This window comes from Phaethon aethereus (assembly GCF_964289735.1).
Source record: "Phaethon aethereus genome assembly, chromosome: W".
Taxonomy (NCBI): domain Eukaryota; kingdom Metazoa; phylum Chordata; class Aves; order Phaethontiformes; family Phaethontidae; genus Phaethon; species Phaethon aethereus.
In genome coordinates, this window is record NC_138581.1 from 19,720,141 (window position 1) to 19,792,035 (window position 71,895).

Genomic DNA, 71,895 nt, shown 5'->3' on the forward strand with positions numbered 1-71,895 from the left:
GCAAGCCTCCAGTCATCTGGGACATCCCCTGTTAACCAGGACTGCTGATAAATGATGGAGAGTGGCTTGGCAAGCTCCTCCGCCAGCTCTCTTGGTACCCTTGGGTGGATCCCATCCAGCCCCATAGACTTGTGGGTATCCAGGTGGATTAGCAGGTCCTTAACTGCTACCTCCTGGACTATGGGGAGTTTATTCTGCTCTCCATCCCTATCTTCCAGCTCAGGGAGCTGAATACCCTGAGGATAACTGGTCTGGCTATTAAAGACTGAGGCAAAGGCGGCATTAAGTACCTCAGCCTTTTCCTCATCCTTGGTGACAATGTTCCCCCCCTACATCCAGTAAGGGATGGAGATACTCCTTGGCAGTCTTTTTGTTGTTAATATAGTTGTAAAAAACATTTTTTGTTATCCTTTACAACCATGGCCAGATTGATTTAAAGCTGGGCTTTTGCCTTTCTAATTTTGTCTCTACTTGACCTAACGAGATCCTTGTACTCTTCATGAGTTGCCTGCCCCTTCTTCCAGAGGTGATAAACTCTCCTTTTTTCCCTGAGTCCCAGCAAAAGCTCCCTGTTCAGCCAGGCCGGTCGTCTTCCCCACCAGCTTGTCTTACGGCACATGGGGACCGCCTGCTCCTGCGCCTTTAAGACTTCCTTCTTGAAGAATATCCAGCCTTCCTGGACCCTTTTGCCCTTCAGGACTGTCTCCTAAGGGACTCTCTCAAGCAGTGTCCTGAACAGGCTGCCCTCTGGAAGTCCATGGCAGTGGTTTTGCTGACCCCTCTCCTTACTTCACCAAGAATCAAGAATTCTATCATGTCATGGTTGCTAAGCCCAAGACGGCCTCCGACCAGCACATCTCCCACCAGTCCTTCTCTGTTTATAAACAGCAGGTCAAGCGAGGCACCTCCCCTGGTAGGCTCACTTACCAGCTGTGTCTGGAAGTTGTCCTCCACACACTCCAGGAACCTCCTAGACTGTTTTTTATCTGCTGTGTTATACTTCCAGCAGATGTCTGGTAAATTGAAGTCCCCTACAAGACAAGAAGGAGTTTGGATATTTATTGCCTCTGTGAACGGGTGATTAATCATACAGATGTTGAAGGTATGCAAGGGATTAAGCTGCAGGTATTGTTTAGTCTCTGTGAGCAGTTAACGAGGTGCAACCTTGAGGGAAGGAACAAGATAATCACAAAAGGAACACAACTACTGAACCTTGAGTAAACTATCCTAATTAACACTAAATTAACCTATAATTGGCATAATAGAAACCTGCCCCTGGATGGGGAAAGCCCCCTACTCACAAAAGCCCCTTCCTCACTGAGCATGCCTAGGAAAAAAGAAGGATGCTGTGACTTTAAGTGGAGACGAGGTTTGCGAGAACCAATGGGAACAAGGGTGACTGAGTCAACTTTTAAAAACTACTGAAAACTGTTGCTTGGAATGTATAAATATTTTTCGTTTGTTAACTGAGGTGTGTTAGCTTTGTGGATCTAGCACCTGGGTCTGTGCAGATTTGGAATAAAAGTAAATATCTTGGCTCTGTGTGTTTTTCAGCTCTCTGCACACTGGGTGGAAGAACCCATATTTGGGACAACAGCTTTGGCAACCCAGATGGGACTGCAATAAGGCCTTGCCCGGATCATCTTGCCGATGCCGATAGCAGAGAATGGGACCATATAGGACTCCAGTGTGCACTGACCTGTTGATTGGGGACTGCTCCGGATCCCCTCTGAGGCTGGGACAAAGAGCGACTCTAAGGTGCAACGTCCAAAAAGAGATATTTGCATAAGGGTGAAAGGGATGTGAATCCATGAATTGGTGAGTATTAAAATTTAATTATTTTCCCAGAAAAGGTATAAAAAGGTAAAAAAGAAAGTTGCATGTGCATAAGTCACCCGTAGATGCTGGCAAGGGGTGCTTTAATTGACCAGTGGGGTCAGAGCCGAGGGCACAAAGGGGTACGTTCTTTACACGTCGAAGCTTGGTACCAGGGGGGTGCCTTGCTGAGTGATGATACCGAAAAAGTCAGCAAGAAAACCCTCTAACACTTAGTTTGAAGTTTTAGAAGGCAGGCATCCTTTATTGCAGTACTGGAGACACAGGGGATAACTCCACCCAATGTGTCTGTCTTGAATTTCATAAGCACTTATTTTATTGTAACAAGCTATACATATTTATTACATTTTTTGAGAAATCTCCGCCTCCCTGCCTATCTACTACAATTACATAATGCTGGCGTTGCAAAACTACACTACGCATGCGCGGGGGTCTCGGGTGGTCGTTTGGGGAGTTAGCCCCCTACTCCTTTTTCCCTTTTATGGTCACGAGTCTCCTGAGGATAGTTTCTTCTCCTTGGATGTTTGCCCCTTCTGTTGTTCAGCCAAGCGATTCTTTCTTATCATCCTTGTTTGAGCACTCCTGCTAGGATGTTTCTATTCTCAAGGTTAAGATATCTTCTCTGTACTCATTAATCTCTCAGTCCTTAACTCTTTAACTCTTCTTTGTTTTAATTTTCATGAGGCCTCTTGGTTCTACACGCACGCATTTCTTGTGATTAACTATTTACACATAGCTGAAATGTTAGCCTGAAGCAAGTATAGCCTAAGGACTATGAGAGTAGGCTGTTAAACATAATCAGACAGTTATCAGGCTAAAGAAATCTGTACAAAAGTTAAACTAATCATGCAATCAATAACCTTCCAGAAAGTACATAAATGTATCAGTGAGAACGAGTTCTCTACATGCTGAAGCTCGGTACCAGGGGGGTACCTTGTCGACTGTGAGAACCAGGTATAGGTAACAATTGGCAAAATGGGCTCGAACCAATCCATGATTCCACCCTGTAGCCCTTTGGGGTGTATTTTGAAGAAATGGAATAAGTTTGGGGGAGATCCAATGATTAAAGATAAAATGAATAAATATTGTAACCAGTGGTGGCTAAATGACAAATTGGATGATGGTGAATGATGGCTGGAAAATGGGTTATTACAATTTAATATTATACTGCAGTTAATGTTGTTTTGTCATCGACTTGGGAAAATGGGATGAAGTTTTGTATGTTGGTGCTTTCATGACTCTGTACAAAATTCCTGATATTCAGAAAAATGTAAACTAACAACTGACCTAATGATGTATACAACTTCTGATTATAAAAAAAAGAAAGAGTGGTTGTAGTATAGGCTATGATAATAAAAAATCGCAGAGGGGGAAGAATGGGAGGATGTACAATTGTTAGTCCCAACAGCCCCACCTTCCACCCTTTATATAGGTAAGTGGTGGGACCAGAAGGATTGCCGGGTTTTGTACATGTCCCGTTCACTACCTTTGACCTCTTAAATTGGAAACAATCTGTTGGTTTATAGAGAGAAAATCCTGAAAGAATGCACCAACTTTTAGAGACTATAATGCTGACTCACAGTTCTACTTGGGGAGATGTACAAGCATTATTAAATACTTTCTTTACAGCAAAGGAGAAAGAATGATAATAAAAAAAGGGAAGAAGGTGAGAAAAGAAATAGACAGGAGGACCCTGGGGATTATTTGCCTACTAGAAAAGATCCAGAGTGGGATCCTAATAGGGGGGAAGAAAGGCACAGCTGAAGCAATACCAATGATTAATATTATATGAGGTCTGGCACAGAGTACCAAAATCGAAAAATGTGTCCCCTCCCAGCTTCCCATGCACCCCCCCACCTTCTTGCTGGCAGGCCAGCATGAGAAGCTGGACAGTCCTTGACTGCTTAGCAACAACTAAAAACATCAGTACTTATCAACATCCTTTTCATCTCAAATCTAAAACCCAGCACTGTGCTGGCTACTGAGAAGAAAATTAACTCTATCCTGGCCAAAACCAGGACAGAGGTGGGACAGGGCTCCAATGAAAATCCATCGGCCTTTTATGAGAGGTTATGTGAAGTAGCTAGAAAATGGATGGACTTGAATCCAGACGATGAGGCAGATCAGAGGATGTTCAAGATGCTGTTCATTGGGCAGTGACTCAGGATACAAGGAGAAAGTTGAGGGGGCTGGGGGAATGTTGATTTCACAATTGATAGAAATAGCATATAAAGTGTATAACAATTGGGATGAGGGAGAAAAGAAAAAGAAAAAGAGAGCAGAATGAGGTTACAAGCATCTTTGCTGGCAGCAGCCATAAATAGAAACAATGTCAAGGGAAAGGTAGAGGAAGAGGCCCACAAAACCAAATCTCTCTAGGACCAAATCACTGTGCAGCCTGTAGACAGGAAGGGCACTGGAAGAACAAATGCTCAAACCAAAAGGGGCCAGAGGAACAAGATCATGCAGGAAATGCTAATCTTCTTATGTTAGAAGATTCAGATAATGAATGAAGAGGATCAGGGAAAACATGAAAGTCTCCCTAGCCGATGCCCTGGTTACATTTAAGTTGGGGAATGAGACCATGGATTTTTTTAACTGGCAGCGGGGCCACTCATTCAGTAGTCACTAGTTGTAAAGGGCCCCTAAGCAAAACTACTATACTGATTGTTGGGACAATGGGAACGAGAACATTAAGGTCATTTTTACCACCTATGGAATGTACAATTGGAAATACTAAACTAACTCACTCAGGAGTTTCTATATATGCCAGAATGCTCCCTTCCACTGCTTGGAGGGGACTTGTTATGTAAATTGAAGTAACTTTTTCTGAAAACTCTGTACAGCTTCACATCCCACCCAAAATGGCATGGAAGGCACAAAACTGCCTACTGACAGATAAAACTCTGGAAAAGCCTGTAAATAACATCCCGGACACGATATTGGATGCGGTAATTTCTTCACCATGGGCCTCAAAGAGACCAGGTAAAGTGAAAAATGTAACTCAGATTAAAATAAAATTAAAGATTAAGATTAAAAACTAAAGATGGGGGCAAAGCTGGTAAGGGTAAATCAGTACCCTATTAGACTGGAGGCACACAAGGGTCTGAAGCCCTTGGCAAATACTTTTATGCAATACAGACTGCTTAGAGAATGTCGATCTGAATTTAATGCTTCTCTTTTACCTGTAAAGAAGCCTTATACTGAAGAATATAGATTATTACAAGACTGGACATACACTCCCCTGTACGGAACCCTTACACCTTACTAACTTCGGTACCTGAAACAAATGCCTATTTTACTGTTTTGGACCTAAAAGATGCTTTCTGTGTCCCAGTGGATGAACAAAGCCAAACAATCTTTGCCTTCGAATGGGAAAACCCCACAATGGGAAGAAAGGTACAGTTGTGTTGGACTGTGCTCCCCCAAGGATTTAAAAAAAACAAACAGCCCTACTCTGGTAACATATTGACAAAAGACTTAGAACAATGGTGGGGTGAGAATGGTGATGTAACCCTGTTACAATGCATAGCAGAAAAGGGAGAATCGATTGGTGGAAATACCAAAATGTTCAAGAGATACAGAAGGATGGTGGGTAACCCCGAATCAGCAAGTTCTTACTACAGCCAAAATGATGGAAGCTCTCCTCAAGAAACTACATGAAAAAACTCGGCTGGGAGCTGATGCTATGATCAGCAGTGTTAAGAGATACGCTATAGAGCCAAAAATGCAATCAAGTGCGGACCTAATAGTAAGAAGATGTCAGACCTGCTGTGCAAAGAAACCTAAGATTTAAAGAAAGCTACCGATGGGTGAAGCAAAAAGGGGAACAGCCCCCAGGGAGCACTGGCAAATAGATTTCTCTGAGTTACCAAAGTGTGGGCAATATAAATATCTACTTGTTTTAGTAGACACATTCTCTGGGTGGTCCGAAGCTTTCCCTTGCCATAACAATCAAGATAGGGAAGTCTTTAAAATTTTATAAGAAGAAATAATTCCCTAATTTGGAATCCCTGAGGGCTTATTCTCCGATAATGGACCTCATTTTATTTCAGAAATAATCCAAGGGGTGTCAAGATTCCTTGAATTGAAATGGGATCTACATACCCCTTAGAGACCACAGTCTAGTGGGAAGGTAGAAAGAATGAAACAGACCCTTAAAACACAAATTTCCAAATTATGTCAAGAAACCCAGCTTAAATGGGTAGATATCCTATCAATTGCAATCAAGATGTGGATTAGGATCACTCCATGAGTGAGAGAAAGGATAAGACCCTTTGAAATACTATATGGAAAACTATATCCTGTCAATGAGGTGGGTAGCTGGAGTGATCAGATACACATGGAAGGTGAAGGAATTTTGAAAGATTATTTGTTATCTCTCTCGTGGGTATTATCCTCTTTACACAGGTATCTCAACCAGTGGGCTCCGCTTCCTTTGAACTCTTTGGTACATAACTTCACACCTGGAGATTGGGTTTACATCTGGACCTGGAAGGATAAACCACTAAAAGAAAAGTAGAAGAGATCAGCTCCTGAATCCACTACACGAGAGTGAAGGGAGCTCCACCAGAGGAACAGTGGACATCTGTACCAATGGGAACGCTAAAGCTAAGACTTTTTAAAAACTCTATGGTCTAATGAATTGTTTATGGTTATAATATGTTTTATGGTAACACTGATCTTTTCAAACTAAATCACAATGACAAGAAGAATATTAATGAAGATGCTCTTGCTTTCACTGCTAATCAGAAACTCTATACCATATGTGATCAGGGTTGATGGAAACACAGGAACAATGGGAAAGCCAATACAGAACCTTACATTGACAATCACTAGTAATCGTATAATGACAAAAACAAATAGGTACCTCATTTCTGTTACACCAGCCAGGTGATAGAATCTCTATTGAATGTAATGTGACAAACTGTCTAAAGGGACATGCCTCTATAGTCATCAGAATGACAAATCAAACACAGTCAAAGGAAAGGGAAGGGAAAGCTGCTTTTCAGGCCTCTACTGTAACATGAGCTGCTTCTTCAATGACACAACTCTGGCAGTAGTATATTTAAGGGTAGATACAGGGAAAGATAATGGAAACAGACTATCCTTAAAGATCATGCTAACACCTACCCCTAAACCTCATACTACTTATACAACCACACAAACTATATGCCCATTGATCTCTGAAATTGGATCATACACAATCAGATATGTAGGATGACAGCAAGTGATGTTTAAACCATCATAGTCCCTCAAACGAGTAGAACTATTAATGCAAATTAATATCTCTGCAGTTAAACCAACGTATTCACCATTCATAAGTACGTCTTATGCAGGGTGGTTAGCATGGTCAGCATGGTTACATGAGCCTTACCCTTCAAAAGGTGCAAGGAGAGATGTAACTCACTCACTACAAGGATGTTGAGGTGCTGGAGCGTGTCCAGAGAAGGACAACGAAGCTGGTGAGGGGTCTGGAGCACAAGTCTTGCGAGGAGTGGCTGAGGGAACTGAGGTTGTTCAGTCTGGAGAAGAGGAGGCTGAGGGAAGACCTCATTGCTCTCTACAACTACCTGAAAGGGGGTTGTTGTGAGGTGAGTGTTGGTCTCTTCTCCCAAGTAACTAGTGATAGGATGAGAGGAAATGGCCTCAAGTTGCGCCAGGGGAGGTTTAGATTGGATATTAGGAAAAATTTCTTCACCGAGAGAGTGGTCAAGCATTGGAACAGGCTGCCCAGGGAGGTGGTGGAGTCGCCATCTCTGGAAGTATTAAAAAAATGTGTGGACGTGGTGCTTTGGGACATGGTTTAGAGGACATGGTGGTGTTGGGTTAATGGTTGGACTTGATGATCTTGAAGGTCCTTTCCAACCTTACTGATTCTGTGATTCTGTGATTCTGTAACTGGTACCTTAGGGACAGGATTGGGAGTCTTAAACAGCATAAAAGCTGAAGTACTTGCAAACAAACTTAGTACAGCCACACATGATCTAAACAAACTAGAACATCCATTACGGTCCTCCCTATCAGGAACCTCCCTATCAGCTTTAGGAACTCATCAGTGGCTTTTATCTAAAATATTACCTCAGTGGGAAAGAATTACTGAAAAGGACCGCCAATTAATCCTAGATGCACTTGGTGTAGCTCATAGTGATATTTTTCTAGCTCTTAGTGGCATCCAAGCTCAACTGTGGGTGCAATCTACAATAGCAGCAATTGTAAGAGGAGAAGATGGCACCTTACCCACTGAAATTCGTGAAGGAATCTTGGAAAATGCAGACAAATTTGAAAGGAAATTCCAATTGTGGTGGTATCTAGTTAATTTCACTTATGAACCTATTAGTAATAAAGCCACGGCTTTTGTTTTAACCATACAGAATGCATCAGTAAAAACCATCTACATGATCATTGCGTTATGATCAAATCACAACGGTACTATACTCTATCCATTAGAGTATAGAGTATAGGCCCCTGGCTTTAGTTTTAGTACACCTTAGTTTTAGCACACCTGATCAACACGTGGCTTAGGGGCTGGTGCCGTCGTCAGAATTTTGGGTTTTTTGACGGTTTACACGGCACCGGGCCTGCTCGCAGCTGATGGAGTGCAACTGACGCCAAGGGGCAAAAGGATTCTTGCTCATGAGCTGGCAGGCCTCATTGAGAGGGCTTTAAACTAGATTTGGAGGGGGGAGGGGATAAAACCGGGCTCACTAGAGTTGAGCATAGGGGTAGGTTCAACGTGCCAGAGTTGAAATCGATAGCCCAGCTCAGGTGCATCTACACCAATGCACGCAGCATGGGCACCAAACAGGAGGAGCTGGAAGCCATTGTGCAGCGGGACAGCTATGACTTAGTCACCATCACAGAAACATGGTGGGATGCTTCTCATGACTGGAGTGCTGCAATGGATGGCTATAAGCTCTTCCGAAGGGATAGGCAGGGAAGGAGAGGTGGTGGGGTGGCTCTGTATGTTAGGGAGTGTTTTGATTGCATAGAAATCGAAGATTGTGAAGACCAAGTAGAGTGCTTGTGGGTAAGGGTGAGGGGGAAGGCCAATGAGGCAGATATCCTGCTGGGAGTCTGTTACAGACCACCCAACCAGGACGAAGAGACAGATGAGACATTCTATAAGCGACTGGCAGAAGTCTCGCATTCGCTGGCCCTTGTTCTTGTGGGGGACTTCAACTTACCAGACATCTGCTGGAAGTATAACGCTGGATTAATGGTTGGACTTGATGATCTTGAAGGTCCTTTCCAACCTAGTGATTCTGTGATTCTGTGATTTTAATCCGAGTTACATTTTTCGCTTTACCTGGTTTCTTTGAGGCCCATGGTGAAGGAGTTACTGCATCCAGTATCGTGTCCGGGATGTTGTTTCCAGGGGTTTTATCTGTCAGTAGGCAGATTTGTGCCTTCCATGCCATTTCGGGTGCAATGTGAAGCTGTACAGAGTTCTCAGAAAAGTTTACTTGTGCATTCAATTTACATAATAAGTCCCATCCTAGCAATGGAAGGGGGCATTCTGGCATATATAAAGAAACACCGCTTGTGACCGGCCACCGAATGGATTTAATGCCACTCACCACGACTCTGAGCTTGGCCATCCAGACAGTTCCTTACCCAGCAAAGAGTATACCTGTCTAAGCCACAAGCCACCAGTTTCTCCAAGAGAATGCTGTGGGAGACGCTGTCAAAGGCTTTACTAAAGTCCAGGTAGACAACATGCACAGCCTTTCCCTCATCTACTAGGCAGGTCACCTGGTCATAGAAGGAGATCAGGTTGGTCAAGCAGGACCTGCCTTTCATGAACCCATGCTGGCTGGGCCTGATCCCTTGGTTGTCCTGCACATGCCCCGTGAGCACCCTCAAGATGAACTGCTCCATAATCTTCCCCGGTACTGAGGTCAGGCTGACAGGCCTGTAGTTCCCAGGATCCTCCTTCTGGCTTTTCTTGTAGATGAGCATCACATGGGCAAGCCTCCAGTTGTCTGGGACCTCCCCTGTTAACCAGGGCTGCTGATAAATGATGGAGAGTGGCTTGGCAAGCTCCTCCGCCAGCTCCCTCAGTACTCTTGGGTGGATCCCATCCGGCCCCATAGACTTGTGGGTATCCAGGTGGATTAGCAGGTCCTTAACTGTTTCCTGCTGGATTATGGGGAGTTTATTGTGCTCTCCATCCCCGTCTTCCAACTCAGGGGACTGAATACCCTGAGGATACCTGGACTGGCTATTAAAGACTGAGGCAAAGAAGGCATTAAGTACCTCAGCCTTGTCCTCGTCCTTGGAGACAATGTTCCCTGCCATATCCAGTAGAGGATGGAGATTCTCCTTGCCTCTCTTTTTGTTAATATATTCGTAAAAGCAATTTTTGTTATCCTTTATGACCGTGACCAGATTGAGTTGAAGCTGGGCTTTTGCCTTTCTAATTTTGTCTCTGCTTGACCTAACAAGATCCTTGTACTCTTCTTGAGTTGCCTTCCCCTTCTTCCAAAGGTGATAAACTCTCCTCTTTTCCCTGAGTCCCAGCAAAATCTCCCTGTTCAGCCAGGCCAGTCATCTTCCCCGACAGCTCTTCTTATGGCACATGGGGACCGCCTGCTCCTGTGCCTTTAAGACTTCCTTCCTGAAGGCTGTCCAGCCTTCCTGGACCCTTTTGCCCTTCAGGACTGTCTCCCAAGGGACTCTCTCAACCAGTGTCCTGAACAGGCTGAAGTCTGCCCTCCAGAAGTCCATGGTAGCAGTTTTGCTGACACCCCTCCTTACTTCACCAAGAATCGACAATTCTATCATGTCATGGTCACTAAGCCCAAGATGGCCTCCGACCACCACATCTTCCACCAGTCCTTCTCTGTTTGTAAACAGCAGGTCAAGCAAGGCACCTCCCCTGGTAGGCTCACTTAACAGCTGTGTCTGGAAGTTATCCTCCACACACTCCAGGAACCTCCTAGACTGTTTCCTCTCTGCCATGTTATACTTCCAGCAGATGTCTGGTAAGTTGAAGTCCCCTACAAGGACAAGGGCTAGCGATTGTGAGACTTCTGCCAGTCGCTTATAGAATGTCTCATCTGCCTCTTCGTCCTGGTTGGGTGGTCTGTAACAGACTACCAGCAAGTTATCTGCCTCATTGGCCTTCCCCCTCATCCTTACCCACAAGCACTCGACTTGGTCTTCACAATCGTTGATTTCTATACAGTCAAAACACTCCCTAACATACAGAGCCACCCCACCACCTCTCCTTCCATGCTTATGCCTTCTGAAGAGCTTATAGCCATCCACTGCAGCACTCCAGTCATGAGAAGCATCCCACCATGTTTCTGTGATGGCAACTACATCATAGCTGTCCCACTGCACAATGGCTTCCAGCTCCTCCTGTTTGGTGCCCATGCTGTGTGCATTGGTGTAGATGCACTTGAGCTGGGCTATCAATTTCATCCCCAAGTCCAGCTTGCCACCCCTAGGCTCATCTCTAGTGAGCCTGGTTTTATCCCCTTCCCCCTTTGAATCTTGTTTAAAGCCCTCTCGATGAGGCCTGCCAACTCGTAAGCTAGAGTCCTTTTCCCCGTTGGAGAAAGTTGCATTCCATCTGCTGCCAGCAGGCCTGATGCCATGTAAACCACCCCATGGTCAAAAACCCCAAAATTCTGCCAACAGCACCAGCCCCTGAGCCACGTGTTGACCCGGTGTGCTTTCCTATTCCTTTCACTGTTCCTCCCTGCCACTGAAGGGATTGATGAAAACACTACCTGTAATGCCCTAAGGTGAAGGGGAACTCAAACTTGACGGAAGATGTTAATGTTATGATGTTGGAGGAAGATATAGACTGAGGGTGACATTATCAAAATTCCCCCAGCCAATCCCCTGGTTCCAGTTAAGCTGGGGAATGAAACTTGATTTCTTCATTGACAGTGGAGCAACTCATTCTGTCTTGACTAGCTGTAAGGGACCTTTAAGCAAACTGACAATCCCTGTTGTTGGGGCAATGGGAAAGCAGATGACCAAGCCTTTCTTAAAACCAATGGAATGTGTGATTTGCGGTACTAAATTAACCCATGAGTTCCTTTATATGCCGGAGTGCCCATTGCCACTGCTAGGACGAGACTTACTTTGTAAACTTTGCGCACAGCTAACCTTCTCTGAGAACTCAGTTAAATTTTCCACCAGAGACAGCATGGAAAGCACAGATATGCCTGCTGACAAATTTACAGGATCAGAATAAGCAAGAGGACAGTGACAATATACCAAAGTTATGGATGTAGTAATCCCTCTGGTTTGGGCCACAAAGAAACCAGAAAGAGCGGGAAATGTAAGTCCTACGAATATAAAACTAAAGCCTGGAACCTGGCCAGTAAGAAAGAAATAATATCCAATAAAGTGGGAAGCTACGAAGGGGTTAGAACCTCTGATTACCACCTTCCTGCAATTCGGACTTTTATGGGAATGTCAATCTGAATATAATACCCCAATCTTACCGGTAAAAAAGCCTAAATCCCAAGAATATCGTTTAGTTTAAGATCTGTGGGCAATTAATTTGATTACAGCTGATGTCCATCCAGTGGTACCTAACCCTTATACCTTGCTGACTACGATTCCAGAAACTAATGTACACTTTACTGTACTGGATTTAAAGGATGCCTTCTTTTGTATTCCAATGAGCAGAGTCAGATGCTGTTTGTCTTCAAATGGGAAAACCCAACGACGGGAAGAAAAACACAGTTATGCTGGACAGCGCTACCACAAAGATTCAAGAATAGTCCCATGCTACTTGGTAACGTATTAGCAAGAGAACGGGAACAATGGCAAGGTAACCAACAGAACGTTACATTGTTACAATATGTAGATGATATCCTAATTGGGGCGGACTAGAAAGATGATTGTCTGAAAGCTACTATTGATCTATTGAACTTCCTGGGTTTAGCTGATATCGGGCATCTAAGAGAGAAGCACAGATAGTGCAAGAGCGAGTCCAGTATTTGGGATACGAAATTTCTAGAGGTCAACGAGAACTGGAAACAGAACAAAAAGAAGCAATCTGTAGGATTGCAGCTCCAAAATCAAAATGAGAGTTGAGAGAGGGTTCATTGGAATGGCCGGCTGGTGTCAAATGTGGATCCCTAATTATGGTCTGCTAGCTGTATGCTGCTATTAAGGACCCAGGTGACCTCCTAGAATGGACACCAGAATGCAGAAGAGGATTTGATGAGATCAAGAAAGAACTGATGCGGGCCCCAGCTCTAGGCTTGCCAGATCTGACTAAACCTTTCCAACCTTACATGCACAAGAGACAACATGTGGCCTTGGGAGTGCTTACTCAATCCTTTGGGGACTGGAAAAGGCCAGTGGCCTATTTCTCAAAACAGTTAAACCACGACAGTCCTTTTTGGCACCCAACGTGGGGCAAAAGGCTTGAGATAATAACGGTTGCAGGTCACGATATCAGTTTATGTGATTTGCATCATGCTCTCGTCTTTGCCATACATGTTAAGGATTGGTGTTGGTTTCTGCAGGCTGCTGTACTCTGCAATGATTAGTAATGTCTTGCCTGGGAGATTTGTTTTTAGAACACTGACCTTGAGCTTAATGTGGTATCTGAGCTCTGTACTAAAGCCGTTACTGTATTTTGGCTACTATCTTGTGGAGACAATTAGCAATTATACTTCTGCCTCTGAAAGGCTTTTTATGGAGGAAATGCAGAATGGTACCTTTGCTACCCTCTATCATAACATTTCCTCCTTCATCACAATAACTTTTCAGTATTTTTAACACCCTTGGGTAGTTACAATACTTCTATTGCTACATCTGGGGAACACTGTTTCGGTTTTGTCTAAGGTTAGCAAGCAATTTAAGAATATAATCCAGAGATCTGCCCCAAGGCTGGATAGTTATGAATGGCAGGGTGTGTGGAACAGCATGGGCAAACGCCTAGGACGGTGGGCACCTCCGGTGTTTTGGAACTTTACTCGTTGTTTACATTGGGATAAATATTTAGCAAAAGCCACCTGGTTAGTCAACACTAGGGGATCTACTAATAGAGCCGGCCCTGCCCAATCAAAACTTTTACGTACCGTAGAAGGGGATAAAGTCCCTGTGGTGCACGTGAGAAATATGCTGGGGAAGACAGTCTGGGTTACTCCTGCCTCAGGCAAAGGCAAACCCGTTTGCGGGATTGCCTTTGCCCAGGGACCTGGGTGCACTTGGTGGGTAATGCGGAAGGATGGGGAAGTCCGATGTGTACCTCAAGGAGACTTGATTTTGGGTGAAAACAGTCAATGATTTGAATTGTATTATGTTAATTGTTACACAATACAGTATGACATTACTACTATGGCTGCTATCTACTATATCAATGGTATTACAGTAAGAATCACCCAGACTGATGAAGAATGAGCTTCACTGAAACCAAGCAATGTGCAGCAGTGATGCAACCAGAACTGGCTTCAGCAGCTTGCGCCCAACAATTCCCTCGAGACCGACATCTTTGACCTGCAGATCATGGACATGGACCGTGCCAGATGACAATCCAACACCACATACCATCTCCCCTTCCCTGAGAGACTGCTATGATGGATGAAGCCCAGAGTCACGGACTGACTGAACTCCACAGACATTTTAAAGTGATGGCCCATGGACTAAGAAAGTGATATCTGTGTGTATATATTAAAAGAGAGGAAGAGCAATAATGAATACTTGGAATGTATTGAAAAGTGTAGGACCCGGGCATGACGTAAATGGTATGGAATAAGGGGTGGATACTGTCCTGGTTTCAGCCAGGATAGAGCTGGTTTTCTTCACAGAAGCTAGTGTGAGACTGTGTTTTGGATTTGGGATGAGGAACTGTTGATAATATGCTGATGTTTTGGGTTGTTGCTAAGTAGTCAAGGACAGTCCAGCTTCTTGTGCTGGCTTGCCAGCAAGGAAGCTGGGGATGCACGGGAAGCTGGGAGGGGACACAGCCAGGACAGCTGACCCAGACTGGCCAAAGAGATATTCCCTACCATACGACGTCATGCCCAGTACATAAACTGGAGTTGGCCGGGGGGTGGAAATCGCTGCTCGGGGACGGGCTGTCGATCACGGGGTGGTGAGCAATTGCTGTATTGGGCATCACTTGTTCTTGTACATTCCTTTGTTGGTATTATCATTATTGTTCCCTTCTTTCTTTCTGTCCTATTAAACCGTGTTTATCTCAACCCACGAGGTTTTTTTCCTAATTCTCTCCCCCGCCCCACTGTGGGAGGGGGAGTGAGTGAGCGGCTGTGTGGTGCTTAGTTGCCGGCTGGGGCTAAACCACGACAATGGTTTAATTTATATTGTAATAATGGTTGTGATTATTTGTGTTTTGTTCGGATGTATTAAGAACATGGTGGTGAAAAGAGTTACAGGACAATATGTAATAGTAATTCCTAATGATAAAAGTGAAACTTATCTGAAGAAAAGACATAGATAAGTTTCAAAGGGGGGAATTGATAAACTGAAGATAAATGTTAACCATTAAGCTGAGTAGCTGTCTTGTGTGAATTTAGCAAGATTGTGTAAGCTTGCATGCCTTACTAATCGCCAGTCTCCGGAGAAGGAACCAAAAAAGGGGGCTTCAGGGACTGATAAAAGAAATATCTTGCCACAAGGAAGATGATAACAAGAATAAGAAAATGCTACTTGCATGAAGTCAGCGAAATTTCGCAATAACTAGGGTAAAGGCAAAGGTGGCAGGGGGAGATCACGACCACCAACTCAATTGAGGAACTATGCAAATTACCCCCCCACTGTCTAGGAATATGCATGCTAATTTAAATACATGCAACCAATAGCAAGTGATATAGTAATCACTACTCAATGAATGTAAACTTGGGCAGGTTTTTTTCTTGTTTTGCTAATCGTGTAACAGTATAAATATGCTGTAGTTTTTGTACGGAGACAAGCTAGTTTTGTGGGATACCACCTAGCTTCCAGCTTTGTGCAAACCTACAATAAAAGGAATACCTCGACCCTGTGTGAATATTGGCTTTGCATACTGGGTAAAGATCCCACTTTTCGGGACAACAATATGACTAAGAGTGTCGTCCAGATGCTCCTTGAACTCTGACAGGCTTGGGGCCATGACCACTTCCCTGGGGAGCCTGTTCCAGTGACTGACCACCCTCTCAGTGAAGAACCTTTTCCTAAGGTCCAATCTGTACTTCCCCTGACACAGCTTTAAGCCATTCCATCACATCCTGTTGCTGGTCACCAGAGAGAGGAGATCAGCACCTCCCCCTCTGCTGATCCTCTTGAGGAAGTTGTAGACTATGATGAGGTCACCCCTCAGCCTTCTCCAAGCTGAACAAGCCAAGTGACCTCAGCTGCTCCTCATAAGTCTTGCCCTCGAGACCTTTCACCATCTTCTTCGCCCTCCTCTGGACACACTCTAATAGTTTGATGTCCTTCTTATATTGAGGCGTCCAAAACTGCACACAGTACTCGAGGTGGGGCCACACTAGTCCAGTATATAGGGGGACAATCACCTCCCTTGACCGGCTAGCTATGCTGTGCTTGATGCACCCCTGGACATGGTTGGGCCTTTTGGCTGCCAGGGCACACTGTTGACTCATGTTGTTGCCATCAACCCAAACCCCCAGATCTCTTTCCGTGGGGCTGCTCTCCAGCCTCTCATCCCCCAATTTGTATGTATAACCAGGATTACCCCATCCCAGGTACAGAATCCAGCACTTGCTCTTGTTAAACTTCATATGGCTGGTGATTGCCCAGCTGTCTAGTCTATCCAGATCCCTCTGCAAGGCCTCTCTACCCTCAAGGGAGTCCACAGCTCCTCCTAATTTAATATTGTTGGCAAACTTAATGTTTTGTTGGGTGGTGGGGTTGATGTTTGAGACAAATGGAAGATTCTAGGGGGCAGGTCAGTAGGAGTTAACACAATTAAAAAAGATTAATAAAACTGGATGTGGTAGTCAAGAAGATGAAGAAGTATTTGTACTTAAGCAGTAGACCATGAAGACTTAGCTGTTCCTGCACTCTTGAAAAATGTAACTGTCACAAAGCCAGCAGAATCCACAGTTACTAGGGTAAAGGTAAAGGTGGCAGGGGGAGATCATCACTACAGACTTAATTGAGGGACTATGCAAATTACCCTCCCACACTTTCTAGGTGCATGCGTGCCAATTTGAATAAGTGTAACCAATAATAAGCAATGAGTTAATTACTAGCCAATGAATGTAAATTTGGGGGTTCTCCATTGTTTTTGCTAATTGTGTAACAGGATAAATATGTGGTGATTCCTTTGTGTGGTGTGCTAGCTTTGTGGAATGCCACCTAGCACCCATATCTGTGCAAATATGCTTTAAATAAAATACCTCTACTCTGTGTGTATATTGGCGTGTTGCACACCAGGTATACGATCCCACTTTTGGGACAACATGGTTGGGTTTGGATTGGGGGTGTGTTTTGTGTTTAGGGTTTTTGTTTTGTTGGGATTTTTTGTTTGTTTGATTATTTTTTGTTTTTTCAGGTAACACTTGTGTGGAAAAGGATTCTGCCACCATAAAATAAGGATCTATTGCTATATGAAATGTAGGCCCTTAAGAACACAGGAAATATACTTGCCAAATGAAAATTAAGAAAATTAGACTTGTTTTCTAAGATTTAAAAAAACAAGTTAGAATAGAATAAATAAGCTGACATTGCCCCTTAACTACTTTTGTCCAATGTGAAGGAAAAACATTTTATTGCCTGATTTCAGCCAATGGTGCATGTAAGGGTGTGTGGAAGGAGAGTGTATGATCCATTAAGGCATCTGGTCAAGGACATGTTTCAGTGCAAAACGGAAGCCATAAACAAGAACATACTGGAACACAAACCTGACTGACAAATGATAAGGGAGGCAGTGATGAGAACCAAACCTGGTCAGGCACACTAATTATGAGGGCATGTGAGAGTGTGAGAATGTTTATTCCAGCAAGGTTATCTGATTGGGGACCTTGTCAATTTGGAAACTAAGGGAAAAAGAGGGAAACCAGAAACAGAATATACAGACACAGACCTGACAAAACAAACATGGAGACAATGATAAGGAACAAGCCTTGCCAGTCACACTAATTAATGGGATAGCAAGGAGAAACTACAGATTCCACATCCAGGAAGATCAACCTGGACTTTGCAACTGATAAGACTCTAAACCATGGGGAAAACTTGGAGGGGTGCAGGAATCGATAGAGTTTGTATTGGGTTTACTTGGCAATATTTTGGTAGTGGGGGGGGCGGGACTGCAGGAGTGGCTTCTGTGAGAAGAGATCAGGAGATGCTCCCATGTTTGATAGAGCCAGTTCCAGCCAGCTCCAAGACAGACCCGCTGCTGGCCAAAAGCTGAGCCAATCAGCAATGTTGGTAGTGCCTCTGTGATAACATATTTAAGAAAGGGTAAAGTATGCTGCGCAACAGCAGCTGGGAGAGAGAGGAGTGAGAAAATGTGAGAGAAACAACTCTGCAGACACCAAGGTCAGTGAAGACGGAGGGGGAGGAGGTGCTCTAGGCACTGGAGCAGAGATTCCCCTGCAGCCTGTGGTGAAGGCCATGGTGATGCGGGTGGTCCCTCTGCAGCCCATGAAGGACCACAGTGGAGCAGATATCCACCCTGCAGCCTGTGGAGGGCTCCATGCTAGAGCAGGTGGATGTGCCCTGAAGGAAGCTGTGACCCTGTGGAGAGTCTGTGCTAGAGCAGGCTCCTGGCAGGAACTGTGGCTCTGTGGAGAGGAGCCCATGCAGGAGCAGGTTTCCTGGTAGGACCTGTGGCCCCATGGGGGACCCATGCTGGAGCAGTCTGTTCCTGAAGGACTGCAACCCCATGGAAAGGACCTATGCTGGAGATGTTTGTGAAGGACTGTATCCTGTGGGAGGGACCCCATGTTGGAGCTGGGGAAAAATGTGAGGAGGAAGGAGTGGTGGAGATGAAGCTTTATGAACTGACCACAATCTCCATTTCCCATCCCCCCTGCACTGCTCCGTGGCAGGGGAGGAGGTAGAAGAGGAGAAGCTAGATTTAGTTCTGGTTTTATTTCTCACTATCCTATTCTATTTTTAATTGGCTGCAAATTTAATTAATCTTCCCCAAGATGAGTCTGTTTTGCCCATGACCGTTACTGGTGAGTGATCTCACTGTCCTTATCTCAACCCATGAGCTTCTTCATCGTGTTTTCTCCCTGCTGTCCTGCTGAGGAGGGGGAGTGAGAGAGCAGCTAGGTGGGGACCTGGCAGCCAGCCAAGGTCAACCCACCACAGAGCTGTACAAACCCATGAAGGGGACATACAGGGGAAAGGGGAGCAGGGAGGAACAAAGAGGGGGCTAGACAGAAAAGGGTGTAAAAGGGGCTGGTTGCGTGTAAAATGGGGCCAATCAGTACGCTTGTCTAGCTGAGCCCTTTGCCTGATCACCACAGTCTATCCTATCTTCTTCTATCTTATCTATTCTTAAATGTTTTCTTAACTATCTGTCTGCATAATGTCACTCTCTGTCCCGTGTGTTCTTCAAGGACTAAGTGCCAGCTACTGGTGAGATCTAGGTGTGCCTGAGTCAGACTGGGGTGTAGGCGCCCCCTGCCTGTGGTGTCAGCTACTGGAGCAAACGGGGGTCCTAGTTGGAGGGGCCATAGCCCTGTGGATCTAGGGAAGGTCCTGCAGCCTTTGTGCCCAGAATGCCAGCTACTGGGGGCACTGGCATGAGTGGACTTGGGGTCAGCCACTGGAGTCAGATCGGGGGGGGTAGGCACCTCCTGCTTGTGGTGTCAGCTATTGCAGTGAGTGGGGTCTCAGCATCAGCTGCTGGAATGAGTAGGTATCTTTAACCTCCAACTACTGGGGTAGGAACAGTGTGTTCCCCGAAACACAGCTACTGGGAGGGACTGGTGTGAGTGAGGGGCTCCTCAGCACCAGAGGCTGGACATGACCACGCACCACAGCCCTTGTGCCTGGTGCCAGCTCCTAGGGTGGGGGGTGAGTGCCTGTATGGTCCCCAAACCTGGTGTGTGTGGGGAGTGTGCATGTGTATTTGCTAGCAAACTTCAAGCTGGGCTAGCTGTTGAGACCCATGAAGCAGATAAGAGGGCCTGGGATTCGGGCAGGGGTATCAAGCAGACAGAGGGGCCATGTTGGTACTTTGGGGATCCCCAAATGTGTACGTGCTTGTGAATCTAGACAGTGTTGTGTATGTGCCTTCACTAGGGAACTTTACCTCTGCCAAAGAGGAGGAAGGGGACTTGACTGTTTATGTTTGTTTTATGCGAGTCCTGTATGTAGGTGCTGTTGAAGGCAGTGCCTTGTCTGTGGCAGTCTGCGTAACAGGCTGTGTCAGTGTCCTGTGTATGTCCTCTGTGTGTGTTTCTGGGATATGTGCTTCAACTTTGCTACTGATTGAATCTGCAGACAGGAAAGTTGCAGCTGTGTCCCTCAGCCTGGGCAGAGACCCTGGGTCCCTGAGCACACTGGGCTGTGCTCCAGCAGCTGGGCAGGAGGGAGTTCTGGGCCAGAGCTGCTGGAGGAGGTGGCCACTCTTAACATCCCTTAACATGGCATTCTCTACAGCAGTGAACAAGTCTTTCCATCTCAGTGTAACATTTTTTATTATGAGGGAAAATATGGTGCACACAGAATATTTTTTAAATATTTGAGGTTTCATTTTGCTAGAATATCTTATCTAGGCTCCCTTTCCCATGAAAGGTTGGACCAGATGATCTTTCGAGGTCCCTTCCAATATGGGCTATTCTATGATTCTATAATAAAAAGTATAGATGTCTAATACAATATATTGAGTATATTCAAAAGAGGGCTGATACTGACTGTGGACAGTTTCTCTTGTCTTGCATGGTAAATTAAGCATTTAATAAAGTAACTCAGTGCATTTTTATAATAGATTTTTTTTCTCTTTTAATGTATTTGTCTTAAACTGAGCGCTCTTATAGAAATGCTCATTGATTCCTGCCCACTCCCTACCTTTAGAATGCTTGCTTTCCCTTTAAGGCCTTAAGTACTTATACCCAGTGCTTACACAAATTGTTTTGTTTGCATATAAAATGACTGTTTTCCTCCTTCAGTCTGCCTGTTGCTATCACATCATCACACATACTTTGGAGCAGGAACAGTTGATTCATGAGAGCCTAGAAGCAGGTAGCATGCTGAGGCTAATACAATAATTACAAACTAGTTAAGCATGCAATTAATCATTCCATTGACTCAAAAAAAAAAGTTGTGGAATAGAAAGTCTCTTCGCTCAAACATCAAGCCTCTGAAAGCAGACGAAAAGCTTTCCTCATAAAATTCTGCTAAAGCCATTTGTGAACAGGGAGATATCAGCCCAAATGGAAAGACTTAAAACTGGAAATGAAAGCTAGCTATGACAAAGCAGAGGACAGTAGCTGTGTCTGAGGCAAAGACAAACTTCTGGATTATAACTATCCTCCGTAGTTAGTGGGCTGTTGCTGCTTGAGGTAAGAAAACTTTCTAAAACTAAGGAAAAGCACAACTGTTTTAATTATGTAGTGTAGGAATCTTTTTTTTTTTTTTTTTTTTTTGGTGAGGCTTCTTGTATGGTTGAGTGCTTTCTTTTGTGAACTAACTTGTGCCTTGGCAGCCTCCAAAGCTGCTGGAACTATGACATTCAAAATTTTGTTTATGAGCAAAGAGAAAGTACACCTTATATAAATAAATAAAACAAAAAATTTATCGTTCGTGTAACTCAAATCTTGAGAGTTTAATCATTATTAATCCCGATCTAATTGTTACAGGAAAAGAAAGAATAATGATGTAGTTAAAATTGTAACACACACACTTCTTAGTTTCTATCCCTTTTCCTGCTGTTATGCTCACTCTTTCACTGCTCTTCTGGGTCCTAAGGTCAGTGGTTTCATTCTAGTGGTGGTAGAGGAGTGCTTATGGTGAGTTGTTAACATCTGGAGTCCATGGCCAGGAGGAATATGATGTTCATGTTGATGGTTTCTTTGTTTTTTTCTTCCTCACTCTAGTATTCACTTGGGGTCATGTTTATATGTTTGCTAATACACTTTTACACATTTCTCTCTGTTGTTGAATCAAACATGCAAGTAACCTTCATGCGTAGCAGCTGACCACACCCCTGTCTTTACTCCATATTATCATCAGGGAATTGTGCCCCTGTACTCGGCACTGGTGAGGCCACACCTTGAATACTGTGTTCAGTTTTGGGCCCCTCACTACAGGAAGGACATTGAGTTGCTGGAGCATGTCCAAAGAAGGGCAACGAAGCTGGTGAGGGGTCTGGAGAACAAGTCTTATGAGGAGCAGCTGAGGGAACTGGGCTTGTTCAGTCTGGAGAAGAGGAGGCTGAGGGGAGACCTTATCGCTCTCTACAACTACCTGAAAGGGGGTTGTGGCGACATGGGTATTGGTCTCTTCTCCCAAGTAACTAGCGATAGAACGATATAGTCTCGAGTTGCACCAGGGGAGGTTTAGACTAGATATTAGGAAAAATTTATTCACTGAGAGAGTGGTCAGACATTGGAACAGGCTGCCCAGGGAGGTTGGTGGAGTCACCATCACTGGAAGTGTTCAAAAAACATGTGGACATGGCACTTCGGGACATGGTTTAGTGGGCATGGTGGTGTTGGGTTGACGATTGGACTTGATGATCTTGAAGGTCTTTTCCAACCTTAATGATTCTGTGATTTTGTGATCTGTTAACCAAATTACAAATGCTTGAAGTGTAAGTTATTAGCCATACAACTCCTTTTATTGCTTTATTATCACTGATAGTTTTACAGGGTCTAAAGCCTAGGAGAAGAATAATTCAAAATACTTTCTGAAAGCTTTCCTGCTCCCGCTCCCCAAAACAAAGAATACTTCATGAACTTTCATGCATAACACTCCCCCCCCCAAAAAAAAAAGGAAAAAAAATGAATTAAGACAGTCACCTGTTTGGTAGTTATGCTTGCTTTTCCTTTAAGGCCTTAAATGCTTATACCCAGAAATCTCACTTTGTCAGTGCTGATGTAAAATTCTGCCACAGCCCAAATGAAACAAAAATAGTTTGCAAAAGATTAAAAAAAAGCTATTAATCAAGTAGTTTGACAGAGGAAGCTGTATTACTGTTTGAGCATTACAGAGAGAGAGCAGTTTTTGTATGTTTGCAACAGAAACAATGCAATATAAAAGCAGAAAACTTGAGTATACCAAATTTGCAAATAGAAGGTCTTTCAACAAGGAAGAACACTTTTAAAGCTTGAGATAAAATTGCTGTTTTGCTCCTTCCACCTTTTCAAGGCACACACATACATAGGCACAATCCCACTTTGCACTGGGTCGGTTTACACTGAAGTTAAATATTCAGTAGCCACCTTTATGTTGATGAATGAGATGATGTTCATGTTAAAGCTGAGCAGTAAAATGGTTGGAAAAATAGTTTGTTTAGGCTCAGTTTAAACTTGAGGTTCAGAAAGTAAGTCATCCTCATCAGAACTGGCAGCTTCTATTTAAATTCCAAAGATAATTTAGAACCCCAAGACATTTGGAAGTTTAGTCCTTAACCCTCTGTAGAGTATCAAGCAAGAGAAGTAGCTTTCATTGGCCCCTTCCTGACTTCCATATTATATAAAGTGCACAGTGAAAAATTTGATCACTGAGAGTATTAGGAAACATCGGAAATAATATAATAAGCTACTAGACCCATATACAAATATTTTTTTACTTTGCATTTGTCTAGTTATTCCACTATGGATAAATTTATCCACCAGCATATAAACACTTTAACTTGTTTAGAAGTATATTCAATTGCATCAAGATTTAGATGTATTGCCATTTACCCCATAAATACTGAAGGCCGTTAATAAGACTAATTACCTTTCACACTAAGCAGTCACTAACAATATCACCTATCTCCCTACTGAAATGTAACTGCTGCTTTGAATTCTCTCCATGTTATTTACAAAAAGTTCCATAAATTAATCTGTTCCCAGAGACTAAGTGACCTCAAATGTACAAATACCCAAGTGAATAGAGAGGCTTCAAAGGAAGGTAACATTTTTCATAACAGCTTTAGCAAGAATTCATATGTTGCGTTGATTATGCCCCAGGATAGGACAGAACGATGGTAATTCAGATGGGCTCCTCTGAAAAGATGCATCAATTTTTGATCACGTTCTAGCCAGATCATCACAAAAACTTTTGAAAATGACTGAAATTCGCCACCAATTTGAGATTGCATGCGAGCTTTTACAACATTCATTGGGAAAAATAAGGATCCCAGCATGGCACCCAACAGCCCTCCACAGATAAAGTCATTGACCAAGTGAGCACTATAAGAAGTTGCTTCAGGCAGACATTGTTTGATAGGTCCTCGTAGACCGAAGAAGAGGATGTTACTGCTTCCATTCCGGAGCAGAATAGGCACCAAACCCCGATAATATTCTCTAATCCCATAGACTTTTAGTACCTTGAAAGCCTGGTAAGTGTTTGTAAATTTGTCATGATGTTTGTAGTCTTGAAGCAAAGTCTGGACTCGTTCAAAAGGTGTAAGAAGGGCTTCCGTGGTCCCTGCAAGCACTGCTGCCATGCTGCGAGTTAGAATTTCAGGTGCACTTGTGTGACTATGGAGCAAGGAGGAGAAATCTTCGTACAAGCCAAACATTAGAGACAGGGTGGTCGTTTTTTGCATTAATGGAGGAAGGATTCCACGATAGAGATTTCGAATTCCATCTTTCTGCAGCTGATGTACTGCATCCTTTGTTTTCAAGCCATACAACTGTTGTCGAAAGAGGACCTTCTGGATGGGAAAGGTGACCACTATATTGGTGAAGGCTGCACAATAGCCACAAAGATAATGTTTACCAGAGCTACCCTTTATGTGATGGTTGATATCTTGCTTTGAATTTGTTGGGACACAATCTTGTGAATCCATCTTTTTTTTTCCCCCTTAATATATATCTTAGATTTCTTTTCCTATGTCAAAAAAAGAAAAGAATGTGAACAAAATGGCATGTGACACAGCTTGTTTAGTTCACACACACACATCATGTGCACACTGTTCAACATGTTACATCCTGAAGAAACTTCATCAAATTCAGTGGAACAGTGTGACAAATGCTTCATATGATAGATGATGCAAAATGCACAGTTTTCTACACCAGATCCAAGGACCTGAAAAACTAGCCATTTTTTTTCTTCCTTTATGTTTTGTTGACTAAAACCAAACTAAATTAAAACAAATAGACATATGAACCCCTCCAGTGCCACATTACAGCTGAAAATGTCAGGGAGAAATAGGAAGTTTACACATTAAGTTGTCAGTACAGTATGTCAAGGAATTCAAATGCTGAATGTTCTATTCTAACACTAGTAAAATACAATACAAATTACCAAGGTTTTGGAAAACACACACATGCACACGCACACTACACACAGCTTAGCATTACAAATTCTGATCATTCCTGCCCATATTTCCCTGTGGCAGGCAACAATGAATAATTTAAATAAGAATTTTAATTATCAGCATTAGTTTACTATAGAGAAGTAAAAGAATATAGAAAAGCTAAAGAATACACTGAGCTCTGCTAGAGCTAAGATCCTGAAGGACACAGTGAACAGAGTTTCATTAAATAAAATGGAGAATTAGTCCTTAATAGGCGATACATGATCCACTATTGTTGCATAATATTGTGCTCTTTAGTGTTTGCCAAAGAACAGCACCATAGAAGTGATTTACAAAGATGAAGCATTTATCCTGATATGAAGTTATGGCAGTAGTGAGGAATTCACATTGGGGAGCTTGTACCACTTCATCTATACTAATATATATTGTTCCTAGGATCAACTTAGTTCTATCTGCATATAGTAAAATAGCCACACCCACAACTAAGCTACAGTCTTACCTGGCACCCCACTTTTATATTAAGAGTTATACCAACTTCACTACTGCAGTGGGAAAGAGTGTCACTCATGAATAAAACATGTAAAACACTGAGGATTCATAAGACTTTTGACAACTACTCACCAGTTGTGTTGGCAATAGCAACCTGTGGCCAATATAATTTCTGATTTCTTTTTAGGAAAAAAAATGAGAGAACTAACTCATAAGGTACATATTTCTTTCCATGGAGTAGCTGGATTTATGAAGTAAGGAGCAGATTAAAAATATAGCATTACCTTAATCATCTTCATGTAGTTTAAATAAGTTCTCATGCTTATGATTTGAGAACTTGCAATGAACAGGCAATGCAATTTTTCTCAGAAGTGTTTATGACAGACCCTTTGCTTTCAGCGGTAATTTCACAAGGCCTAACTGTGTCACTGTGCTGGTTTTGGCTGGGATGGAGTTAATTTTCTTCATAGTAGCTAGTATGGGGATATGTTTTGGATTTGTGATGAAAATAATGTTGATAATGCAGGGATGTTTTAGTTATTGCTGAACAGTGCTTACACAGCATAAAGGCCTTTTCTGCTTCTCACACTGCCCCGCCAGCAAGTAGGCTGGGGGTGCACAAGGAGTTGGGAGGGGACACAGCTGGGACAGCTGACCCCAACTGACCAAAAGGATATTCCATGCCATATAATGTCATGTTCAGCAATAAAACCTAGGGGAGGAGTTTGCTGGGGCAGCCATTGCTCAGGGACCAGCTAGGCATTGGTTGTCTGGTGGTGAGCAATTGTTTTTTTCATCATGTTTTCCTTAATTTTGCTTTTCTTTGTTTATTTTTCTTTTTTCTAATTAAACTGTCTTATATGAACCCATGAGTTTTCACACTTTTACCCTTCAGATTCTCTCCCCCATCCCACTGGGATGGGTAAGTGAGTGAGTGGCTGTGTGCTGCTTACTGGGGTTAAACCATGACAGTCCATTTTGGGGCTAACGTGGGGCTTGAAGGGTTTGAGATTACAACAGATTTGACTGGAGTGTATTGGAGGGAACTTATAATTATATCTGTTTAACAGTTTGATGGTCATGTTGTCGACTTATCTGTTCTCAACATTCTTTTCTTGCCGTACATCAAATTTGAGACCTTGTTAAAGGCTGATTTTAGCTTTTGCAGTTTTCTGTGCTCAGTGGTGTTTTGCCTGGGAGAATTATGATAAAAGCACTGGCCTTGAGCCTAATCTGGTATTTGGGCCCTGCGTTGATGCCTTCCCTGTACTTCAGGAACCATCTCATGGAGACAATTAACAATTACACTTTTTCCCTTTTCTCCTCTGAGAGGCTTTTGAGTGGAAAGGAAAGAGTGGAGGAAAAACAGAATGGCACCTTCCCCTTCTTCTGTGCAGTAGACATTTTCTCCCTCGTTACAATAACTTTTCAGTATCTTGAACATCCTTGGGTAACCAAAATGCTCCTATTGATACTTCTCAAGAATATTTTTTTGCTTTTTCTAAGGTTAATCAACTATTTAGGAATATCACCCAGGGATATGCCCCAAGGCAGTGTGGCTATGGATGGCAAGGTGTGTGTGAGAATATGGGCAGGTACCTAGAATGGTTGTCACCGATGGTCAGGAACTTCACTCCCAAACAAGTGCAAGATCCTGATGAAGTGATAGAATGTTTGAAAAAAAGATGCCCTGGCCCTGGCTATGCCAAAGAGATACAACTTCTCGCACTGTGCTGGGACCTGGCCTATGCCTACTGAGCACTATTCAGGACCCTCAAAGAGAAGAGAGGGTCCCTGGATCTCAAGACATACAAACAGACACTGTGGCTAAAACAGAGACCCAACCCTCAAATATATCTGTCGCTCGGATAGTCAAGAAGAAACAATGGAAGCAGAGGTCAAATCTTTTAGTAAGGGAAGAAGCTACTCCTAAGAGGGAGCAGGAGAGATAATCAGAAGAGGCAGCCTGTTCTGCAGCAGGGCAGTAACAAGAACAGGAAAGGGAAGAGACTGAAATCATAAATGAGTCAGAAATTGCCTGATCCCTATCCCTATCCCTGAGTGACCTGTGAGATATGTAAAAAGATTTCAGCCATCAGCCAGGCAAGCAAATTATCAGCTGGTTGCTCTGATGCTGGGATACTGCAGCCAATAGTCAGGAAATAGAGGGTAAGGAAGCACAGCAGCTGGGATCCCTTGCTAGGCATGAGGCCATTGACAAAGGAATTGGAAAAGGGGCAAATCAGTGCTTGTCTGGATTCTCGGAGGATCCTTCTGTTGTGGAGTTGCTGAGGGTCAAAGAACAGCAGTTGCCAATTGCTACCATAACAGTGCACTGGCGACAATATCACACCAATCGAGACCCCCTGGTTCCCATCCATAAGCTGATTTGTCGACTGGAGAGGCAAGGAATGATCAACAAGACTCGCTCACCCTTTAACAGCCCCATACGGCCAGTGCGAAAGTCTAATGGAGAATGGAGACTGACAGTAGACTATTGTGGCCTGAATGAAGACACACCACCACTGAGTGCTGCCGTACTGGACATGCTAGAACTTCAATACTGTGGAATAACTGCTGGGGGTGGCTTAGAAATCAAACTTATATTCACACTCTAAGAACAGCATCGAAACAGGGTGGAATGCAGCTAGTGTACAATGAGTCTGTACCATGGCAATTCCCTAGGCAACCCTAGATGTTGGCAACATCAGGGGAACTTGGTGTGCTGACTCTGGGAGAAACTGCATGGAGGGTGGAGTGGAGTGGAGACACCACGGCCACGCTCTGTGATTACAAGGGAATCTAAAGGTACACAGTATAAATTAATAAGCTGCACATTTGATACTCTGGGCCAACAGTTTGTCAACTTTTGATGAAATGCTGTACTCAGAGTGAACTTTGCTTATTATAATCTCATTATAATACCAAAACACACACCCATCCCAAAAGTTACCCACCTCCCAAGGTGCGACCACCCCTCAACGAGCTTGCGCACTGAATTTTTCCTAGTCTGTGCCTTTAAACACGAAGCAAGAGAATTTTGGACCAATCTTGATAAAGGTATGTATGACTAGAGTCACTCAAGCTCCACCTGCAAAGTAAAACACTATAAAATAGTTTGAGAAGGGGTGGATGTCAGGGAAGATAACATCGATGTCAGGGAAGATACTGTCACAGGAACGACCCCATTCTCCTGACCTTTAGGATCTGCCGACGGGCTGACCCTCTCTTCCCCCCCACTGGGATGCCTTTGGGTAATATTTGAACACTCGACTATCCCGAGTGAATCCTGCTTGAGCAATTTCCTGCTTGACCAACCTGATCTCCTTCTATGACCAGGTGACCCGCCTAGTGGATGAAGGAAAGGCTGTGGATGTTGTCTACCTGGACTTTAGTAAAGCCTTTGACAGCATCTCCCACATCATTCTCCTGGAGAAACTGGCGGCTTGTGGCTTAGACAGGTTTACTCTTCGCTGGGTGAGGAACTGGCTGGATGGCCGAGCCCAGAGAGTTGTGGTGAACGGCGTTAAATCCGGCTGGCGACCGGTCACAAGTGGTGTTCCCCAGGGCTCGGTTCTGGGGCCGGTCTTGTTCAATATCTTTATAGATGATCTGGATGAGGGAATTGAGTGCTCCCTCAGTAAGTTTGCAGATGACACCAAGTTGGGTGGGAGTGTTGATCTGCTGGAGGGTAGGAGGGCTCTGCAGAGGGATCTGGACAGGCTGGATCGATGGGCAGAGGTCAACTGTATGAGGTTTAATAAGGCCAAGTGCAGGGTCCTGCACTTTGGCCGTAACAACCCCATGCAATGCTACAGGCTTGGGGAAGAGTGGCTGGAGAGCTGCCCAGCGGAAAAGGACCTGGGGGTGCTGGTTGACAGCCGGCTGAACATGAGCCGGCAGTGTGCCCAGGTGGCCAAGAAGGCCAACAGCGTCCTGGCCTGTATCAGCAATAGTGTGGCCAGCAGGAGTAGGGAAGTGATTGTGCCCCTGTACTCGGCACTGGTGAGGCCGCAGCTTGAATACTGTGTTCACTTTTGGGCCCCTCACTACAAGAAGGATGCGGAGGTGCTGGAGCGTGTCCAGAGAAGGGCAACGAAGCTGGTGAGGGGTCTGGAGCATGAGTCTTATGAGGAGCAGCTGAGGGAACTGGGGTTGTTTAGTCTGGAGAAGAGGAGGCTGAGGGGAGACCTTATCGCTCTCTACAACTACCTGAAAGGGGGTTGTGGCGACGAGGGTGTTGGTCTCTTCTCCCAAGTAATCAGCGATAGGACGAGAGGAAATGGCCTCAAGTTGCATCAGGGGAGGTTTAGATTGGATATTAGGAAAAATTTCTTCACTGAGAGGGTGGTCAGGCATTGGAACAGGCTGCCCAGGGAGGTGGTGGAGTCGCCATCTTTGGAAGTGTTCAAAAAACATGTGGATGTGGCGCTTCAGGACATGGTTTAGGGGACATGGTGGTGCTGGATTAATGGTTGGACTTGATGATCTTGAAGGTCCTTTCCAACCTTAGTGATTCTGTAATCCCCAGGAATCTCAGGAATCTCTATAGAGTTTCTTTATTACCCCATACATGTGTAACCCAGCCGTATTTAATCTATTTGCACATGCTTTGCAGACAGTGAATTTATCACCGGCAATCTAAAAGAATTTGTGCATCTGTTGCTTCAATAAATTGCACTATTGCTTGACTCAGCCGAGTGTGTTGTCCCTGAATGCAGGGGGCAGGTCAGTAGGAGACAACACAATTAAAAAAGATTAAAGAACAGAGATTTAGTGGTCAAGAAGATGAAGAAGATGAAGAAGTATTTGTACTTAAGCAGTAAGCCATGAAGACTGTTGTTCTTTTACTATTGAAAAATGTAACTGTCATGACATCAGCAGAATCCACAGTAACTAGGGTAAAGGTAAAGGTGTCAGGGGGAGATCGCGACCACCGACTCAACTGAGGGACTATGAAAATTACACTCCCCTCCCTTTCTAGAAGCATGCGCGATAATTTAAATATGTGTAACCAATAATAAGCAATGTGGTAATTACTAGCCAATGAATGTGAATTTGAGAGGTTCTCTATTGTTTTCGCTAATCGTGTAACAGGATAAATATGTGGTGATTCCTTTGTGTGGTGTGCTAGCTTTGTGGAATACCACCTAGCACCCATATCTGTGCAAATATGCTTTAAATAAAATACCTCTACTCTGTGTGTATACTGGCATGTTGCACACCGGGTATACAATCCCACTTCCGGGAAACATGGAAACACAGCCCTACCATTTGCCATGGACTGATCCAGACTGCACTGGAACAGGGTGAAGCTCTGGAACATCTGCAATACATCAATGACATCATTGTGTGGGGCAACAGAGAGGCAGAAGTGTTTGAGAAAGAGAAAAGAATACTCCAAATTCTTCTGAAAGCTGGTTTTGCCATATAACAAAGTAAGGTCAAAGTACCTGCACAGGAGATCCAGTTTTTAGGAATAAAATGGCAAGATGGGTGTCATCATATCCCTATAAATATGATCAATAAAATAACTATGTCTCCACCAACTAACAAAAAAGAAATACAAGCTTTCATAGGTGTTGGGGGTTTTTGGAGAATGCATATTTCTAGGTTATAATCTGATCGTAAGCCCTCTCTGGGGACTGACCTGGAAGAATGGTTCCAAATAGGGCCCTGAGCAGTACAGACCTTTGAACAAATTAAATGGGTGAGAGTTTGTGCGATAGCCCTTGGGCCAGTCCAGACAGGACATGATGTGAAAAACGTGCTTTACACCATAGCCGGGGAACATGGCCCCACCTGGAGCCTCTGGCAGAAAGCACCAGGAGAGACTCAAGGTCTACATCTAGGGTTTTGCAGTTGGGTATATAGAGGATCCGAGGCCCGCTATACTCCAACTGAAAAAGAGATATTGGCAGCATATGAAGGGGTTTGAGCTGCTTCAGAAGTAGTTGGTACTGAAGCACAGCTCCTCTTGGCACCATGATTGCCTATGCTGGGCTGGATGTTCAAAGGGAGGGTCATGCAACTGATGCTACATGGAGTAAGTGGGTCGCACTGATCATGCAACGGGCTCGAATGGGAAACCCCGACTGCCCAGGAATCTTGGAAATGATCATGGACTGGCCAGAAGGCAGAAATTTCAGAGTGTTGCCAGAGCAGGTGACTTGTGTTGAAAAGGCCCCACTGTATAACAAATTACCAGGAAATGAGAAGCAATATGTCCTGTTTATTGATGACTGGCTTTAGATATTGCTGAATAAGAAAACTGGCCACTACTCTGTCTCTATATTGTCATGGATGGTGGCAAACGCCCTGTGGGGCTAGCTACGGCAATGGAAGCAGAGCAACTGGCAGTGCAGAGGTAAACCCATCTGGGCTGCTGCATTATGACAAGATACTGCTGCCTGGGTACAGAACCTGGTTGTAAAAGTATGCCATGTAGATGCTCACATACTCAAAAGTCGTGCCTCCAAAGAACATCGAAACAATGAGCAGGTGGAGCAGACTGCTAGAATTGAAGTGGCTCAGGTGGACCTGGACTGGGAACATAAAGGTGAACTACTTATAGCTTGGTGGGCCCATGACACATCAGGACATCTAGGAAGGGATGCAACATACAAGTGGGCTCGTGATCTAGGGGTGGACTTTATTGATGCCACTGCACAGGTTATCCATGAATGTGAAATGTGTGTCATAATCAAACAAGCCAAACGGCTAAAGCCTTTTTGGTATAGAGGACGATGGCTGAAATACCAATATGGGGAAGCCTGGCAGACTGATTATATCAGACTACCATTAACCCGCCATGGCAAGAACCACATGCTTACAATAGTGGAAGTGACTACTGGGTGGTTGAAAGCATACCCTGTGACCTATGCCACTGCCCGGAATACACCTTGGGCCTTGAAAAGCAAGTTTTTGTGGCGACATGGCACCTCAGAAAGAATTGAATCAGACAATGGGACTCATTTCCAAAACAACCTCATAGACACCTGGGCCAAGGAGCATGGCATTGAGTGGGTGTATCATGCACCAGGCTCTGGGAAAACTGAACAATACAATGGACTGTGAAAAACTACACTGAGACCAATGGGTGCTGGGACATTCAAGCATTGCGATACACACTAGAGGATCTGCCAGTCGACCTGGCCCTGCCCAAATGAAACCCCTACATACTATGAAACGAGATAAGATCCCCATAGTACACATAAGGAACTGGCTGGGAAAGTCTGGGTTACTCCTTCCTTGGGAAAAGGCAAACTCATTCATGGGATTACTTTTGCTCAAGGACCTGGGTGTACTTGGTGGGTAATGCAGAATTCTGATGTGTACGTCAAGGAGCTTTAATACTGGGTGAAAATAATCCATGATTTGAGTTCTATGATGCCATTGCTGTATGATGCCAGTGTTATATGATGCTCTATGTCACCACTGCTGTGGCTGCCATATGTCAAAGGTGGTATAGCAGGACTCACCCAAATCAGTGAAGAATGAATCTCATGAGGAACCAGGCAAGTGCAGTGCTGACGCGACTTGAGGTGGCTGCAGTGTGCAACAATCCAACACAACACACCACATCTCCTTTCCTGAGTGGCCCCCATAACAGATGGAGCCCAAAGTCATGGACTAAATTAATTCAATGGATATTATATGGGAATTTAATGAACATTTTAGAGTGCTGTCCCATAGACTATGGGAATGATATCACTGTATATATCAAAGGATGGGAAGGGGGGTGGTGGTTAATGATGATGTATTGAATAGTGCGGGACCTGAGCATAACATAAATGGTATGGAATAAGGGGTGGAGAATGTACTGGTTCTGGCTGGGATGCAGTTAATTTTCTTCATAGTAGCTTGTATGGTGCTAGGGAAAAGAACATAGTTCACAGAATCACAGAATCATTAAGGTTGGAAAAGACCTTTAAGATCATCAAGTCCAACCATCAACTAAACACTACCATGCCCCCTAAAACATGTCCTGAAGTGCCACATCCACATGTTTTTTGAACACTTCCAGTGATGGTGACTCCACCACCTCCCTGGGCAGCCTGTTCCAGTGCTTGACCACTCTCTCAGTAAAGAAATTTTTCCTAATATCCAATCTAAACCTCCCCTGGCGCAAACTTTAGGCCATTTCCTCTCATCCTATTGCTAGTTACTTGGGAGAAGAGACCAACACCCACCTCACTATAACCCCCTTTCAGGTAATTGTAGAGAATGGCCTCACCAGTGTTGAGTACAGGGGCACAATCACTTCCCTACTCCTGCTGGCCACACTATTGCTGATACAGGCCAGGACGCTGTTGGCCTTCTTGGCCACCTGGGCACACTGCCGGCTCATGTTCAGCCAGCTGTCAACCAGCACCCCCAGGTCCTTTTCCACCGGGCAGCTCTCCAGCCACTCTTCCCCAAGCCTGTAGCGCAGCATGGGGTTGTTGTGACCCAAGTGCAGGACCCGGCACTTGGCCTTATTAAACCGCATACAGTTGACCTCTGCCCATCGATCCAGCCTGTCCAGATCCCTCTGCAGAGCCCTCCTACCCTCCAGCAGATCAACACTCCCACCCGACTTGGTGTCATCTGCAAACTTCCTGAGGGAGCACTCGATCCCCTCATCCAGATCATCAATAAAGATATTGAACAAGACCGGCCCCAGAACTGAGCCCTGGGGAATGCCACTTGTGACCGGCTGGCAACTGGATTTAACGCCATTCACCACAACTCTCTGGGCTCGGCCATCCAGCCAGTTTTTTACCCAGCAAAGAGTACACCTGTCTATAGTCATGACTGGCCAGCTTCTCCAGGAGAATGCTGTGGGAGACGCTGTCAAAGGCTTTACTAAAGTCCAGGTAGACAACATCCCCAGCCTTTCCCTCATCCACTAGGCGTGTCACCTGGTCATAGAAGGAGATCAGGTTGGTCAAGTAGAACCTGCCTTTCATGAACCCATGCTGGCTGGGCCTGATCCCTTGGTTGTCCTAGGTTGTCCTAGGTTGGAAGTGACCTACAATGATCATCTAGTTCAATTGCCTGTCCACTTCAGGGCTGACCAAAACTTAAAGCATATTATTACGGGCATTGTCCAAATGCCTCTTAAAATCTCACAGGCATGGGGACCATTGACCAGCTCTCTAGGAAGCTTGTTCCAGTGTTTGACCACCCTCTTGGTAAAGAAATATTTTGTAATATCTAGTCTGAACCTCCCCTGAAACAGCTTTGAGCCATTGCCACACATCCTGTCACTGGATACCAGGGAGAAGAGCTCAGCACCTCCCTCTCCACTTCCCCTCCTCAGGAAGCTGTAGGGAGCAATGAGGTCGCCCCTCAGCCTCCTTCTCTCCAAACTAGACAAACCCAGAGTCCTTAGCCACTCCTCATAGGACATGCTTTCCAGCCCTTTCACCAGCTTTGTTGCCCTCCTCTGGATGCATTCGAGTACCTTAACATCCTTCATATAAATTGTGGGACCCAGAACTGCACACAATACTCAAGGTGAGGCCACACCAACGCTAAATACAGTGGGATAACCACCTCTTTTGACCGGCTGTTTTTGCTGTGTTTAATGCATCCCAGAATGCAGTTTGCCCTCCTGGCTGCCAGGGCATGCTGCTGACTCATATTGAGCCTGCTGTCAACCAGCGCCCTCAGAACCCTTTCTGCAGGGCTGCTCTCCAGCCACTCCTCTCCCAATTTTTACTTGCATCGGCATTACTCCATCCCAGGTGCAGAAGTTAGCATTTGTTCTTGTTAATTGTCATGCCACTGATGATTGCCCAGTGCTCCAATCTATCTAGATCCCTCTGCAAGGTCTCTTGTCCCTCGAGAGAGTGAAAGTACCTCCCAGTTTAGTATTACCAGAAAACTTGCTAATGGTGTATTCAACTCCTGCATCCACATCACTGATAAAAATATTGAATGGAACTGGCCCTAGAATTGAGCCCTGAGGAACACCGCTGGTGACTGGTCACCTGCCAGATGTAGCCCCATTCACTATAACCCTTTGAGCCCTGCCGTTCAGCCAGTTCTTCAGCCAGCACAGCATGTACCTGCTCATCTCACAGTTGGACAACTTGTCCAGAAGGTTGCTGTGAGGGACAGTATAAAAAAACCTTACTAAAATCCAGAAAAACTACATCCACCGCCTTCCCTTCATCCACTAGGCAGGTGACCTTATCGTAGAGGGATATTAAATTATTTAGGCAGGACTTTCCCTTTGTGAACTCATGTTGACTGTGCGTGATGACCGCAGTCCTTTATATGCTTTTCAGTAGCACCCAGTATGGTCTTCTCCATAATGTTTCCAGGAACTGAGGCTAGACTAACTGGTCTGTATTTTCCTGGGTCTTCCCTCATGCCCTTCTTGTAAATTGGAATAACATTGGCTAGCTTCCAGTCAGCAGGGACCTCCCCAGACTTTGTTTTGGATTTGTGATGAAAACATTGTTGATAACACACTGATGTTTTAGTTATTGATGAACAGTGCCTACACAGTGTTAAGGCCTTTACTGCTTCTCATGCTGCCCTGCCAGTGGGTAGTCTGGGGGGTGCACAAGAAGTTGGGAGGGGACACAGCTGGGACAGCTGACCCCAACTGACCAAAGGGATATTCCATACTATATGATGTCGTGCTCAGCAATAAAACCGGGGTGGGAAGTTTGCTGGGGCTGCCATTGTTCGTGAACAGGCTGTGCATCAGACAGCTGGTGGGGAGTAATTGGTGGGGTTTTTTCAGCACTTGTTTTTCTTGGTTTTGCTTTTCTTTGTGTTTTTTTTCTTTTCTTCATTTTTTTTTTCTTATTATACTGTCTTTATCTCAACCTATGTTTTTTTGCACCTTTACCCTTCCAATTCTCTCCCCCATCCCTCTGGGACAAGGGAGTGAGCAAGCAGCTGTGTGGTGCTTAGTTGCCTATTGGGGCTAAACCACAACAGAGAGAGACATGGACTTACCAGTTCAACGAAGGACTACAAAGATGATTAAGGGACTGGAGCATCTCTCATATGAAGAAAGGCTGAGAGAGCTGGGACTTTTTAACCTAGAGAAGAGAAGGCTCAGGGGGGATCTCATCAATATCTGAAGGGAGGGTGCAAAGCAGATGGAGCCAGGCTCTTTTCAGTGGTACCTAATGATGGGACAAGAGGCACAAGCTGAAACACAGGAGATTCTGTCTGAACATAAGGAAACGCTTCGTTACTGTGAGCGTGACCAAACACTGGAACATGTTGCCCAGAGAGACTGGGGAGTCTCCCTCCTTGGAGATATTCAAAAGGTGTCTGGACATGTTCCTAGGCAGCCTGCTCTCAGTGGCCCTGTTTGAGCAGGGGAGTTGGACCAGATGACCTCCAGAGGTCCCTTCCAACCTCAACCATATTGTGAATCAATGGCCAGCTCCCCCAAGCACCTTTCGGACTGAGGGTGTGTCATGCTTTAACCCGAGCCAGCAACTAAGCACCACGCAGCCGCTCGCTCACTCCCCCACGGTGGGACGGGGGAGAGAATCAGAAGAGTAAAAGTGAGAAAAGTCATGGTCTGAGATAAAGACAGTTTAATAGGTAAAGCAAAAGCTGCGCACGCAAGCAAAGCAAAACAAGGAATTCATTCACTACTTCACATTAGCAGGCAGGTGTTCAGCCATCTCCAGGTAAGCAGGGCTGCATCACGCGTAATGGTTTCTTGGGAAGACAGACGCCATCACTCCGAACGTCCTCCCACCCCTTCCTTCTTCTTCACCCCAGCTCTATATCCCGAGCATGATGTCATATGGTATGGAATATCTCTTTGGCCAGCCTGGGTCAGCTGTCCTGGCTGTGTCCCCTCCCAGCTTCCCATGCACCTCCAGCCTTCTCACTGGCAGGCCAGCATGAAAAATTGGACAGTCCTTGACTACTTAGCAACAACTCAAAACATCAGCACGTTATCAACATTTTTTCGTTCCAAATCCAAAACATAGCCTCACACTAGCTTCTATGAAGAAAATTAACTCTATCCCAGCTGAAACCAGGACATGGTGGTAACTGTCATAATGTATTCCATACCCCTAGGGATGCAGGGGAAGAGCCTTTTGGGATTACACAAATCTTATCGGATGTTTAGGGGCGGAACCAAAGGTGGGGAACAAAAGGGATCTAGGAGACTTGGGGAGGAACAAGTGTGGGGAAAATAGAGGAATAAGGGGATAAAAAAGGCCAATTGTGTGTAAGCAGGTGGCCAGTCGGTATGCTTGTTTGGCCATGTCCTGTGCCTGACCAATGCAGCCTGTCCTGTCTTGTCATTAAATTCCATTTTTAACTAATTTCCTGAGTGAGTGGCTCTCAATTCTGTGTGCATGTGTGTATGTACAAAGATCTATGCCACCAACTGCAGTGGAGATCACAGGCCATGTGTCCATGGTGCCAGCAACTGGAATGAGCGAGTGAGGGCATGTAAGTCAGTGCATGCTTGCTAGTGAGTATCAGATCAGAACAGCCAGCAAGTAGGTGATGTGGCTTGGGAGCCAGGTATGTGTGTGTCTCTAAGGGTGAGGCACCTGAAGGAATTGGCTATTGGAGGGATCAGGGGATCCAAGCCAACTGCCAAAGAGACTCTGGGGTCTGGGGGTGGAATAAGAGATTCATTTACGTGTGTGTGTGTGTTTCTGTGAGAAGCAGATAGGGAGACTGGGGGAATCCAGGGGCCAGCTACTGGGTAGATCGAGTGTCTAAGCCCAGCTACTGGAGGATCACAGTGTGTGTATGTATGTATTGCTTTTGTGAATGTGTCTGATTGTTTAAAGCTAAAATACATGAATTAGAGATAGTAAGCTACTACATGAATGTTCTTGTTAAGGAACAAAGCATCCTAGGCTACTATAATTTAATTCTCCAAGCAACGTTAAAGTTTAGATCTTACACATGAGCATTTGTAAAGTGAAAAGCTTTGTTTGCATCATATATATAATGTGCTAGGCACATGCAACATTCAGCAAAATGCATTAATACTTCAGGTTATTAAATATGTGCAATGCAGCTAAGTCAATAACAAGATTATATTTTTGAAAGGCTTAGTTTGATACATTGTCTGATTTTCCCTTTTTGGTTCAGTGATGCTTCACCTTTCAGCAACAGCTGGCAACAAAGATTCCCTTGAAGTACTTGCAATATATCTATATTTAGCATAAATGGCACAGTTTTGGTAGCAGGGGGCTGCAGGGCTGATCTGTGCATGCATAGGCCATGAACTGTCCTGTGCTAGCCACAGCTTGTTACAGCCAGCTCAGCAACTGATGAAAACAACCCACCACATACCAAAACTTCAACCAGGGGAACATATGACACCTCTGCACAAACATATTTAACAAAGGGTGGTAGCAGCTAGGGGCAGGACACACAGGAGGAGACATGTGAGGACACATGTGAGGAAAAACAGAGAGACACAAGGAAGGGGACTGTCCTGGTTTCAGCCAGGGTAGAGTTAATTTTCTTCATAGAAGCTAACATGAGGCTATGTTTTGGATTTGGGATGAGAAAATGTTGATAATGTGCTGATGTTTTGAGTTGTTGCTAAGTAGTCAAGGACTGTCCAACTTTTCATGCTGGCCTGCCAGTGAGAAGGCTGGAGGTGCACGGGAAGCTGGGAGGGGACACAGCCAGGACAGCTGACCCAGGCTGGCCAAAGAGATATTCCATACCATATGACATCATGCTCGGGATATAAAGCTGAGGTGAAGAAGAAGGAAGGGGTGGGAGGACGTTCGGAGTGATGGCGTCTGTCTTCCCAAGAAACCATTACGCGTGATGCAGCCCTGCTTACCTGGAGATGGCTGAACACCTGCCTGCCGATGTGAAGTAGTGAATGAATTCCTTGTTTTGCTTTGCTTGCGTGCGCAGCTTTTGCTTTACCTATTAAACTGTCTTTATCTCAGACCATGACTTTTCTCACTTTTACTCTTCTGATTCTCTCCCCCGTCCCACCGTGGGGGAGTGAGCGAGCGGCTGCATGGTGCTTAGTTGCCGGCTGGGGCTAAACCACTACAGGGACGTTGTTGGGGACACAGCTGGAGACACTCTCAGAAGGAGGTGTTCCATGCCAGAGGAGGTGGTACGCCCATGGATAAGCCACACCAAAGCAAGTGCATCCCCAAAAAGGTGATGCAGCCTGTAGATAAGCCCATGCCAGAGCAGAGGAAATGAATAAAAAGCCAGGAGCAGTGGAAGAAAAAACACTATGCAGTATTCCAAACATCCTGCACCGCCTGTTGCCTTACTGAAGGGACTGAATGTAACGCATGGCAAAAATAAGGGCAATGGAGACCAGGGAGGGGGGGAAGAGAGGTGTCTGGACTGAAGTTGAGCCTGGGGAAGGGGGAAGAAAGGTGTTTTCCCTAAGTGTTTGTTTAATTGTTTGTCTTCTTTATTTCTCAATACATGACTTAATAATTAAATGTAATTTATTGCGAATTAACATATTTTTTAAGTGAAATTCTCTGAGTCAACATTGTCTTGCCCATGACAATATCCCAACCATTCCCCTACCAAATGACTAGAAGGCATGCATTTCAACTACATGGTGGTGCATGCTTAGTCATAAGGGACACCCATTTTGGCCACACAACATATGCTTCCAATTGTGTGATAAGTTGTTTAGGTAGCCAGTCTCTACAGTCTTTATAAGGTTTCAAACCATTTTCCAGTGCAGATCTTGGGGATCCAGGAAATGCTAGATTAATTCTTCTGGAGGATCAGATATAGTCAGTGGGCCACAAATTAGCCATCACTGGTATAAACAGCAGACATTCAGTTCAATTGTCTTTTGGTAAGCCTCAGGAAAGGGAACAGCCTAGTACTGTAACTGCACAAATCACTAAAAGTAAAAACAAAATACACAAACTGCTTGGCTACAAATATTTTATAACTATAGAAATGTTAAGAGTCATTGAAATATTAAGGGCAAGATATGAAGAAAAACTATAAAATCCTGAATGGAGAAGAAAACTGTTCTCTCTCCCCTAAGACTAGGGGCTATGGAACGAAACTAGCAGATTCAGAATAAAAGGAAGTACTTCTTCACAATGTGTAGTTAAGCTACGAAACTCCTTAGCTCAGCCAAGTTCCTGTGGGTTCAAATGCAACTACATATATTCATGGAAGAAAAATCTACTGAGGACTTATTAACGACTCAGACACTACCTCTGCCTTGGGAAGATACCAACACTGAAATTACTGGAGGATTCATTCCACATATTTGCTGTTATGGCTTTTAGTTTTATAATTCACTTTGATATCTCCTGAAAGAGTTTTAGGACATATTTTTTTCAAATGTCAGAATGATTTATTCTCAAGAATAAGAGGATCAGCATTTTTTCTCTTAATATTTTGATTATAAACTTGAAAGGACCATTAATAGAAGGTGTGCTTAGAAAATGTTTGAATTATTAACTTACATCACCATTTACTACTGGTGAGCAAGCATTCCTACTGTATAGGAAGAAATAAAGTATGATTTTCAGAAACTAATAATTTTTATTTGTATAGATTATAAATAAAAGCTGCAAAGACTAAATGGAAGTGTTTTGATTTCCTAGGAGAACAAGATGGAATTTCACCACCTGTTCATCAGTTATTAACTTACGAGTCTCTTGGCCAATTTCAACCAAATTTATCAGAGAGTTAAGTAGATACTGAATTCCTAGAAGGTTTGTTGAAGTTAGTAGCTGGGTACAGAAGGAGTCAAATTCATAACTACATTCTCAGAGTCTTAACTCAAACCCTTATCCTCTTACAAAGGGGGGGAATAGTCAGTTTGTATACATGTAGCTAAGAACTAGCCACTCTACTTGTTTCCACCTGCCCAACAAGACATTGTCCCACTTAAAAAAGCACACATGCAAGTGTACTTGCAGTGAAAACACAGCAGGATCAAAACCTTTTGTTACTTGTTAAACAAAATCATCACTATCAAGTTATGTGAAATATAGTCGTTCTGATTTGTGATTCAATACTTTATTACTGAGCCCAGTAATAAAGCATTAAAAATAGTTTACATGGCAGTGTAATTTCAAAAAACCCCACCAAACACCTAAATAAGCCTCCAAAATCTTCCCTCTCCCAAAAGCTTGCTTGAAGTTCACTGTAACTTCTCTCCTTCATTGTTTTTATAATGTAAAAACAATCTAGTATGTTGCAAATATTCCATTAAGTAGAATAAAAGAAAAAATAGCTTACTAACATACCAAGACTAAATCAGATTTGGTTTTCTCCTTACTAGATAAATTTAACAAGATTTACTATTTGCACTTTAACATCCCTTCCCCAACAGTAACAATTTATATTTAGGTGTATTTGACATTGTATTGGGTTTACATGGCAAGGGTTTTGGTAGCGGAAGGGGGATGCAGGGATGGTTTCTGTGAGAAGACACCAGAAGCTGCCCCCATGTCAGACAGAACCAGTTTCAGCCAGCTCCAAGATGGACCTGCCGCTGGCATGTGTGTATGTGAGAGGAGGCCTGTACTGGCAACTGGAATGGGGCTTATGGTGAAACAAGGATCTAAAACAATTAAAAGGTTTCAACATGTGTCACTAATCAGCTGTAAGTTTTGCAAATTTCTTAATATATGGAAGGTTATTGATTACATTATTAGTTTGACTTTAGTATAGAATTCTTTAGTCTAATAACTATGTGATTATGTTTAACGGCCTACTCTCATAGTCCTTAGGCTGTATTGGCCTCAATGCTAACATTGTAACTATGTGTAAACGGTTAATCACGAGGAAAGCAGGCCTCATGAAAATTAAAAAAAAGAAGAGTTAAGAGCAAGGACTGAGAGATTAAAGAGAACAGAGAAGATATCTTAACCTTGAGTGTAGAGACAGACTGGCAGGAATGCTCTAACAAGGATGATAAGAAGGAACCGCTTGGCTGGACAACAGAAGGGGCAAACATCCAAGGAGAAGAAATTATCCTCAAGAGACCCTTGACCATAAAAGGGAAAAAGGAGTAGGGGACTAACTCCCCAAACGACCACCGACAACCACCCGAGACCCCCGCGCATGCGTAGTGTAGTTTTGCAATGCCAGCATTATGTAAATGTAACAGATAAGCAAGGAGGCGGTGATTTCTTGGAAAATGTGTGAATATTCATGTCTTTAAGGTATATAAAGGATGAACTTTTGTTTCAGCGCACGCATGTTAGGAGGAGATATCCCCCATGCATCCAGCGCTGTAATAAACATACCTGCTTTATAACTCTTTTGAGTTGGGAAGTTTGTTTCCGGACATCAATGGGCCTTGGGGCTCGTATGCCCAGCTACCAGCATCTGGGGAGACCAGGGGATCCAGGGGCCAGCTACTGGATAGACTGAGTGTCTAAATCCAGTTACTGGATGGATCCACATTGTATATATGTATATATTTCCCTGTGCTGGGTTGACCTTGGCTAGAGGCCAGGTGCCCACCAAAGCCGCTCTACCACTCCCCCTCCTCAGCTGGACAGAGGAGAGAAAATACAACAAGAAGCTTGTGGGTCAAGACAAGGACAGGGAGAGATCAGTCAGCAATTACCGTTACAGGCAAAACAGACTCAACTTGGGGAAATTAGTTTAATTTATTGCCAATCAAAATCAGAGCAGGATAATGAGAAAAAAACCCAAATCTTAAAACACCTTCCCCATACCCCTCCCTTCTTCCCGGGCTCAACTTTGCTCCCGATTTCTCTACCACCTCCCCTCCCGAGCAGCACAGGGAGACAGGGAATGGGGGTTGGGGTCAGTTCATCACACATCGTTTTCTGCCGCTCCTTCCTCCTCAAGGGGAGGACTCACACTCTTCCCCTGCTCCAGCATGGGGTCCCTCCCACGGGAGACTGCCCTCCATGAACTTGTCCAATGTGAGTCCTTCCCACAGGCTGCAGTTCTTCACGAACTGCTCCAGCCTGGGTCCCTTCCACGGGGTGCAGTCCTTCAGGAACAGACTGCTCCAGTGTGGGTCCCCCACGGGGTCACAAGTCCTGCCAGCAAACCTGCTCCAGCATGCGCTCCTCTCTCCACGGGTCCACAGGTCCTGCCAGGAGCTTGCTCCAGCACGGGCCTCCCACAGGGTCACAGCCTCCTCTTGGGCATCCACCTGCTCTGGTGTGGGGTCCTCCCCGGGCTGCAGGTATATCTGCTCTACTGTGGACCTCCATGGGCTGCAGGGGGACAACCTGCTTTACCATGGTCTTCACCACGGGCTGCAGGGGAATCTCTGCTCTGGTGCCTGGAGCACCTCCTCCCCCTCCTTCTTCACTGACCTTGGTGTCTGCAGAGTTGTTTTCACATGTTCTCGCTCCTCTCTCCGGCTGCAAATGCTGTGTGCCGTTTTTTTTCCCCCTTCTTAAATATGTTATTAGGGAGGCGCTGCCACTGTCGCTGATTGGCTTGGCCTTGGCCAGCAGCAGGTCCGTCTTGGAGCTGGCTGACACTGGTTCTGTTGGACACAGGGGACGCTTCTAGCAACTTCTCGCAGAAGCCACCCCTGCAACTCCCACTGCTACCAAAACCTTGCCACACAAACCCAATACATTCCCGCTAATGGACCTTCATCCTGATCAGCTAGAGAGGGGAACAGGATGAGGCCATTCTTGATGTTTGTCTGTGCGCTGAGTGTTTTGGTCCGTGTTTTTCTGTGTTGCTGGCCATGTGCATATGTGTATTATATATGTATTTGTATACCTACTGGGAATACGTTCTCAGCCTTGCTACTGGTTGGATCGGGTGATATGGAGCTGTGGCAGACTTGCCTCTATGGTGCTGCCAGATTCAGCAATTCCCTAACAAGAGATCAGGATGTTTCCCATCTCGATTGAACTACTGAGCACTGTAGAGTATGTACCACTTAAAAAAGCCCAATGGCTTTCAGGTCACAGGTTATTCAATTAGGTAACCAGAAAAGTACTGCAAACTGGTACTCCCATACCACCAAATATGGGAAACACTGGTCCTATCTATTTAGTTTTTATCCCCATCCTAATGCCAAGCACAATCATGGCAGTTAAAGTACAAGGTTTTATGGGTTTTGTTTTTTCAGGTTTGATAACTTGTCACTAGGCTAGTGTCTATTGCCTGCTGGCTCTTGAGTTGGTAATTCTTAATATCAACCAACTCAAAACAGGAACAATACTTTTCAAAACTTGACTACAGATGGTTACTATCTGCATTAACCTCTAAGTCTGACACTTTTCAAGATGCAGCTATGCATGTAAGTAAGAAATTCTTCAATCTTGGTAGCTCATTATAATAGAGGAACCCTTAATACTTCTTACAGATACTGGTGAAGGCCTGTCAAGTAAGACCTATTAGTTGCACTATAGTATTTTGCACAAGTAGTCAACACACTGAAGAATCATTATAATTATTTTGGTGTTAAAACAAAAAGTTGGGCTAAGTAAAAACAGAAGTAGATGAGTGGCTTGCTTAGTTACTGTTTGCTTTGAACTAAAATATGGTACAACTGATTAAAAAATTTAAAATAAACAAAAAAAAAGCTATTTGAACTACTTAACAAAAGACACTAAAATTTGAAGTGAACCTCCCCCCCCCAGTAACTCTGCATATCCATCAGGGGGGAAACAAATAGCAATATTTGTAATATTCTTTAACCTGTTTCTCCACAGATAGCTCCCCATACAACTAATAGTTACCATGAGCTGACAGGTTTATGATATTTGACTGCCTTCTTCATTATATGATTTAGTCAGAAGTTAAATATCATAAAGGAAATTAATTTGGATATCCAGTTTGTTTTTATTTTCCAAGAAGTGATTCCACCCCAGATACAGCTATATCTTTGCTTACATTGGTCTCAATTTCCAAAGATTATCCTTAGAACTAACAGGAACAGAACAAGATCAAAGCAGAGGCCAATAAGTGTGATATTGTGGCAGGAGTTTGTTACAGACAGGGTGAGGAAGCAGAAAAAGCCTTCTTTAAGCAACTCGAGGAACTCTACAGATCACAGATCAAGGGCGACAAGAGCTTCTACTACCACTTTAATAGTGAAAGACTGAACAAGGAGAAGGTGAGCCTATTGCTGAATGGGATGGATGATCTAGTGACAGTGGACATAGATGAGGCTGAGGTACTCAATGCCTTCTTGGCCTCAGTCTTCACTGACAAAGTCTCCCAGGCCTCTGTGCTTAGAGACAGGGTTCAAGGAAAACTACCAACAGCGGATGAGGATTGAATCAGGGATTCTTTCAGAGAACATAACCTGTACAAATCCATGGGACCAGATGGGCTGCATCCAAGGGTGCTGAGAGAACTGGCTGGTTTCATAGTGAGGCCGTTCTCTTATCAGCTTTGATAAGTCATGAAGATCAGGGGAATTCCCTGATGACTAGAGAAGGACAAATGTTGCATTCATCCTGGGGGGGGGGGGGGGGGGAAGGCCAAAAGTTCAACCCAGGGAACTTCAGTTCCTGGGAAAATCATAGAGAAAGTCCTCTTGGAACATGTTTTTGGGCACATGAAGGAGAAGGTGATTGGGAACAGTCAGCATGCATTTACCAAGGGGCTATCATGCCTGACCAACCTAATTGCCTTCTGCGAAAAAATGTCAGGATTTGTGGGTGAAGGGAGGGCACTGGATGTCATTTACCTCAACTTTAGCAGGGCTTTCAATACTGTATCCCACAATATTCTTGTATCCAAGTTGGAATATTACAGCCTGGATGGGTGGACAACTAGATGGGTTTAAAAACTAGTTGGGTGACTGAGCTCAGAGAGTGGTGGTTAATGGGTTGTATTCTACCGGGATGCCTGTGACAAGTGGGGTACTGCAGGGGTCTATCCTGGGACCTGTCCTGTTTAAAATATTCACCAAACACCTGGAGGAGGTGATGCATCTTCCTCTGTCAAGTTTGCAGGAGCTGGGAGGATGAAGTAAATGCACTCAAGGGCAGGGCTGCCATTCAGAGAGACCTAGACAGGTTGGAGGAATGGGCTGACAGGAACTTAATTTAATACAACAAGGACAAATGCCAAGTCCTGCACCTAGGGAAGAAGAACCCCTGACATAAATACCATCTGGGGACTGGCTGGGGAGCAGCTCTGCTGAAAAGAACCCGAGGATCCTGGAAAACAGCAAGCTGAATATGAGCCAGAACTGTCCCCTGGCAGCAAAGGTGGTTAGCAGCATCCTGGGCTATATTACCAGGAGCATAGCTAGTAGATTATCCTCCTTTACTTGGTGCTCATTAGATCACATCTAGAATGCTGTGTCAAGTTTTGGGCACCCCAACACAAGAAAGTAACTGATAAAGTGGATCAAATTCAGCAGAGGGCCACCAAGATGTCGGGGGCTGGAGTACTTGCACTATGAGAAGAGGCTGAGGGAACTGTGCTTGCTCAGCCTAGAGGAAGGAAGGCTGCAGGGGCACCTAATAGCAGCCCCTCGGTACCTATGAGGAGGCTATCAAGAAGACAGAGCCAGGCTCTTCAGAGTGTTGCATAGTGGGAAGATGACACAATGGGCACAAATTGAAACAAGCAAGGTTCATGCTGGCTATAAGGAAACTGTTTTTCACCACGAGGACAGTCAAACAGCGGAACAGGGGCCCTGAGAAGTTGTGCAGTCTCCAGTCTTGGAGGTTTTCAAGCCCTGACTAGCGAAAACCCTGAGCAAGCTGGTCTGAATTCAGTGTTGACCCTGCTTTAAGCAGGAGGTTGGACTAGAGACCTCCAGAAGTCCCTTCCAACCTGAATGGTTCTCTTATTATTTTTCTTCTTCTGGCCTGAGAAGAGATTCTCTGTAAAGAAGTGGAACTGCCAAAAGAAAAGACACCTAAACACAGTGTTGAGTTTGGAAGGCAGCCATTGCCTTCTCTTGTTTAGCCTTTTCCCGGTGCCTGCATCAGGAACAACGCGGGGATTTAGAGAAGCAACCTGAGTGTGTTTGTATCCTGAGCAGGATCAGGCTTTCAAGCTCTGCTGTAACCAAGGTGGTAGGGAATTAAAATAAAATAGGGTTAGAAAATAGGTTTGTGAATTTGTAGCAAGTTGTAACTATAAGAACATTATGCACCAGCAATGCTGCTCAGAAGTCCACCCAATCCTTTCCATCCTGATTTAAACATCAAGGATCTAATCAGTATATAACATTGTAATTGTATAAGATCGGAATTAAGAGTAGTATGTCTCGTTCTTTCATAGCAAATAGAGAACAGTGTAACTAGTCTGAATGGTGCAGTATAACATAGTGAAGGCAATTTTTCTGTCTTGAAACAAAGACTTTGAAATGAATAATTGTGTTTGTGTTAACAGTCCGTGAAGGACCATTTGGTATTGCCAAGCTTAAGTGAACTTTGTAGGAAAGGTAATTCCGGCAGGGGGAGATCGCGACCACCGACTCAGAGACCACCCACTCAAGAAACCCTCCGACCCAAAAGATTAAGGAAGTAAAATCTCAAGAAATTATAGTGAGCATGCGTGGTCATTTACATGTTAGGCGAAGAATTTTTAACCAATCATTGTATAGAGGATAATGAATATGTATTTGTGTACCTATAAAAGAATGTTTCTTAGACTGATTGAACGAACACGATTTGGGAAAACTATTCCCCGTGTTCCCGGCGCCGTGAATAAAGAATGCCTGCCTTTTAACACTACATTGGTGTTACGAGGTTTATTCCCGATTTCGGTGACACTGCTGTGTAGACTGCCACCGGCTCTTCGGCAGCAGGCACTGCAGAGCTCACTGCCTGCGTGGATGAGAGAAAGTGATTGTTCACTAGCTGCTGGGATCAACAGCTAGGATTCCAGGCGGCTTGCAGAAGACTGCCGCGTGCTGTTGTTATTCTCCCTACTCCTGTCCGGTCGTCGCCTACTCCGCGGCATGGCGGAACATCTCTCCTGCGGCTCCCACTGAGGAGCGTGTCCCAAGACGCCACTCCCAGTCTGGAATGCGGGGATGAATTGATGCAGCCCGGCTACCGTACACCCCCCCCCCCCCCCCGCCGCTTCCGGGTGCTCCCCGCCCCCCCTCCGCGCTGCCGTGACAGTCTAGGACGCTCATGCTCCAGAGGCAGCAGCGGTCCAGCCCGGCGCGACCTTCACCACCAGCGGGAATCCTTATGAGACAGGAATGAGGGACGAGAGGAAGAGGCCACACAGGGTGGCCCCGCCGCAGTGGAGGGAGATGCGAGCAGCAGCACACCCTCTCCCCAGTGACTCACCTGTTGCGTCTTCCATGCCACCTGAAAATGCAATTTGGAGATAAAAGTTGCCACTGCCGCCAACCAAACTGGACGCTGCATCCACCACCTCACATTCTCGATGACGTAGGAAGTGCAGCACAGAAATCCAACCCGCGTCAACTACACGTGACCAAGAGAAAGAGCAGCTGGGAGGAGTAAGCCCCACCTCGTCTCCCCTTTCCTCAGCTAATCACAGAGCTGCCTGGGTACAGCCTCGCTCCAGAAGGGCTTTGTGGGTGTCATGATATGCCTCATGCTTGGTGATCTGTGCTTGTGGAAGGATTAATATCAGGGTAAAATATGCTGCGCAACAGCAGCTGGGAGAGAGAGGAGTGAGAAAATGTGAGAGAAACAACCCTGCAGACACCAAGGTCAGTGAAGAAGGAGGGGGAGGAGGTGCTCCAGGCACTGGAGCAGAGATCCCCTTGCAGCTTGTGGTGAAGACCATGGTGAGGCAGGTTGTTCCCCTGCAGCCCATAGAGTTCCACGGTGGAGCAGATGTCCACCTGCAGCCCGTGGAGGACCCCACGCTGGAGCAGGTGGATGTGCCCTGAAGGAAGCTGTGACCCCGTGGGAGAGCCCACACAGGAGCAGGCTCCTGGCAGGACCTGTAACCCTGTGGGGGATCCATGCTGGAGCAGTCCATTCCTGAAGGACCGTACTCCATGGAAAGAACCCATGCTGGAGTAGTTCTTGAAGAACTGCAGCCCATGGGAAGGACCCACATTGGAGAAGTTCGTGAAGGACTGTATCCCATGGGAGGGACTCCATGCTGGAGCAGGGGAAGAGCATGAGGAGGAAGGAGCCGCAGAGATGAAACATTATGAACTGACCGCAACCCCCATTCCCCATCACCCTGTGCCACTTGGAGGGGGGAGGTGGTAGAAGAGTCGGGAGTGAAGCTGAGCCTGGGAAGAAGGGAGGGGTGGGGGTGGGAGGAAGGTGTTTTTAGATTTGTTCTTATTTTTCATTATCCTGCTCTGTTACAATTAATTGACAGTAAATTAAATTAATTTCCCCAAGTCGAGTCTGGTTTGCCCATGATGGTAATTCACAAGTAATCTCCCTGTCCTTATCTCTCTGTCTTCTCCAGGCTGAACAGGCCCAGTTCTCTCAGCCTCTCCTTGGATGTCATGTTCTCCAGCCCCCGACCAGCTTTGTGGCCCTCTGCTAGACTTGTTCCAGTGTGTCACTATCCTTCTTGTACTGGGGAGCCCAAAACTGGACACAGTACCGCAGATGCAGTCTCACAAGTGCCAAATAAAGGGGAAGGGTCACTTCCCTGGACCTGCTGGCTGCACTTTTGCTAATACAGCTCAAGATGCAGTTGGTCGTCTTTGCTGCAAGGGCACGCTGCTGACTCATTGTCAACTTGCCCACCGGGACCCCCAGATCCTTTTCTGTGGAGCTGCTTCCCAGACAGTCGGCCTCTGGCTTGTATTGTTGCATAGGGTTATTTCATTCCAGATGCAGGACTTCAGATCTGCTCGTGTTGAGCTTCATGAGGTTCCGGTCATCCCATTTCTCCAGCCTGTCCAGGTCCCTCTGAATGGCAGACCTGACCTCCAGCATACTGACCACTCCCCGAATTTGGTGTCATCCACAAACTTGCTGAGAGCACACTCCATCCCATCGTCCAGATCATTAATGAAGACATTAAATACCAGTATTGGTCCCAGTACTGATCCCTGAGAGACCCCACTGGTTACTGGCCCCTACCTGGGCTTTGTACCACTGATCACAACTCTTTGAGCTCAGCAGTCCAGCTAATTTTCCATCCACCTTATCATTCACTTATCAAGCCCATATCCCAACAATTTGGAGATAAAAAGACTATAGGAGACTGTGTCAAAGGCCTTGCTAAAGTCAAGGTATACAACATCCACTGCCTTCCGCTCTTCCACAGTGCCAGTCGCCTTATTACAGAAAGCAATGAGATTGGTCAGGCATGATTTGCCCTTGCTAAAGACACGTTGGATGCTCCCAATCACCTTCTTGTCTTTCATCTCTTTAGAAATGGCTTCTAAGAGGATTTGCTCCATAATCTTCCTGGGAAAAGAGGGTAAGGCTGACCAGTCAGTAGTTCCCTGGATCCTCCTTCTTGTCCTTCTTGAAAATGGGAGTGATGTTTGCCCTGTTCCAGCCATCAGGAACCTCCTCCAATTTCCATTACCTTTCAAAGATGATAGACAGTGGCCTCCCAATGACATTGGCCAGCTCCTTCAGCATGCTTGGATGCATCCCATCTGGTCCCATGGACTCGTATATGTCCAATTGGCTTAAGTGCTCCCTAAATCTTTCTTCCTGTACTATGCTACTGTTTCACTCCCCCAAACTGTGCTAGCTGGTTCAGGGACCTTACCAGCAAAAACTGAAGCAAAAAAATCATTGAGTAACTTGACTTTTATGATGTCCTTGATCACTAGGTCCCCTGCCCCACTGAGCAATGGGCCCACTGTGAAGAAAAGTACAAACTTAGGTCACTTACTTAATAGGATGAACCTTACCCTAGTTTCAGTGAGCTTTCCAAGAACTCAAGGAGGGAAGACACCGGAGCACAAAAGCTCAGCTAGTTACAACAACCGTGTCCGATAACAAACCCACGGAAACCAGTTCTGAGCATGTAGCGGACAAAGGGTGAAAAACAGCCCAGACCACTGTCTCTGATCACACAGCCACGCGAAGGATCGGCCAACTATAGATAAGCTTAGGACTGTAATTGGGGGATAGCCCACCTGTATATTCTATATAACCTGTGTGTTACTTACGGTTAGGGTCCCTCAGAACTAGGCTGGGGCACCGCATGTGCATTGCGGTAAATAATCTCCCTTTGGAATTCTGTACTTAAGGGTGTCTGCATCTCCTTCCTTGGTCGGCAATGAAGAATCCCGTGACAGTTTTGGCACCCCGGAAGGGACTTCGCCGACTCACTTGAATCCACCAGCCACTACAATCCCCTGCAAGTCAACGACCCACTGACGGCAAAAAGTGAGTTCACCTGGGGAACTTGAGCACAGGGGGTAGCAGTTGGACGGATCATTTTTTTGCGGTGAGGAGGTGACAGTTAATAATGATGGTGACCGGACACAGTATAGTGAAAGGGTCACCTTTAGGTGAATTGCTAACCAATTGGTCAAAAATAGATGGAACCTGGGGGTTATCTAAGAAAAGGGCACTGGAACTGTGTCAGGATACCCGGCCCACACTGACCGCCCTTGGAATTGCAAGCCAACAGTGGCCTGAGGTGGGCAGTTTTGATTATGATAGGCTGCATTTTTTGTGGCTCGAATTGGATAAACAGTTCCAGGGCAAATGCATTATTGGTATGTTTGGAATAATTATGTCTGGCAATGGAAACTTCCCCCTCCAAAAGGGAACCGATCTCGATGTGAGATTATGAGTAAGAAGGAGCCACAGAGACAAAATGTTATGAACTGACCGCAACCCCCATTCCCAATCACCCTGGGCTGCTTGGGGAGAGAAGGAGGTAGAAGAGCTGGGAGTGAATCTGAGCCTGGGAAGAAGGGAGGGGTGGAGGGAAGGTGTTTTTAGATTTGTTCTTATTTCTCATTATCCTGCTCTGTTACAATTAATTGACGGTAAATTAATTTCCCCAAGTCAAGTCTGTTTTGTCCATGATGGTAATTGGTAAGTAATCTTCCTGCCCTTATCTCAACCCACGAGCTTTTCATCGTATTTTCTCCCTGTCATGGGTGCTGTTTTCTCCCCTACATGGGTGCTGTTGACAACAGCGCCTTGTCTGTGGCAGCCTGTGTGACAGGCTGTATCGATGTCCTGTATATGTCCTGTGTGTGTCTCAGATACGTGCTCAGCTTCACTGCTGGTTGAGCCTTGAACTGGCAAAGCAACAGCTGAGTCCCTCAGCCTAAGCAGAGACCCTGGATTCCCTGGGCTGGGATCCAGCAGCCGGGCAGGAGAGTTCTGGCCACAGTTGCTGGAGGAGGCAGCTGCACTCTTAGTACCTCTTAACAGTTTCATAGCCAGCACAATCTGGTCGAGTTTGTGAGTACTCCCAAGATTACACATATATAACTCTTGTGTGAGAGGGGAACTGATCCTTTGCTACTGTGTCTACAGTGATAAATTTGTAACCAAACATCTAGAGCTTTATGCAGGTACCTAAACAGGGCCTGTGCTACTAAATCTTTGGGTTAATTAGAACAATTGGATTGAAAAGATGTTTACAGAACATTAGAAGGACGATAGCAGGTGTAAATGGCTCAAACTGCAGGCCTAGTGACTGGGATTTGTAGTTTGGGGATGAAGAGAAAGGCTTACAAAAGTACGTACATACAAACCTCCTGTAAGTAAGAAATCACTTCTACCTATCAAATCAATAACAATATTGGCTATAAAGCAGGAGGAAACCTGAGAGAATCAGGCTAAGGCTGAGCTCTCTACAAATTGAATTTCCAAATTTGTGAAGTATCAGGTAGAAAAGGCAAATGCACAGTTGCAAAGGAAGAGCCTCATCTTACAGGGATTTAAACCTGATGGAGTTGAATAGTAGACCTGAGTAGTGCAGAGGAAATCATTGAATTATGTGGGAACAAACATCTAAACCTCCCCTGTCGTAACTTGAGGCCATTTCCTCTCGTCCTATCACTAGTTACTTGGGAGAAGAGACCAACAGCCACATCGCCACAACCCCCTTTGAGGTAGTTGTAGAGAGCGATAAGGTCTCCCCTCAGCCTCCTCTTCTCCAGGATGAACAACCCCAGTTCTCTCAGCCGCTCCTCATAAGACTTGTGCTCCAGACCCCTCACCAGCTTCATTGCCCTTCTCTGGACACGCTCCAGCACCTCAGCATCCTTCTTGTAGTGAGGGGCCCAAAATGGAACACAGTATTCAAGGTGCGGCCTCACCAGTGCCGAGTACAGGGATACAATCACTTCCCTACTCCTGCTGGCCACACTATTGCTGATACAGGCCAGGATGCTGTTGGCCACCTTGCCCACCTGGGCACACTGCTGGCTCATGTTCAACTGGCTGTCAACCAGCACCCCCAGGTCCTTTTCCGCTGGGCAGCTCTCCAGCCACTCTTCCCCAAGCCTGTAGCGCAGCATGGGGTTGTTGTGACCCAAGTGCAGGACCCGGCACTTGGCCTTATTAAACCGCATACAGTTGACCTCTGCCCATCGATCCAGCCTGTCCAGATCCCTCTGCAGAGCCCTCCTACCCTCCAGCAGATCAACACTCCCACCCGACTTGGTGTCATCTGCAAACTTACTTGAGGGAGCACTCGATTCCCTCATCCAGATCATCGATAAAGATATTGAACAAGACCGGCCCCAGAACTGAGCCCTGGGGAATGCCACTTGTGACCGGCCGGCAACTGGATTTAACGCCATTCACCACAACTCTCTGGGCTCGGCCATCCAGCCAGTTTTTTACCCAGCAAGGAGTACACCTGTCTATAGTCATGACTGGCCAGCTTCTCCAGGAGAATGCTGTGGGAGACGCTGTCAAAGGCTTTACTAAAGTCCAGGTAGACAACATCCCCAGCCTTTCCCTCATCCACTAGACAGGTCACCTGGTCATAGAAGGAGATCAGGCTGGTCAAGCAGGACCTGCCCTTCATGAACCCATGCTGGCTGGGTCTGATCCCTTGGTTGTCCTTCACATGCCCTGTGAGCACCGTCAAGATGAACTGCTCCATGATCTTCCCCGGCACGGAGGTCAGGCTGACAGGCCTGTAGTTCCCGGGATCCTCCTTCCGGCCCTTCTTGTAGATGGGCGTCACATTGGCAAGCCTCCAGTTGTCTGGGACCTCCCCTGTTAACCAGGACTGCTGATAAATGATGGAGAGTGGCTTGGCAAGCTCCTCCGCCAGCTCTCTCAGTACTCTTGGGTGGATCCCATCAGGCCCCATAGACTTGTGAGTGTCCAGGTGGCTTAACAGGTCCTTAACTGTTTCCTGCTGGATTATGAGGGGTTTATTGTGCTCTCCATCCCCATCTTCCAGCTCAGGGGGCTGAATACCCTGCGGATACCTGGTCTGGCTATTAAAGACTGAGGCAAAGAAGGCATTATGTACCTCAGCCTTGTCCTCATCCTTGGTGACAATGTTCCCCCCCATATCCAGTAAGGGATGGAGATTCTCCTTGGCTCTCTTTTTGTTTTTTATATATTTGTAGAAGCATTTTTTCTTATCCTTTACGACTGTGGCCAGGTTGAGCTCTAGCTGGCTTTTGCCTTCCTAATTTTGTCTCTGCTTGACCTAACGTGATCCTTGTACTCTTCTTGCGTTGCCTTCCCCTTCTTCCAAAGGTGATAAACTCTCCTCTTTTCCCTGAGTCCCAGCAAAATCTCCCTGTTCACCCAGGCCGGTCGTCTTCTCCGCCAGCTCTTCTTATGGCACATGGGGACCGCCTGCTCCTGCGCCTTTAAGATTTCCTTCTTGAAGAATGTCCAGATTTCCTGGACCCTTTTGCCCTTCAGGACTGGCCTGACAACCCAGGGTCAGCCAGTATGATTGTCAGTGGCACAAGAGTTCCTTGTCTCCAAGGATGCTTGGATAAGTCCCTGATCCAAGGAGATACATGATTTTTTCCTCCCCTAAGGAGCTGGGACCCTCCTAGGAGTCCTTAAAAGATCCTGCCCATAAGAGTGACAACAGTTCGGGCACAGGGATGAGACAGGTGACAGTTTTGGTGCTGTCCTGCAGAACACCCCACACATCACCTTGAATGTAGTTTCTAAAGGTGGCCACAGTGAAGGGGGTTCAGCACGGAGGAAGGGACTGAGATAACATTCAGATCCTCCTTCTGCCAGAGAGCCAGAGATACCAGGCTCATTCACCAAAGCAGCAGGAACTTTTCTTTAAATGCTTCCCTTCAGACTGAATGTGCTCTAAATTAACTACTCAGCCATCAGGAATTGAGATTAGGTATTTAAGGATGAAGAAGGTGGGGTCAATGAACTGAAACAGAGACACCCTCTAACCCCCTAAAATTTCTGGGGAACACTCTTCTACTGCGCTTAATAATTGTGCTAGAAATAACACAGCTCAAAAAAAGGTCCCGTCATGTCTGAAGTGGATGGTTAAATCCAGATAATAGTCAGTGATAAAAGCACTATTTAAAAATATCCTTTTAATTGTTTCAAGGATTTTAATTTTTTTTTAATAAGCAAGCAGGTGGGAGAGGAGAGTGAACCTTAAGGTTTGTTGCGGGGGTTTTTTGGCATTTTCAGTAAGTTACATCACTTCAAAACAAGGAGCTACGTATATCAACAGCTCTAAGGGTGTACTCAGCCTGAACATTAACCAGAACTTCTAGAAATAATTTTAACCACCATTTAACTGACATTTAACTGACTTGCTCCATCCAACCAAAGCCTCAATGCATGAATGTGCCACCTTCATTTCACCTACAATACTAAGTGACAGGCATTACAGGACTTTTATTTCATGTCTGAGAAATATAGCAAAGCAACAGCTAGTGGCTTTAGTGCCCAACATTCAAGTTTGCACAATACACTTGCAGTGTTTGTTTAGTGTGGTTTTATGCATGATTCAACATGTACAAGTTTTCTCCTGTGTTGGAGAGGATTAGTTACTGCTTGCCTATGATTCGGAGATAAAAGCAGCTGAAGCTGCTCCTGGTTGCAGCAACCCTCCAATGAAGGACAAGAGTTTTCCATGTGGCTCAGAAAGTGTCCAGCATTTTATCACCATCTGAAAAGTACTGCAAATAGATACTCCTACCTGCTGTGAGACCAACTTGCTAGTAAAAAACAACAGTACAGTCTGATAGCCACAGGAAGCATGCTGAGAAGGTATTCGTAAAAAGCTTTTTTTAAGAAAAAGGACACACTTGGCTGTCTGAAGCAACCAAAGCCATCTGTGGTGGCAGGGTGCATGCCCATCTATTTATGTTCTTTGTCTTCTAGATCACTTATCTCCAACCCTATCATGCACCTCAGTCACAGTATCACACTTGAATATTTCAGTCTCTTACTGTATGTCTTGCTTTCAAATCCTGCATTTTGATGCGTCTTGCCAGTTAAGGTGTTTCGCGTTGTAATTATAATTAGAATGTGAAACAGTCTCACAGACTGTGATGCTGAACACTGGTGCTTGCTAATTCTTTACCAATGCCTTTATCACTTGAGCTTCAAAGTCAATACTGTAAGCTTTATACGAGTCAGTCCCTAGAAAGACCTGTCAAACTTTTCTAGTCTGTTATGTGAAAGCACAATGTTTGTTAGGCATCAACAGAAAACTGGAAATGAAGTCATTAGATTCCATTCCTGAATTTAGGAAGATAGCAAAACATACCTGGATACAAGGAACTAGCTAATCACAAAAGCAGGGTATCTTGTTTGACAAGAGAAAGGGATATAAAAGAAGAAATACAGTTGGGTAGTAACACTGACTGTAGAAGGAGAAAAAGCAGGGTATTGTCTATTGATTGCCACAAAGAACTGACAATCAAGCCAAAGAAGGGCATAAAAGCATAAGCTGCTATCAATGTGTTACTCTGAATTTACTGTTTCCATATTATCGGCCCAGGAAACTGTCTTTAGGGTTCATGGTATTCTGGTAGTCTTTGCTATTTGCCATCTTCCTCACAGGAGGGGATCCAACTTTAAAAAAAGAAAACTCAGTTGCCAGCTTTTCCTGTCTGTCCTGGCTTTGGCTGGGATAGAGTATCGTATGGCAATGTGCGCTCGCAGCCCAGAAGGCCAACTGTATGCTGGACTGCATCAAAAAAAGCATGGCCAGCAGGTCAAGGGAGGTGATTCTGCCTCTCCACTCCACTCTGGTGAGACCCCACCTGGAGTCCTGCATCCAGCTCTAGAGCCCTCAGCACAGGAAAGGCATGGACCTGTTGGAGCGGGTCCAGAGGAGGGCCACAAAAATGATCAGAGGGATGGAACACCTCTCCTATGAGGGCAGGCTGAGAGAGTTGGGGTTGTTCAGCCTGAAGAAGAGAAGGCTCCGGGGAGACCTTATTGCCACCTTCCAGTACTTAAAGGGGGCTTATAAGAAAGATGGTGACAGACTGTTTAGCAGGGCCTGTTGCGATACGACAAGGGGAAATGGTTTTAAACTAAAAGAGGGTAGATTCAGACTAGTTATAAGGAAGGAATTTTTCACAATGAGGGTGGTGAAACACTGGAACAGATTGCCCAGAGAGGTGGTAGATGCTCCACCCCTGGAAGCATTCAAGGTCAGGCTGGATGGGGCTCTGAGCAACCTGCTCTAGTTGAAGATGTCCCTGCTCATAGCAGGGGGGTTGGACTAGATGACCTTTAAAGGTCCGTTCCAACCCAAACAGTTCTATGATTCTATGACCTGCACAGGAGATCCAGTGTTTAGGAATAATGGTTGGACTTGATGATCTTGAAGGTCCTTTCCAACCTTAGTGATTCTGTGATTCTGTGAAAATGGCAAGATGGATGTCATCAGATCAAGGCAATTGATGTGATCAAGGCAGTAGCCCTTGGGCCAGTCTGGGCAGGACAAGGAGTTAAAAACATGTTCTACACCACAGCCAGGGAGAATGAACCTACCTGGAGCCTCTGGCAGAAAGCACCAGGGGACACTCGAGGTTGACGCTTAGGGTTTTGGAGTCGAGGATATAGAATCACAGAATGACTAAGGTTGGAAAGGACCTTCAAGATCATCAAGTCCAACCATTAACCCAACGCCACCATGTCCCCTAAACCATGTCCTGAAGCGCCACATCCACACATTTTTTCAATACTTCCAGAGATGGTGACTCCACCACCTCCCTGGGCAGCCTGTTCCAATGCTTGACCACCCTCTCGGTGAAGAAATTTTTCCTAATATCCAGTCTAAACCTCCCCTGGCGCAACTTGAGGCCATTTCCTCTCGTCCTATCGCTAGTTACTTGGGAGAAGAGAACAACACCCACGTCGCCACAACCTCCTTTCAGGTAGTTGTAGAGCGTGATAAGGTCTCCTCTCAGCCTCCTCTTCTCCAGACTGAACAACCCCAGTTCCCTCAGCCGCTCCTCATAAGACTTGTGCTCCAGACCCCTCACCAGCTTCGTTGCCCTTCTTTGGACACGCTCCAGCACCTCAGCGTCCTTCTTGTAGTGAGGGGCCCACTATCCTCCAACTGAAAAAGAGATATTGGCAGCATATGAAGGGTTTCGAGCTGCCTCAGAAGTGCTTGGTACTGAAGCACACAGCTCCTCCTGGTACCCTGACTGCCAGTGCTGGGCTGGATGTTCAAAGGGAAGGTCCCCTCTACACATCATGCGACTGATGCTATGTGGAGTAAGTGGGTGGCACTGATCACACAGGAGTCTTGAATAGGAAACCCCAATCACCCAGGAATCTTGGAAGTGATCATGGACTGGCCACAAGGCAAAGACTTTGGAATATCAACAGAGGAGGTGATGCATGCTGAAGATGCTCCAATGCAAAATAAACTCCCAGAAAATGAGGAGCAATATGCCATGCTCACTGATGGGTCCTGTCGCATTGTGGGAAAGCATCAGAGGTGGAAGGCTGCTGTATGGAGCCCTATACGACAAGTCACAGAAGCTGCTGAAGGACAAGGTGAATCGAGCCAACTTGCAGAAGTGAAAGCCATCCAGCTGGATTTAGACATTGCTGAACGACAAAAGTACCCAGTGCTCTATCTCTATACTTACTCTTGGATGGTGGCAAATGCCCTGTGGGGGTGGTTACAGCAATGGAAGCACAGCAACTGGCAGTGCAGGGGTAAACCCATCTGGGCTGTCACACAGTGGCAAGATATTGCTGCCCGTGTAGAGAACCTGGTTGTAAAAGTACGTCACGTAGATGCTCACGTACCCAAGGGTCTGGCCACTGAAGAACATCAAAGCAACCAGCAGGTGGATCAGGCTGCTAAGGTTGAAGTGGCTCAGGTGGATCTGGACTGGCAACAGAAGGGTGAATTATTTATAGCTCGGTGGGCCCATGACATCTCAGGCTATCAGGGAACAGATGCAACTTATAGATGGGCTCGCAATCGAGGGGTGGAGTTGAACATGGACAGTATTGCACAGGTTATCCACGAATGTGAAACATGCACTGCAATCAAGCAAGCCAAGCAGTTAAAGCCTCTCTGGTATGGAGGACGATGGCTGAAAGATACATATGGGGAGGCCTGGCAGACTGACTATATCACACTTCCACAAGCCCACCAAGGCAAGTGCCATGTGCTCACAGTGGTGGAAGCAACCACCAGATGGCTGGAAACATATCCTGTGCCCAATGCTACCGCCCAGAACACTATCCTGGGCCTTGAAAAGCAAGTCTTATTGTGACATGGCACTCCAGAAAGAACTGAGTCAGACAACAGGACTCATTTCTGAAACAACCTCATATACACCTGGGCCAAAGAGCATGGCATTGAGTGGGAATATCACATCCCCGATCATGCACCAGCCTCTGGGAAAATCGAACAATACGATGAACTGTTAAAGACTACACTGAGAGTAATGGATTCTGGGACATTCACACATTGGGACACACATTTAGCAAAAGCCACCTGGTTAGTCAACACTAGGCGATCTGCCAATCCTCCTGCCTTGGGCAAAGGCAAACCCATTCTTGGGTCTGCTTTGGTCCAGGACTGCGACGAGCGAGGGAAGGCATGCAGTCGACTCAATATGAGTGATAAGGCAAGCTTCAACTTTATTGCAAAACCTTACACATATTTATACACTAAGTTCTACCTTATGCATACTTGTCTTACAATCATTGGCTTAGCTCTAAAGATTGCATTATCATACTCCTCCTACTTGCGGTTACTGCTACGTGGTCCGGGTTCCATCCTGTTTTTCTTATACAGTGCTTCTTCTTAGCTGTTTACCACAGCTCCTTCTCCTCAAGGCCGAGCCCTGCAGATGTCCAGCTGTTTACCAGCTTCCCAATGCCACAGCTCCCTCTTCTCAAGGCCGAGCCGTGCAGATATCTAGCTGTTTACCAGCTTCTCAATGCTGCAGCTCCTTCTCCTTAAGGTCGAGCCGTGCAGAGTGATCCCAACACAGGACCTGGGTGCACTTGGTGGGTAACGCGGAAGGATGGGGAAGTCCAATATGTACCTCAAGGAGATTTGATTTTGGGGGAGAATAGCCAATGATTTGAATTGTATTAATTGCTACACAATACTGTATGTCATCACTACTATGATTGCTATATGCCATATCAACGGTATTACAGTAAGAATCACCTAGATTAATGTGGAATGAACTTTAATGAAACTGAGCAAAGTGCAGTGGTGATGGAACCAGAACTGGCTTCAGCAACTTGCGCCCAGCAGCTTCCTTGAGATCGACATCTTCAACCAGCAGACCGTGGGCATGGGCCATGCCAGATATATTGGCTACAAACTCCAGATGTATCATGCAATAATCCCACACCACACACGATGTCCCCTGTCCTGAGAGACTGTTATGACAGATGGAGCCCAAAGTCATGGTCCAAATGAAGTCAACAGACATTTTAGGGGGATGGCCCATAGACTAAGGGAATGATATCTGTGTGTATATATCAAAAGACAGGGAAAGTGGCAATGATTAATTGGAATGTGTTGGAAAGTGTAGAACCTGGGCATGACGTAGATGGTGTGGAATAAGGGGTGGATACTGTCCTGGTTTCAACTGGGATAGAGTTAATTTTCTTCCTGATAGCTGCTAGTGTCGTGTTTTGGATTTATTATGATAATAATGTTGATACAGACTGATGTTTTTAGTTGTTGCTAAGTAGTTGTAGTGCTTATACTCAGTCAAGGACTTTTCAGCTTCCCATGCTCTGCCAGCAGGCAGGTGCACAAGAAGCTGGGAGGGGGCACGGTTGGGACAGCTGACCCAGACTGGCCAAAGAGATATTCCCTACCATATAACGTCATTCCCAGTACATAAACTGGAGTTGGCCGGTGGGCAGGAATCACTGCTCGGGGACGGGCTATCGATCATGGGGTGGTGAACAGTTTTTGCAATGTGCATAACTTTTTTTTGTGTATTTCTTTATCATCATCATCATCATCATCATCATCATCATCATCATTATTATTATTATTTCTTCCTCTTTCTTTGCTGTCCTATTAAACTGTTTTTATCTTAACCTGTGAGGGTTTTTTCCCAATCCTCTCCCCCTTCCCACCTGAGGGGGGGGGGTGAGCCAGCAGCTGTGTGGTGCTTAGTTGCCGGCCGGGGCTAAACCACGACACAGAGAAAACAAATTACCCTTGAAAATAATGTTCAGGGAAATATTCTGGCTTTTGCAGTGACCTCAGAGCACCTGAATGCACACAGTACCTCCACCCCAGGAAACACAAGTCCCAGAATCTTCCTAACTTAATTTACATCTTGGAATCTTAAAATTATTTAGTTGGGAAGGGACCCCTGGAAGTCTGTAGTCCAACCTCTCACACCAAGGATGGCTAACCCCAATGCTAATGTTGATCAGGTTGTTCAGGGCCTTATCTCATTTTGATTTCCCCAGTAGGTCACAAGCTTCTCTACCCACTCCCACCAGATACTTTATATCAGGCTCCCAACCTTGACAATATTTAAAAGCAAAACCTGAGTATTTCTCAACAAATGCAGTACAACTCTCTTAAAAAACATTCCTCCTAAAAAAAAATTGTGAATTTTGCCTTTAAAACCCATTATTCCTTATTAAGGGACCAAAGAGCATAATCGGGGACAAAAACCAGTACACTCCATCAGTGCTGACCAAGGTGCTTTCTGCTGTGACACCCATGAGATGACTAATGATAAGCTCTCTACTGTTCCAGGAGAAACTTACTCTGTTGCCAAAAGAAAAGAAAAAAATAAAAGGGAATAGTAGTCTGATTTGCCTTGGTGCTTCCAAGATGGGATAATTTTCTTGGAGAATATGTTAGTTTTCTTAGAATAGTCTTCTTATAGTGAATTAACATGGAGTATCTTCTCCACTGTAACCATTCTGGTTAGCATTCCTACAGAGACAAACTCTTAGACAAGTTAGTAATGTCATGATAAAACAGACCTGTGAGACTAAATCCCATCTCTGGTTGAATTCAAGGCATGAGGGGATAGATTGGTGGTAGTGGCACTTGTTTGGTGTAACTTGGTTCTCATTTAGAAGATGATTCTTTCTTAACATTGTTCTAAATGTGTATAAATATATAATTTTAAACTTACTTTTTTTTGGAAGTATAATTCTTAAAATTATATAAGTGAAAGAGATAATACATGGATACAATAACATGTACAACTGCAATGAATAGCATGCATTAGAAACTGCATGTTTCGAGGTCCAATCTACTTTTCAGCTGTTTGAGATCAGGGTGAGATTTAACTTGGGACCTGAGTTTAGGAGGCATAAATAATCCCACCTCAGCCTATTGTGGGGTCTTACATCTTTCAAGCCTCTGGTGTTAGCCACATCTGCAAATAGAAACTGGAAGTCTGAGTCAGGTGCAGACCTCTCCTGGTCAGATATCCAAGATCCCTAGGGGAACGTGAGATCTTTCTCTCATCTTAATCCATGTTTTCTTTTCTTTGTGTAATAGTCACTTTCATTGCTGTACAGTAAGATGAACTTGAAAATCTGCATGGAGCTTTATTTTTTAACTAATTAAAATTGCCGTGATGCAGCAGCAACCACACACAGGGGAAGTGGTGAGCATCTCCAGTAGCTGGGAGAAGGAGGTGAAACACTGCATCGCCTAGGTACAGCCTAGACCCCAGTGGCACATGGTGATATAAACCGGAGGGGTGTTGCAATAACTGGTATGCACAGATGCTTACAGCCCAACTGTCACCGAAGGAAGGGCAGGTTTAAGCAGCACTGCTGATACCAAGGAAGGTCCCACGTTTTGCACAGGATTGACCTGCTCTGGCTGTTGACATGCTCCCTTCAGCTCTGGAGACCCAGCCCACCCCAAGTCCCCTGCACCTGCATTAAAAGTTGTCGCCTTGCCCAAGGACCTCCAACGTAATAGGGTGCAGCTAATAAGTGAACCAAAAAGAGATATTCACAAACTTTCTCCCCGCAACCAAAGAGGAAGGGAAGAACCTCCAGCAGTCTCACAGGGTATATTACTAATGACTGGTGATGTTACGGATCATGTGTGTTAGGGCACCAATAGGGCAGTGGATAAGGTTCTGTGATTAGCTGATGGTTTCGTATCCCCACGGATTTTGATGCTTTCTTTTATTCATCTGTGCTCTTCTGCGCTGAGTGGGTCGTGGTACGATGACGCCATTTCTGGGAGCTAGTGAGGTGACTGGGGGGGGGAGAATTAGAAGGAGCTGGAGACAGAGTTTCTTGGGTTGAAAATAATAGCTATTTTTGGCCCTTTTCATGCTCTGGAAATTCTTCCATCTGGATATAAAGAGAACTGGGTTGGGGGACTGCAGGTAAGGTAGACGGGCAGCAGCTAGTGGTAGTTATGAGAGGCAGCTGATTGTGTTGTGTGGGGGGTGGTGCACGTGAGCCTGAATTGCTGACGTGCGCCTGGGCGCGAGTTGGCAAATGTGAAGGGGATGGGGGTGTCGGTGGGTGGTTTATTGTTAATTTGGCTATTTAGCTGACGGTAGGGGAAGGGGAGTGTGTGTCTTTTGTGCATGATCTGGGAGGTGAGTAACCCAGGCAGATCCGGTAGGGGGTGGGGTTGTATCTTGTTCTTTGGTATTCTCCCCTTGCATTTTCTCAGGTTGCTGTGAAGTCCTTGTTTTCCTTGTAGTCTTCTGTAGCACTTTGTTCCTTCAATTTGTAGTGTGTGGTGGTAGTTCAGCTGGGCTTGAATGAAACTTCTACTTGAGCAGTTGCATGGGAGGGAAGTGATGCTCTTGCAGACTGTCTTTCATAAGCATGTGTGTGCCTCTGGGGAAAAGGTGAAAGGACAGGTCACTGGGGAGAAAGCTCCTAGCTCTGAGGTTTATCTATAGCAAACTTGTAGATTCTGACTTACAGGGGAAATGCAAGTTGTGAACACACCTTTCATAGGCAGCTTTTGGGGCATCAGCAACACCTAAGGGACAAGCAAGTTTTGACAGTCTCTCCACAACATCCCAGATCTGGGCCCATGGCAAGCAGCGAACTTCTTTAGCTAACAGGTCAAGTTGGTAGATGGGTGTGTCTGCCCCATAGCAGGGAGTTGCCCACTACATCACTCACTGCTTCATCCAGGAGGTTGCCACACTAGTATGGCTTTGTGAGTGGTATAACATGCATAATAACCTAGCAATACATATACTGAAAAATACTTGGGTGCTATACAGTGAGAAGGTCTAGTGATTTCATTTTGACAGCATTGTATGAATGAGAGGCTTGCGACACTGAGGTATCTTCATTCAGCCAATGCTGCTGAAGTCATGGTAATTAAGTAGGAAAACTTCTTTAGATAATGGTGAATGCAATTTGTTAAAAAGTAACTGAAGGTTAGCACATAATTCCTAGAAAGCAGTAGATGCTTTATTTATATTTTTGATTGTATACTTATGTTGTTGTTCAGGCTTCCTCTTGGTAGATTCAAAGTTTGGTGGGTTTTTTTTTCCTTCCTGTATACGATTATCATATTCAAACCATCAGTTGTCTTGCAAATACAAAACCAAGAGAGAGTGAAGTATTCAATACCATTACTATTTAACACTTAAACAAAAGAGGAAAAAAAACCCCAAACAACCCCAAAACAAACTAGTGAACTGAAACTGATATTTTGCCTCTGCTTTGGAACTATCTGAAAAGTCTTACTTTGAGCAAGTCATGCTTATACAGGTTGGGTTTTTTGCGCTTCTTTTTATAACTTGTTTGCTTTGCAGATGATGATAGTTGTATAAAATATAGTGTTGAACATATGATATAGTTCTATTTAGTAATTATGCAAGGATGAAATGTAGATGTAACCCTGAATTTCTAGAGCTATACATGAAATTTGAATGTCCAAGTTGATCCAAAACAACTATGACCTGATTCTTCAGTTTTTCCACCTGTTTTTGAATATGCTGAGAGGTGAACAAGTAGTCTTTCCCCTCCAAAAATTAGTTTCATTATTTAGAATTCTTAAAGTTTGAGTTGGTTGTTTTTTGGTTTTGTGGTGGGGTTTTTTGGGGTTTTTTTGTGACACCTTAGGAAGAACTACTTTTATTGTACTTGTCATTATTGAATTGCTCATAATAGTTTATGTTGTGGAAGATAATGTTTAATCAAATGGAGAAATGTTATCTATACTGTCAGCATACAACAGCTGTGCAAATTATAGGTGGCTGTTATAAATATGTATTATCTCTGTCATGTTGACATGATTAGCCATGACTAATGTTGATAACACCTGGTTAGTCAACACTAGGCGATCTGCCAATTGAGCTGGCCCTGCCCAGTCAAAACTTTTACGTTCTGTTGAAGGGGATAAAGTCCCTGTGGTGCATGTAAAAAATATGCTGGGGAAGACAGTCTGGGTTACTCCTGCCTTGGGCAAGGGCAAATCCATTTGTGGGATTGCTTTTGCTCAAGGTCCTGGATGCACTTGGTGGGTGATGCAGGAGGATGGGGAAGTCCAATGTGTACCTCAAGGGGACTTGATTTTGGGGGAGAATAGACAATGATCTGAATTATATGATATTAATTGTTATATAATACCGTCTCTCATCACTACTATGGTTACTATATGCCATAACAAAGGTATTACAGTAAGAATCACCCAGATGAATGAAGAATCAACGTTGATGAAAGCGAGCAAAGTACAGTGATAATACAAGCAGAACTGGCTTCAGCATGCAACAATCCAACACTACACACCATCTCTCCTGCCCTGAGGGACTGTTATGTCAGATGGAGCCCAAAGTCATGGACTAAATGAACTCAACAGACATTTTAGAGGGATGGCACATAGACTGAGGGAATATCTGTGTGTATATATCAAAAGACAGGGAAAGTGGTAGTGATTAATTGGGATGTGTTGGAAAGTGTAAAACCTGGGCATGTGTTGTGGTTTAGCCCCAGCCGGCAACTAAGCACCACGCAGCCGCTCGCTCACTCCCCCCTCCCCCAGTGGGACAGGGGAGAGAATTGGGGAAAAAACTCGTGGCTTGAGATTAAAAACAGTTTAATAGGACAGCAAGAGAGGAGGAAACAACAATGATAACAACAATACTAATACTGACAAAGGAATGTACAAGAACAAGTGATGCCCAATACAGCATGGCTGAAACCAGGACAGTATGATGTAGATGGTACAGAATAAGGGGTGGATACTGTCCTGGTTTTGGCTGGGCTAGAGTTAATTTTCTTCATAGAAGCTAGTGTGAGGCTATGTTTTGGATTTGGGATGAGAAAAATGTTGATAATGTGCTGATGTTTTCAGTTGTTGCTAAGCAGTCAAGGAGTGTTAAGCTTCTCATGCTGGCCTGCCAGCAAGAAGGCTGGGGGTGCATGGGAAGCTGGGAGGGGACACAGCCAGGACAGCTGACCCAGACTGGCCAAAGGGATATTCCATACCATATGACATCTTGCTCAGCATATAAACTGGGGGGAGTTGGCCAGGGAGGGGCTGCAGCTGGGGAACTGGCTGAGCATCCGTCAGCAGGTGGTGAGCAATTATGCTGTGCATCACTTGTTTTGTGTATTTTTATCATTATCATTTCCTCTTCCCTTGCTGTCCTATTAAACTGTATTTATCTCAACCCACAAGTTTTACCGTTTTTTTTTTTTGTTTGATTTTGTTTCTCCTCCCCATCCCACTGTGGGGTGTGGGGAAGGGGTAGGAGTGAGTGAGCAGCTGCATGGTGCTTAGATGCCAGCTGTGGTTAAACCACAACACTGTCTCAGAACAATCCTCTGTTCATGAATTAAATCACAAATGATGTGTGAAGCTAAAGGTCTGCATGTAAGCATCCAAAGGGAAAGAGCAACCCTAGACATCTCAGCATGATTCCTGCCTCAATACAACATTAATTTCTAAATGTAATCATTCAACTTAATTGTTTACTGAAAGCTCAAGAATCTTAACAACTCCTCTCTCAGCCCTCCTTGATTCTGAAGATGCCTTTCCCTATACTTTTAAAACGCCACTTGGATTAAACTAGAGACGCTTAGTTTAACTCCATGTGGGGGGGCAGGGTGTCTTTTCCCAGAACAATTTAGATTATGATAACAAATGTCAGTTGCGCCACCCACACAGAAATTACATCAGTTTTCAACACAGGTTTTAAGGTCCAAACTAGATCCACATAATGGATTGACACCCTGCACCATTGCCAATATAGGCAGGGTAGACAGACTGCCAACACCCTACCCCCTAACCGACATCATCATCAGCATAGGCAGGTTGCCATCCACATTATCTATGTAAGGTACGATTCTCTCAAATTGCTCCGCCATTGGTGGACCCAAGGGGCAGCACAACTCTCATCTGCATTCAAAAGGCATTTGCACAGTTGGCTGTTGCTGCCAGATGACCTGGACACCAAGCATCCCTGGCAGTCCACCAGAGCCATGGTATCACTTATGATCCTGTGTTTGCTATCAGTGAGTTGACGTATGGGTATGTTGTTGCTCATCTTTCCTATTGCCTCAATAAAGCCTTGTTTTAGAACATGTTGTCAGACTCCATTAGTGTTTGGACCACATTATTGGTATCACAAACAGGGTAAAAGTCTTTCTGACAACTACTGGAAGCTTTAGGAAAGGAGCAAGTTTGGAGCTCCCCCCAATGGGAGGAGGATTGGGTCCAAGATAATTGAACAGATCCCCAGGCTATGAGGGATGAATTTGAACTGTGGTGTAAGGCCAGTCATTGCAAACAAGGAAAGGGCAAGAGAACCTTAAGCGGCCTCCCAAGTTGTGCCCTCAACCTTGCCCAGGCTGAAGTTACCAGGCTGCATGGCACCCTCAAACAGGTGGGAGAAGGGGCCAAGAGGGACGAGCAGAAGTTATCCTCCTTGGCTCAGCAGGCTCTCAAGGCCTGGAGAGATTGTCCCAGTACAAGTTAAGGCCACTATCTACCAGGACAATAAGGAGGATAAGGATGACCCCTGGTCAGGGTCTGGTCCATGGCCAAAAATGTCCCTGTCCCATTGCTCCCAACCCTACAGGGGAAGGCTGGATGGAATGGCTTGGGAGTCTCTGGCACACTGGGGCAGCTCTAACTTACTTCAGTGAAGGGGACCATGGGCACAGGAGCTCTGCACAACCTGGCTGCAGGGATGGGTGCTGTGGCAATTGTTTCTGCGCCCAGCCATCAGATACAGAGGAATCCTCAACTGGGCAAAGGACAGGGCACCTCCACCAGCCAGATAGAAAGAAACCACCTCAGGTAGCTCCTGCTGGAAACTGGTTTTATCCCTTCCAACAAATTAATAAATTGCTGAATAATGTTTTGTTACAGCTTTTGAACAGCCATCAGCAGGTGGTCTGCCCACCCACCCCCAGTCTTGCAGCGCCTCCAGGCACACCAGTGTTAACCCCTTAGCACCACCACCCTCAAGGCACTGCCAGACAACTGGTGGGCAGGTGTCCACTGCCAGATGGAGGTCTGCCTCCTAGCCCTGTTTTCTGGTATGTCCTAGCTCCAATTAGAAGTTTTCATGAATAACTCTCACTCAGTCACCATTGTTGTGGACACCAGGGCCCAAATCTCCACGTTAGATCCACAGACCATCCCTTCAGGCTGTCCTAGAAGTGATTTTGTATTTTGGGAAGTAATCATGTACATGACAAGCCCAAAGTCGCTGACTCAGCCTGCCTACTGGACCCATCTGTGTACTGGTTTTGGCCTAGGATAGAGTTAATTTTCTTCTTAGTAGATTGTATGGTGCTATGTTTTGGATTTGTACTGAAAACAGTGTTGATAACAGTGCTTGCACAGCATCAAGGCATCTCACCCTGCTTCTCACACTGCCCCACCAGCAAGTAGGCTGGGGGCAGGGGGCAGACCTTCAGTTATGGCATTTGTCCTCTCAAGTAACCGTTATACGTGATGAGGCCCCGCTTTCCTGGAGATGGCTAAACATCTGCCTGCCGATGGGAAGTAGTAAATTAATTCCTTGTTTTGCTTTGCTTGCGTGCACGGAGTTTGCTTTACTTATTAAACTGTCTTTCTCTCAAACGATGAGTTTTCTTCCTTTTACCCTTATGATTCTTTCCCCCATGAATGTAATGTAGCAGGAGGATTTTTCCAGGTTGTGGTTTAACCCCTGTAGGCAACTAAGCACTGCACAGCCGCTTGCTCACTCCCCTGCCCAGTGGGATGGACTTCTAGGACAGCCTGAAGGGATGGTCTGTGGATCTAACGTGGAGATTTGGGCCCTGGTGTCCACAACAATGGTGACTGAGTGAGAGTTATTCATGAAAACTTCTAATTGGAGCTAGGACATACCAGAAAACAGGGCTAGGAGGCAGACCTCCATCTGGCAGTGGACACCTGCCCACCAGTTGTCTGGCAGTGCCTTGAGGGTGGTGGTGCTAAGGGGTTAACACTGGTGTGCCTGGAGGCGCTGCAAGACTGGGGGTGGGTGGGCAGACCACCTGCTGATGGCTGTTCAAAAGCTGTAACAAAACATTATTCAGCAATTTATTAATTTGTTGGAAGGGATAAAACCAGTTTCCAGCAGGAGCTACCTGAGGTGGTTTCTTTCTATCTGGCTGGTGGAGGTGCCCTGTCCTTTGCCCAGTTGAGGATTCCTCTGTATCTGATGGCTGGGCGCAGAAACAATTGCCACAGCACCCATCCCTGCAGCCAGGTTGTGCAGAGCTCCTGTGCCCATGGTCCCCTTCACTGAAGTAAGTTAGAGCTGCCCCAGTGTGCCAGAGACTCCCAAGCCATTCCATCCAGCCTTCCCCTGTAGGGTTGGGAGCAATGGGACAGGGACATTTTTGGCCATGGACCAGACCCTGACCAGGGGTCATCCTTATCCTCCTTATTGTCCTGGTAGATAGTGGCCTTAACTTGTACTGGGACAATCTCTCCAGGCCTTGAGAGCCTGCTGAGCCAAGGAGGATAACTTCTGCTCGTCCCTCTTGGCCCCTTCTCCCACCTGTTTGAGGGTGCCATGCAGCCTGGTAACTTCAGCCTGGGCAAGGTTGAGGGCACAACTTGGGAGGCCGCTTAAGGTTCTCTTGCCCTTTCCTTGTTTGCAATGACTGGCCTTACACCACAGTTCAAATTCATCCCTCATAGCCTGGGGATCTGTTCAATTATCTTGGACCCAATCCTCCTCCCATTGGGGGAGCTCCAAACTTGCTCCTTTCCTAAAGCTTCCAGTAGTTGTCAGAAAGACTTTTACCCTGTTTGTGATACCAATAATGTGGTCCAAACACTAATGGAGTCTGACAACATGTTCTAAAACAAGGCTTTATTGAGGCAATAGGAAAGATGAGCAACAACATACCCATACGTCAACTCACTGATAGCAAACACAGGATCATAAGTGATACCATGGCTCTGGTGGACTGCCAGGGATGCTTGGTGTCCAGGTCATCTGGCAGCAACAGCCAACTGTGCAAATGCCTTTTGAATGCAGATGAGAGTTGTGCTGCCCCTTGGGTCCACCAATGGCGGAGCAATTTGAGAGAATCGTACCTTACATAGATAATGTGGATGGCAACCTGCCTATGCTGATGATGATGTCGGTTAGGGGGTAGGGTGTTGGCAGTCTGTCTACCCTGCCTATATTGGCAATGGTGCAGGGTGTCAATCCATTATGTGGATCTAGTTTGGACCTTAAAACCTGTGTTGAAAACTGATGTAATTTCTGTGTGGGTGGCGCAACTGACATTTGTTATCATAATCTAAATTGTTCTGGGAAAAGACACCCTGCCCCCCCACATGGAGTTAAACTAAGCGTCTCTAGTTTAATCCAAGTGGCGTTTTAAAGTATAGGGAAAGGCATCTTCAGAATCAAGGAGGGCTGAGAGAGGAGTTGTTAAGATTCTTGAGCTTTCAGTAAACAATTAAGTTGAATGATTACATTTAGAAATTAATGTTGTATTGAGGCAGGAATCATGCTGAGATGTCTAGGGTTG

General features: G+C 45.2%; 1 protein-coding gene across 1 annotated transcript; it reads right to left on the reverse strand.

Moving 5' to 3' along the window:
* Window positions 1–23,866: 23,866 nt before the first annotated feature.
* Window positions 23,867–24,739, reverse strand: LOC309415071 (mitochondrial nicotinamide adenine dinucleotide transporter SLC25A51-like; the record flags this gene model as incomplete). The annotated part of the gene is made up of 1 exon (XM_082012473.1): window positions 23,867–24,739. The coding sequence occupies one exon, from the start codon at window positions 24,737–24,739 to the stop codon at window positions 23,867–23,869; it is 873 nt and encodes a 290-aa protein (XP_081868599.1).
* Between the last annotated feature and the right edge of the window lie 47,156 nt (window positions 24,740–71,895).